Source organism: Lotus japonicus, chromosome 1, assembly GCF_012489685.1.
Source record: "Lotus japonicus ecotype B-129 chromosome 1, LjGifu_v1.2".
Classification (NCBI taxonomy): domain Eukaryota; kingdom Viridiplantae; phylum Streptophyta; class Magnoliopsida; order Fabales; family Fabaceae; genus Lotus; species Lotus japonicus.
Window position 1 is genome coordinate 132,249,656 of NC_080041.1, and position 60,168 is coordinate 132,309,823.

Below are 60,168 nucleotides of genomic sequence, written 5' to 3' on the forward strand. Positions count from 1 at the left end.
ATGCATCCAATTAACTTTTAGAGTTTGTTTTCACTTGAAAACACATCGACTACCATATTTAATTTTTCGAGATAGTTTTTTTTCTATTAATCAAAATTGTTGGATTAAAAAAAATACATTCGCATCCAATCTAATGAATAAACAAAGACGCATAATAACTTCTACTATTGTAAGTTTCAAAAAAAAAAATTTCGTCAATTTTTTTTGGTACATCGAAAAGATAAATTACGTTTTTTAGGGATTGAATTTTGGACCTCCCCCACCCAATTCATATGCTACATAGCTCTTACCACTTGAACTATTATTCAGGAACAATTTATCCTATTGTAAACAAAGTTTTTTTTTTGAAAATGTAAACAAAGGTAAATTAACTTCATTTGGATTTTGCATGTGACCTGGTGATTACTATTTGAGTAAATATGTGCTGAAATCCAAGAATTTCTGGAGGCACTAGCACGAGCAAAACTGGTTGAAAAGTCTACTATTTAAAAGAGAGTAAAACGACAAGAAATCCCAGGAGCTAATCCAAAATCACCTACTCGATGGGGAAGAAGTACGTAGTTAACCGATAGCTTAGGATTGGGGCTTTCTCCAGTAAGCGAAGTGAGCCATAGCATAGGAAAAGAAGCAAGGTACTGATTGACCTAAGGCCGAGAAAGGAAAGGATTGAAGACGTGAGACCATAGCATAGGGATAGGTTTGAGAGCTTAGTGTGATCATCTACTCAAATCTTAATAGTTTATCGATTGAGAAAGCGGCGGGCCCAGTGAACTCTCCAATCGTGTACCTTTATGGGGCTGGAGAGCCAGTAACCTTGGATCGCCTAAGATCGAATGGAACTGGATTGGATTGACCTAAGTAGTAGCCTAATAGGACATGTGTTTATTGTTTAATTCTACCGGCGCTTATTAATTCTATAAAGAAAAAATACATTCACATCCAAGAAACTGGGACATAAGAGAACAAGAAACATTTTATGTGATGATTCATTTGTGGTCCCACCATACACTAAAGAATCGTGTTTGGATGGGTGGGCTAAGTCCCATATTCAGTTTTTTTTTTGGCTGTTATGTTTCGTGCAATTTAACATGGAATGGGTGATCAAGTTAATTTCATGTAGAAATACGTGGAACTATCAAAAAGAACTTTCACGGCGTGCGTTCAACCTTCATGCATATGCTTTGGATTGACCAATTTTTGGTGCACAACTTTGTAGCAGTTTTTAGTCGCCAATATTTGCAAACAATAGTTAAAAATGCCAACTAAAGTTGGACTGGATAGGGCGTTAGACGTCGCAACCCGCAAGAAAGGAAGGGGGACTCAACAAGCTTAGGTAAAGACACATTTCATCTTCATGTTTCAGACTTTGCGTCTTGTGAGCATGTCGATTGGTTAGGGCACCAGGCCCAACCCTTTGCAGTCCTTAGACTATGGGGTGGGTCCCCCCACTAGAATCAGGGTGAGTTGTCTGGGTTTAGGTCGAACCTAACATAATACTTATTAAGCAATAGTAAGACTCATAATATAAAGTGTATGTGTGTATGTATCATTAAGGAATATATTAGTATTATATCATTTTTTTGTTATGGGTCTCACTTTTACTTTGTAGTATTATGTTATTTTTTGTTTTATATACTTGTGGGTTGATTGTAGTCCATTTTTATTAATTCTATAATATAAAAAAAAAAAAACACATTCACATTCAATCTAATGAATAAACAAATACACTCTTGGTAACTTCTCCTATGGTAGGTGGTTCGGAAGGGGTGACGTGACGGCCTAAGAAATACAAATATGATGACTGTTGAAAAAAATATACTTCACCTTCATACTTTTTTTTTTTTTGGTCGAACACCTTCATACTTTAGACGAGGTATTTTTTTTTTGGTCACTGAATAATACTTCATTGATAAAAGGCCGTAGCCTTGGGCCCAAAGATGGGAGGTACATGAGAAAAGGCAAGAAACAGGGACCCGACATAGCGTGGTCAAAGCTGCAGGAGCACATGCTCAATAACTCCAAAATAACAAAACAGACAAGGTAGTTGGAACACATAAGCAATATACATAAACAATTATGAGCTTGTGCGCTGAAATTGAGCTTTGATTGATGGTCATATGATTTGGTCTCGTAGCTGGCAAGTGGACCAAAGGACTTGAGCCTAATTTGTGATGGGCAATGTGTTTTTGTGGAGGCCTCATGAGTCATAAGCGGTCTCATGCCAATGGGCATTCTACGGGAATTTGATTAAAGCCAATCCATTTGATTTTTTAAGGCATTGTTAATTTAGTTTAAAAATTAATAACTCATAATTCTGAAAAGAAGTTCAAAATAAAATAAAATTTTAATTTTGAAAGAAAGGGACTAACACATTGTAATTACAACATATGATTCTTTTTAATTTTCCAAGATATCCCCACCGCTGGTAGCCATAAGATTAATCCAAGGCTTTTTTTTTGGTACATTGATTAATCCAAGGCTTTAAAATCACGTTAAGTGACTCTAAGATCACGCAATATATGAAATTATTAAACAGAGGAAATTGTTTAAATTGAAATTTGAAAGAAAAAATACAACCTTAGAAAGTCCAACTTCAGTCATGAATATGATAGGTAATCATGAACTTGTGCAGTACTTATTATTTGGTGACTAAGCTAAATTTCAATGATTATTTGGTGTGTGCGAACCTTGATAGACTAATCATCTACCCAACCAATCAATGAGATTAAAATCATAGTTTTCTAATACTTCTTATCCAAGCAACCTAAGTCTTCATAAAACAATCAGGCCTTCCATAAGAAGCAGACCTCAGGAAGCAACATAGAAAATAACGGATTCAGAGACTACAAAAAGAAAAGGTTTGAAGATACGCAATGCCACCGCAGTTAAGAAGTCTCCAACATTATATATCAGAATAAATAATAATCGTCACCAAACAAAATCCAATACTGATTTGACATGGGCATGTCTTCTTTCTGTCTACATTCTTTCCTTTTCTACAATGAATGAATCAACCATAAGCTGATAACAACAAAAAGAAAAATAAATAAAACTCTCACAAGGAACAATATGGGAAAAAAGTTTCTCTTCTTTTTTCACTCTATCAACACGACATGAAAGCAGTTTTTAAATTCAAACACTACCGTAGAATTAACCTAACTGATACATCCAAAGATGAACTAATTAGAGTCTCCCAAAAGACGCTCCTCACTGGTCACGGCCAATAGAGTCGAGTCGAGCCAAGCATCCACGCTTCACCATGCACCCCCAAAGGCCTGTTCAATCTATTCCCAGTGTAGAAAGAAAAATTGTCCTCACTTATGAGACGGATAACATGCCTCACAAAACCCTGATTGTTATGCCAGGATGCTGTCAAAAGGGAACCTGTATATAATATTAAGATCATTATAAAGTATACATAGTGATTTCAAACCAAAAAAAAGAAAAGCCTTCTAGTCAGTAAAACAGAAAGTTTCAAGGACAGCACTACAGTTTTCCAGTCAAACATGCAAAAAGATATCAATACGGTAAAATGCAGTGTCCAACTGTCCATTCATCATCTGTGCAAAACCCACCACATTAAGCTTCCTAACAAAGATTACAATCCATACCTATGTGTGTTGCACTTGTCGGGATATCTGTAGCATCCAATCAGCATACCCGCTGTTACCACCCATCTGGTCCTCAACAAGGTTCGCTAGAAGGAGGAACCCTTCTTTGGGTTGTTCACCTTGCCTCACCAGGTGGCACAACTGGTAATATGCACGGTCTGTATTTCTCAATTTTTCGAGAACCTTCATCAGCCTCCTTGACATTTCATTGTTATGCTCAATTAGAGTAGCCTGTAAAAAGGGCATAAATTTACGCACATCACCAGATGGATTTCCAATTTTACTCACATAGACAAATAAAGAAGTGCACAAACATATCTACCCTACTTCGTTTCAATACTGAGTTGACCATAGAAGAAGTTAATTCAATGGATTGAAAATCATATCCATCTAAAGCAATGTAAATATATGTCAATCTTATGATAACCTTGGTCCTGGATATCGAATGAATGTCACAAAAATTTAACCATCAGATTTCATGTAAATAGTATGATTATTTCATAAGGAACCTATTTTTATAGGGCAGGAATATAGAATACCTTTGATAATTCTGCCGCAAAGTCTGCTCCAAGTAAATTCTTGGCTATATCAGGGGAAATCACCTTACCAAACCATAAAATGAACCGGAAGCCATCATCGTATATATAAAGGCCCCTATAGTCTAAGCTCTCCCCAGTCAAAGGTAACCTTCTCTCAATACTTTTCAAGTCATCCGCCTGTACAGATGCCTGGAACACAAGCAGAAATAATTCAAGGCTCGGAAAGTTCAACCTTTATATTGAAAACTTTTCAGGGGCAGCAATGCATACCTTTAGAAGATATTCATCAACCCGAATCAAGCTAGGATAGAGAAGTTTCAACAATCTTTTTATTGGTAGAGTCATTATTGTATGTCCTGCTGCACAACGCTCATCCAGTGGAACATCCCCAAACCCTCCACGTAGAGCCATTGATTTACAAAGAGCTAATCCATACAACATTAAGAACTTTAAAGACTCGGGATATATCATCCTGTTGGCCAAGCGATGTTGCACAGCATAAAGATTTCGATATTCCTTGAGGCCTTTCACAATTTTCTGTTGCACAGCACTCCGTGCATCTTCCAATTTTTGGGACAATGTTTTCTCAATTGCTGGAAACATGAAAGAACTGTATAAGATAAAATTAAACATGATCACCACATTGATATCACTAGACCAGAATTTTTGTTTATCCTACCTAGCCTACTAAAAAGAGATACAATTGCACCAGTATCAGCCAGGCGATAGAGATCAGCCAGGTCTGTAACAACTGGCACTGCCATCGTGTGTACTCTGATACGCCTTTCTCCACAAGATGCAGTGTATCTATTTCGTTGTTAGGGATGCAACCCATTTTAAAATAATTTCACGTTCAAAATATACGGGCTTAATGAACTATCAAGTTTAAGAGACATCCACATGAACATAAATGATAAACAGTGGAGGAGAAATAGTTAAAACAAAGCACAATAAGATGAGATGAATCTCCTACAAAATAATGAAAAGGATAAAATAAGGTTAACTTTTATTTTAATTATTATTTGCACTTCTTAGGAAATAAACACAAGAACAAACTCCTTTCAAAAAACTATGACATTCTAAGGGCAGCATCTCAAAAGAGATAGTTACATCTGTTTTTTGAGGAAGTGGGGGATAACTTAATGTTCCAATGGGTGAAAAGTGAATCCTTTAATGCTAAACATATAGGGAAGACAAGATTCTAATGACTAACATAGATGCTTATTGTAAGAATAACATTGTATTTTCTTTTCGAATAGTGACAACATATAATTAGAAGTTATCATCCACAATAAAGCTTATGTACACATTAGAACTCATATTAAGAATTATTGAAGAAAGGATACAGCAATGCAACTTGGAAATACATCGTCTGGGTTGTCAGTAATGTCTCCTCAAGTGATAGCTGCATGGCAAAGGCTTTATCACAATCTACGGCCGGAAGTGCTAACAAATCAGTGGACCTTAGCATGAAATTTCCATGATAAGTTGTGAAGCGAACACCTAGAAAAATAAGCAATATCAGCAATTGGTTTCATAAAATAGCAGATAAAGGAGGCTGGGAAGGTAAGGATTTTCAAGACATAATGCACAGACCTTTTGCACATCTAATACGCATTACAGCTTCCCATGCAGTTTCTCTAATAAGATCTCTCCTTAATTCATGTCTCAATTTCTCCCCATGAATGGCTGATTGGAAAGCTGGATAGTAATACACTTGACCAGCAGTATACTTCGCCAGAGTTCCTAAACAGACACTAAATCATAAAAACCCAATTTCCTTCTTCATGTTTAAGATCACTAACATGCAAGAACCACTTATGCTGATAGAAAAAAATATTACAGAATTGCAGTGCTGGGGGATGGGGATAATTTACAGACAATAACAAGGCACCAAACATTATTTCCTAATTCTAATTAAGCATTTACAAGTCTGTTTTTGGGAAAAATGCATCCATGAGCGACAGTATCAGACTATCAGATGATATTCCACAAATCTTTAATCACAACACCATCAAGGGAAAATATAGCAATCATTCAATTAAGTATACGAAATAGGCAAAATAAAGTCATTAACTAATTGCATATCAAAGCAATACTGTTAAGTGTGAAGTCCAGAGTGCAGACCATTAATGTGCAACATGAGGTGTTCAAACACTTGCAAGGTCACAATACTCCAAAAGCGTATTACAACGAACATAGATCAAAGATAATTTTAGCACGCTTAGATAAAGCCCATAAACTCATGGATTCAAGTCAACAACAAACAATGTTGTAACAAAAGAATCATTATATATCAATTAGAAGTCTTACAATCCAAAGTAGCAGGTTTAGCATATTTTAGAGTGTGGCATGGGAAAGTTAGAGGAAAGGAAGAAAAATTACCTAAGGATGCTATGTCAGTGTACTTATCACTGAAGGCATACACATTCACTGAGATTTGAAGCTTAGAAAACTCAGCAGCCATTTGCTTATAAAATGGATCTTCAGGCAGTCTCAGTCCATGTTCTTTGTCTGTTCCATATACACGAGTATCATCTCCACGTAACCTTAAACGACCAATACCAAGAGATGGAAGTGTATTTTGAAAAATTAACAATTTCCCTCCAAGTTGACTCTACATAGAGAGGCATTGAAAGGCCAAATCAGAGTGATGGATAGGAAAAATGAAATTGTAAAACGCACAGGAAAACATGTACTGAGAATTCAATAAATTCCAGGTGGATAGTGTTATTAGACAAGCACAGGTTCCATCAGAGTTTGTTTGTTTCAGATTTTACTCATAAATTTGCAAGTTTTTTAAGAGATATTTCTAAAGGTTTTTAGGATGTCTGTTTAGGATTAAAAATAATCAGGATCTAAAAAAAAAAAAATTCTAATTAATTTGAAAATCTACTTTGAGGAGCTTCTGAAAAAGATTTTAACTACTTTCAAAATAACAAATGTTTTTATGATTGTAACCAGATAAAGAAATAACTTATACTTTATGTAAAATCTTCAAAATATAAATAATCTATTTGCATTTTGCACAACCTTAATAATGTTTTTCATCCCCTTATATATGGTGAGTTCTGGTTTAAGAACCTCCAATAATTTATTTCCTCCAATTTTTTTCGAAACTGTGTGGTTCTAGTCCTTACAGTGACTAAATAGCAAGGCTTAAATATGGTTTGGAAAAATTAGGAATCAGAAGAGGAATTTTTTTGGAAGGACTAAAATCAAATTTGGTAATACTTGGATGGATGAAAAACATATTTAAACCTAACTTAAAGCTTAAACAAACAGGTCCTTATCTGAGCATCAAATCTTAAAATACACAAAGTTTGGATTGTTGGAAGCCAGAACTCTGTCGTTTTCACATAAGTAAAATAGTTTCTGAATAGAGCTGGATCAAAATTGGGGGAAAACAACAATCTTTAATAGAGAAACCATGTCTTCTGGCCAGTATCAATGTGATACAAGTTCAGAGACCATATAATGTACAAATACAATAGAAAATGTATTTCTCTCTACAACCCAGGCATTTGCACCCAATACCCCTCCCTCCCACACCCATCCCTTCAATTATTTATATTATTTATACCCTACTGATCCCTTCTCCAACTATTTGTCTAACTAACTAAATCAGCTAGCTAACTACAGCTGTCTATTTCTAACAGATACAGTTACTAATACTAACTGATTCAAAGTTCAAACCCAACTAAGTATCAATCATTATTTGTACCCAAAATATTGAGGGTTGACATCCCATAATTGGCAGAAGAAATAAGTGCACAAATATCACAATGCCATAAACTGGACCTCCCTATTCCAAATATCAGGTTTATTTTTCCCTAAATTTGATTAAGAGCTCGGTATCACAATACCAAAGAAATGTGAAATAACTAGCAAAGTCTAATCCCATTGTTACCGCAATTCTATATATTTTAAATTATCTAGGAGCGAGATATCTGCATTATTATTACTTTTAAAAAATATAAAGCACATGCCAATATTTCTTTCAGTTATTGTTGAAGCTTTTCCTTTAAATTAGACTAGGTCAGCATTTGGAACACCTGACTTCATCTCATTCTATACCTTGAAAACCAATACCTTAAATTATGCGTAACTTTGATTCAATTAATAGCAACTTGTATCCTATGTATTAAGTTTACTACTTATTGGGAAAAAACTTGCACGAAAAATTATGATTAAAAAATTCACCATAGAAGGTTTAAAGGGATTCACATACCATAACCATAAATGCAGCCTTCAGAGCAGGACCAAAAGCTGATTCCAGATTAACATTGTCCTGGAACATAGTTGGCAAACTATCTAGGAAGGCATCCACCACGCTTCTTGATTCAGATAAGTTAACAAGAAGATCATCTGGCAGTGGAACAAATATGTCATCCAGATCTGAGACCACCAACATCTGTGGTTGAGTCAATGATGACTGGAAAAGCATAACACACAGAATAATTAGTATAAACTGAGCCCAATTAAGGTGGGAAACAGATAAATTAACAGTGGTAACACTAATAGGACTGCAAACCTTCATATTATAAAAATGTATAGTGCTGTCAAAAGTTGCAAACCCTATTTGAGTTCGTGGAAAGCCAGGCAGCTCATCTAAGCATGACTTGATTGTTTCAGCCACAACCTGCAATAAAGAACAATGACATCAGCAATCAAGATAGCGTGTGCCAGAGACATCCAAAAAGGTTGGGATAAACCAGTTATTTGGTAACCTCAAATGAAAAATGTATTCCGTGACCCGTAGTTGACCAGAAAATATGTTATACCAAGAAGCGAATGTTAATTCTGGACAATTTCATTTTCAAATTTGACTTTTGGAATACTACGAAAAATTTGTTCTTGCAATATCCAACACAAATATCCCCAACATAAAATTCATTCTTCTAAAAGTTATTCTAAAGATTACCTAACACATGCCACATTTGAGGAGGACTGAAGCTATACATTGCACCGAGTGTGAAGGTCTTACCTCAATCATGCCACTTTTAACCGCAGATATGGAAACATCGATCAGGAAGAAATATACTGGGGGCATAGGAGGCCGCACCATATACTCAGTAGGGGCAACAAATTCTACAGTACCCTGCGTAAGCTCGGGTCGTTGATTCAAATCAACTCTTCTGCCAGTTGCATCTAATTGTGCATAGTATTCACTAGGAACTGTACATAACACTCAATACATTAACATCTTAAGAAAGACATTATCTAACTAATTACAATATGCATGATATACTTGACAAAAATAAGTAATTTCATCACAAGTTCTTAATTATGCATGGGGGATACTTGTCTGGTTTCACATCATAGCAGAGCTACACTCCATTTATCACAATTTTTGATAGTCACACACATACATCACAACAGACATAAATAAAAAATACAGTCAGAAAAGTCAGAGGGCAAAGTTTTGCTCACATGACATCGACACCCCAATCCACCAAGGGCTAAAAACCTAAGTATCTGATTCGATTATCAAGATTCCCTTGGCACTTCTAATAGAATGCAAATAATGCAGAAAATGGTGAATTTGCATAGCCACAAGGAAAATATTCTCTCATGACAAAAATGTGCTGGCCTGAAGCACTTGAGAGAGGCGTGATTCATACCATTTTATTGTTTCAGGACTTTTAATTAGTAAAGCAAAGGCCAAGGCTGTGAAGAAAGAAATACCATCATTAAGCAAGGTGCATACATTGCACCGGAATTTTCTTCCAGCTTCTGTAAATGTCACATAAGGATTCACATATGTGCGGCATCTTCTACATCGTACAACACTAGCCGGTGCAAAGTTAACTGTAGGCACCTCTTCCTGCAAACAAAAAACAGTGAGCAAATGAATTAACAAGACCAGCATGTTACTGCTCATCAAACAGGTAAGACAAGCACTAACCCCATCAGGAGATTCTGCAAGCGGACACACAACTGCTCCAAGAGGCAGATGCCACCTAGAAGCTAAGGACTGTGAGCTAGGAAGTGCACCGGTTGTGAGGCGTAGATATCTAGGATTGCAGTTCATTGGATACATCTCGGCCAAATTGTTTGGCTCCACATCCCCATCCAACGGCCTTGGAAGTTCTTTAGCATCAAACACCTGATCGATCGTTCCCGGACGAGTTTGCACAGCGAGTGAACTGAAATCTTCTGTCAAGCCTTGAATGGAAGATGCAGAACCTGGCGGCGGCATGTGCTGCATTCCTAACGGAGCAGCCACCGGGGGTTGCTGAACATAGCCTCCTTGGTTAGGTGCAAAGGGAGAAGACTGCGCAGGCGGCACAGGTCCATAATTTCCTTGATTAGCAGAATGCATGGGCGGAGGTTGAATTTCAGCACCGGGCTGCATACGGGCGTATCCAGGAAAAGATGGCTGATATGCTGTGGGAGGAACATTTGTCCCCAAAGGCCCAGGTGTGGTGGCACTTGGCGGAGGAGGCGGCGACCCCATCGGGACATGAGGCATCTGCGGCTGAGGTGGAAAAGATGCAGGAAAAGACTGTGTTTGAACGGCAGGAGGAGGTTGAAACGATGGCTGTGGCTGTCCCATCATTGGCGGAGGACCACGCGGCTGCGCAGGGGGAAATTGTGGTGCTGAGAATTGCTGGAAATTTCCAGCAGGAAGGAAATTGGATGATTGGGGAGGAGGAGGTGGAGGCACGGATGGGTCATTGAATCTACCAGGCGGGGCAGGTCTAAAACTCGGTGCCCCAGGTCTAACCGGCGGTCCAAACGATGAAAACGGCGAGGATGCTTGCGGTGGAGCCGGAGGCGTAGGTCGAAAAGGAGGAGGAGGGTCTGATCCAGGCATGGAGGCAAAAGGTGTTACAGTCTGTGGTGCAGGAGCTGCAGCGAATGGTGAGGAAACAGGTCTTGCAGGGAAGGTTGGACGACCGGGATTTTCAGTCCCCATTTATAGAACAACAATCAAAATCACTGGTAATTCGATTCAATTCAATCAAAAACTTAGTAACAGAGAAGCAACCAAATGCATTCAGATCAGAGTTGAAATTCAAATCAAGTATTCCACGGTGAGCTAGTGATGAATAGCGTACCCTGCATGAACAATACATTGAAAAATAGAAGAATTGTTAGGGTTTTCAGAAAGATCAGCATGATGAGGTTAACGAACGGAACAAGTGATTTGGATTTGGAAGCGAGTTTTGTGAAGTGTGTGTGAGGGATGATGATGATGAAGAAGAAGAAGAAGAAGAAGAAGAAGAGGATGGACTTGAAATCGGAATCGAGATCGAGAGAGACTCACCGAGAAACTGAATCGGATCGGAGATCGTGGCGATGGCAGCGACGAGTGAGAACAATACTCTCCAGCGAGGACTGCGAGTCGCGAATTTCACCATCCACTTCCTTTTTTTTCTTTTTTTATTATTTTATTTTTGTTGTTGTTTTTCTTCTTCCTTCCCTTTCGGTTGATCCTCACCGCTCCTCTTCGTCTCGGTGTCGATTTGCTTTCGATGTTGGGTTCCTCGTTTGGGCCTTCAAGCCCAACCCTTTCAATCATATCGTAAAAGATTAGTAAAATTCTATCATGTTTTACAAAGAAATTTTTTTGTTTGCAAATCCAATTATCGCATTTTTTAAATTTTAATATGGACTTTTGAGATTTTATCTTTTCATATTAGATTGCTTCATGGTTTGATTAGCTACAAATTATGTCCAAAAAAAGCTACAAATTCACCAAAGTTATAACTTATAAGGATAAAACTCACATGAGGTGTTACTCTCTCAAAGGGACTCCTAATTCAACCTACCAGAAACATATAGCTTTTTTGAAAGTCAAAAACATATAACTTAAATTTAAAAGATGGAAGATATATGAGTTAAGAAAAAGGGGAAGGTCCAAACCCTAATGATCAAATTCCTATAAGAAAAACTTGACCGATAAACAAAACAAATAAAAATAATAGAGAAAAAGTTTGATGCACCGACGGTGTAAAGTTTTTTTACACCGTCAACCAATCAGATTTCAAGGATGTGAGAAAATCTCTCTTTTCATTTAATTTCTTTAATTGACATGTCACATCCTTGAAATCTGATTGGTTGACGGTGTTAAAAAACTTTACACCGTCGGTGCATTAAAATTAAACTCAAAATAATATAAGTATGTGAATTGTGATGCTGTAATGATCTTGTTGTCTTTTTGGTAAACTAAAACATATTCATTTATGTTGCATTACGATATATTCTTTTAACCATATAACTATATTATCATCAATTGAGTTACTTTTTGTTTAAGTTTATGAGCATTAAAACCCTCCCTACTAATGACTAAAACTAGTCAAACTATAACAATTCAGTGTCAATTAATCTGTGTTGTTGGTATTCCACGAGAATATCATATTTTGAAGAAAAAATAAACTTTTCATAATTCCTCCAAGCCCCACCCAGGACAAGCTTTGAACAATGAAGCATATGCGGTATGCCTATCTTATCTTATCTTACACTAACTAGTATTTGGTAGTAGGTGACAACATAACATACTTTAATGTGATTTAAAAATTACAATGGATTGGCATGATAGCTAGAATGCAGCAGCCAACAAGTTGACACACCCTTTTCCTTCGAGAGCTGGATTTGACACCTCAGCCATTAGATTTCACACCCCTAATTTTTAGATTTTCAAGTTCCGAATTATTTCGGAATCTTAGATTCCGAAATTAATTCGTGATTTGTAGTGCAAAATACATGTAACACCCAACTTTTAAGTGAAAAAGTGCTTCAAAAACCTTTTTCTGAAATATTTTGAAAACTGAGTTTTCGTAAATGGGGTGACATTTCTAATGCTCTTTTCCTTCCCTTATGATGACTTACTAGTAGCTACTACTTCTACTCACCACCTTGTGACTACTTACTTATCACATAAAACAAACCAATACTACATTACTACGTCATTCCTAGGTAGCATCGTTCAAGGTTGTCTGAAACTCTGAATGGCGAGGAAGAAGATCAGAGAGTACCACTCCAAGAAGCTCCTCAAAGAGCACCTCAAACGCCTCGCCTCCATCGACCTTGACATCAAATCCGCTCAGGTTCGCTTCCAATTCAATCAAATTTCTCTTCTCATGCTGCTCTGTTTTCTAAATTCAATGAAATTCATCATCACCAATTCAATTCCTTCATAGGTCACTGAATCAACGGATTTTGCTGAGTTGACTAACCAGCATCCATGGCTTTCATCCACCAAACTGGTTGTCAAGCCAGACATGCTGTTCGGGAAGCGTGGGAAAAGTGGCTTAGTAGCTCTCAATTTAGATGTTGCCCAAGTTGCTGAATTTGTCAAAGAACGCCTTGGCGTTGAGGTAACTGCTAAAAAACACAACAATTAGTATAAAATTGGAGTATCGGTTTTCATTTCATGTTCCTGAACACTGTCTCTGTATTGGGTATTCCTCAGGTTGAGATGGGTGGTTGCAAAGCACCTATAACTACGTTTATTGTTGAGCCCTTTGTTCCTCATGAGCTAGAGTTTTATCTGTCTGTTGTTTCTGAAAGGTTGGGCTCTACCATCAGCTTCTCAGAATGTGGGGGCATAGAAATTGAAGAGAACTGGGATAAGGTAATAATACTGAACTAATTATATGTGGTTAGATTGTGTTGCTGATCATTATGTGTTGCCATGTGTAAATGTAACCCTGATTGATAAGCTAACATATATGATTGCTATCACTTATAGGTTAAAACTATATTCCTTCCAACAGAGAAACCTATGACTTTGGAGGCATGTGCGCCCTTGATTGCTACTCTTCCCTTGGAGGTCAGTATTTTCACACTTCTCTGGTGTTTGCCTCACTTTCTTGTTTCTTTGTAGTGGGAAAGTGTGTCTTGTTGATCATTCAAGGAATTAATAATTTCCATGTTAGAACTCGAGAATTGCTCGGACACTGATATGTCCGACAATGTGAATAATTTAGATTTAGATTGTGCATATCTTGAGCAGGTTATTGCATATCTTAAAAAATACTTTATGTAGACGCATGATCTGAGTGTTATTAATGCCTTCTGGTCCTAAACATTTCCTATCTCTGTTTACACTTCTGAAATCTTTGGCTTCTGCATTTTTACGATGATGCACTCCAGTTCATTTTTCCCCCTCTATGTTAGCTCTTCAAGCATAATCTGGACTTGGTCTGCACTTTTTAAGGATTTTGATGCACTCTCTATGTAGCAAATGCTTATTCTTCCTTTAATTCCCAGGTTCGGGGGAAAATTGGCGATTTCATAATGGGTGTGTTTGCTGTCTTTCAAGGTATGATGTTAACAAATTTGAAACACTAGTGTATCCTCTCACTGTTTTGGAGCCTGAAACACAGCATTGGTCTTTGTTTTCCTACATAGTATAATCTATGAGAACAAATACTAAATTGGTCTTTGTTTTCTCCTACCTACTATAGTCTATGAGAACAAATACTAAGTAGTCCATTTTATGCAAGTCAGGGTTCCTTTTCACATTACTTTACTCATTAGTAATGCCAACTATCACAGCTTTTATTCTGTACAAAATTGTTAGGTCTGACGTTTTTGTTCTCGCATTCTGTCCCTAGATCTGGACTTCAGTTTTCTAGAGATGAATCCATTTACACTAGTGGATGAGAAGCCATATCCACTGGACATGAGAGGGGAATTGGATGACACGGCTGCATTCAAAAACTTCAACAAGTATAATCCTTCGATATTGATGTTTCATAGTGTTTTTAATTTTGAAGTGAAGGAAATTTATCTATTACTGCACACAACTAGATGTTATCCAATCTATATATTGTTATGCATTCAGGTGGGGTGATATAGAGTTTCCATTGCCTTTTGGAAGAGTTCTAAGCCCTACAGAAAGCTTCATTCATTCCTTGGATGACAAGGTATTTTATTTGTATCTGTGTGGTCATTATCTTATTAATGCATGCAATTTCTTTCTGAGCATGCCTTGAGGGAAGAATTGTTTTTTATTCTTTAAGCTACTGCATCTAGAATTGTTTTTTAGCCAACAAGGCTCTCTTTGCAGACACTTCTTTCGAAAGATGCATGCTAGAGAACAGCCTCTCCATGATCTCACTTGAAGAATTTAGGCCTAAATCAAAGAAATTCAGGGCCTGGGTATATCAATGCACAAAAAGTGCAAAGCCTTTTTTTTAGTTTGAGTGCCTAGTCTCTCTAAAGTCCAAGCCAAATCCCAGACTACCTTTACCAATCACACTCCCTCAGAATATAATCTCCCCCTCCAACTGACCCACATGAGTCCGTCCACTCACTCACTATGCGGTTAGTTATTCTTTTCTTTCTCCTAGGCTTTATCAAGTGCGTTAGTGCATTACACCTCTTTCTTCTACACCTTAGTAATTGTTGGCTTTGGGTCGCATCATCTCTCCACCCTTCAAAAACACACCTTGTCCCCCCAGTTGGAAATCAGGGAAATGTTTTCAAACAATGCTTCCCGAGGTTTTTCACAAATAGACTAGTGTTTCCATTTGGTCAAAACATCCACAGTCCCCTGAGCATAAATACATCAAGTACTCAACAGTCAAGTTTGTCTTGACAGTTTATTTTTCATAGGCTTTACTTGCACTTGTTATGCTAATGATGATCTTGGAGCACCTTCTCAACTATGCACAGCATAGGGCACTTTTGCACAGTGAGAACTAGGAAATCCTTTAAAAATTGAAAAAAGTTATCAGAATTTTAAGTATTTTCAGTCATTCTTATGGAATTCCGTACATAGTTTTGCTGACCTCATATGATAAATATTGCCTAAATAAGTGGTAGCCTGGATAGTTAGTATTGACTATTGAGCACTAAAATACGTGACCTTTATAACTTGCACCTTTCAGTGCTATTGTTGTTGCAATGCCTTGTTTTTGTAAAAGTAATTCTTCCCTGTTTAATAATTAAATGTAACTTTCGTCTTTTATAGGTTGGTAAAATATATGCTTTTTCATATTGCAGACAAGTGCATCTTTGAAATTTACTGTATTGAATCCAAAAGGACGCATCTGGACAATGGTGGCTGGAGGTGGTGCAAGTGTAATTTATGCTGATACTGTAAGTTGATTTTTTATGGGTTTATTTCAAGCGGAAAATGTGAACAAAGGGCCACCTCAAACAGTGATTACTGGGAGGTTTGCTTTTAGTAGGTATTTTTGGTGGCTTATCTACCTTTATTTTCTAGGTTGGAGATTTAGGCTATGCATCCGAGCTTGGCAACTATGCTGAGTATAGTGGAGCTCCAAATGAGGAGGAAGTGTTGCAGTATGCAAGAGTCGTAATAGATGTAAAGATTCTAACCACTCTTTTTCTGTTTCCTTATGACTTAAATTTCACTATATGATCATCGCTAGTGGCCTCCATCACTACGTCACTTGAAAATTTGTGCTCTTGACTGTGTTGCAGTGTGCTACTGCAGATCCTGATGGCCGTAAAAGAGCCCTTCTTATTGGAGGTGGCATCGCAAACTTCACTGATGTTGCTGCCACATTCAGTGGGATTATTCGAGCCCTGAAAGAGAAGGTATGATATTGCTATTTATGTCCTTATTCCACTTGCAGTTGTTGATTTGATAGTTAATGAACTTGTTTCCAACCGCTCTACAGGAATCAAAGCTTAAAGCAGCAAGAATGCACATCTTTGTCAGAAGAGGTGGTCCAAATTATCAGACTGGTTTGGCAAAGATGCGTGCATTGGGGGAGGAATTGGGAGTACCAATTGAGGTAAGGGTGGCAATCATTTTATGAATCTTGTAATTGAAGAGTTCTTAACCAGTTAACTTTGAGGTTTTGGCATTAAGCCTCAAAGATTTTAAAGGAGAAGTGGTGGAGTGCCTACATTGGAGTCTTGAGTAAAGTGTTCTCGAGTCTCTACCACTGTGAAAAAACAAAAACATTGATATGATAAATGCAGATTTTCTTTGTGTCTATTGTTTGTATAATTGTGGCAAATCTTGTGGTTCCAGGTTTATGGGCCGGAGGCCACAATGACTGGCATCTGCAAGCAAGCTATTGATTGCATCATGTCTGAAGCATAGCAGAGTCCTTTCTGTCACCAGCATCATCATTTTGCATTCCAGAGACTTATTTGATGTTTTGATGGATGTAAGTTTGTATCTAGGAGACGAGGAGTAAGATTGAAGGCAAGAGGATATGAATGTTGCAAGCCTGAACTTCTTTTCTTCTTTTCTTCCTGTTGTTATTTTGACCAAAACGTTACTTGAAAATATATGTGAAAAATGTATTTTTTTTTATACAAGTGAGGGCTAACGCCCAACAAACAAGCTAAACAAGCCTAGGAGAGGAAATTCCCATTACATCATCGCAGAATTTAATCGGAGAGGCGAGAGACAAAAATCTGGGAGGTTAGAGGCGAAATTTTAGGAGCTTGAGAGGGAAAGAATTGTGAGACGATCAAAGATTTGGGATATGAGAGGGAAATTAATTGGAGGGATAGTTGCGGTAAAGATAGAGGTGATAGCCATTGTGATATAGTAGATGAGAATAAGGCAAGAAAAAGTAGCAAGTAGAGGTGAGCGCTTGTGGAGCACCTTGAAGCAAATGAAGAGATTGAGTGAATAATTTAAAGAAAAAAGTGACATGGAAATCTGTGGAGAAGCGTGTGATTCCTTCTATGTATCCAATTCATATAGTGGTGGCTCTGTTTGTGTTTGGATCGTGGTGGAACTTGAGAATTTGCTGTTGGAATTTTGTTTTCATTGCAACTAGGAATTAGGGGCCACTGCTATTAGTAACCATGGAAGGAGTAGAATTTTTTATTGGTTGCTGTCATGTAAAGCTAAAGAGCTTAGCTACTGGTTCTGAAGGAGCATGGCACAATTGGTTTTTTACTGGTGACGATGGTGTCATAGCTGCTATTGCTTGTGGAGATGGGGATTGAAAGGTGTTGTAACTGGCTTTTGATGGGATCTGTCTACTATCCATTGATGGTGTTTAGTGCATTGGCTAAGGATTCATGTACTACTCTTTCTATGAGGCATTTTTTTATAACGTCTAGCTTCTCAGGAGTTGTCTCTTGACTTTTTAGTTGCATTTTCTATGTACTCTCTATTTCTCTCTTTTTGTATTGGGTTGAACTATCTATTGCACTTTATATCAATATAATTCTTTGACTATAAAAAAAAAAGTGAAGGCTCGAAATTATAAGATAACATTGTGAATTTATATACTTCATTCCAAATACAAATTAATTTATTGAAACCTAATTTTATTGAAATTACTTTTGCCTAACTCTAAAAAAGACCTACAATGTGTTTTTTAGAATTTTTTCTTATGAAGGAGGCGGACATAACAAAGCCAAAAATAAACTACATTCCCCTACAATAGATAGTGGACTCAATAACCCACGCTGACGAACCAATGGAGCACACAGGTGCAAGTCAACATACCCCGAGTTCAGAAACTAGATACAACTAGCAAAATAGTATGATTCAATAACTGCATGATTAAATACCATTACACTTTTTTAAGTGATGTCAAATAGTGGAATCCAACTTGTCCATCGAATATGGTGCAATATAAATTGATTATAATAACTTATTTTTTTATTGTATACACCCTCCTTGATTACATATATATAAAAAAAAAAACTTTTTAGGTTTATTCATTTAATGATTGTATCTAAATATTATTAATGACTAGATACATTTATTAAATGAATGTACCTAAGATGTCTTTTTTGTTTATATATGTGACTGGAGGGTGTATGTCATATTCAAAGGTTTTTTTTTTTTTACTTTCCAATGTACCAAAAAAATTTAACATACATATTCAAAGGTTTGAAATGTCTACACAGTTTCAGATTATAAAAAGATCAATTTTTTTATATAAGTTATAATTGCAAAAATTAAAATTCCATGTGAAGCATTGGATACAGAAAAAAAATCAAATCTCCTAAATCATTGGGATTCAAATAATTGTTTTCTAAGATATTAGGGTCCACCTAATATGCACCACTTTTTAGTGGTATAACTTTGCACCATTATGTGAATTGTCCATTTTACCCCTGTTCAAAAAATTAATCCCATCAAAATTCACCCGGTAATACCAAAATTTTTTCTTTTTATAAAATAATTTTTTTTAACAGGGGTAAAATGGATAATTGGTATAGTGGTGCAAGGTTGCACCACTTTTCATATTAGGTGTATTAAGGCACCCTAATTTCATTTCCCGCCCGAGTGACTCTTCACTTTCTCTTTCTCTGCCCTTCGCTGCTTCCCTCTCAACGCAAAAAGAAGCCCAAACCCCCCCACCGATAACCCCGACGAGGACTCCTTCTTCGTCGGAAAACCTATTCCGGCCGCCGAGGCCCGCGCTAAATGGCCCCACCGATACCCCAAGGTCTTCTTCTTCTTCTCATCAATCCCTCTTCTATTCAAATCTGTACCTATTTTGTTTCTATTTTTACCCTATTTGCTTTGTATCAGGTGGAAAAGAAGGGTTCAGCTGGAAGCTCTAACGAGTGAGCATCTGCATGTTCCTATTTTGTTTCTGGTTTTTTTTAGCTACGTGAGCTGAATTCTCTGTATCCATTCGATTGTGCAGGGGAAAGAGTGAAAGCGAGAACTTTCGGGTGAGGTTTCACTACAGTCAAGCTAGGGTTGATGGGGTACTCTACGACCTTAATGACGATGCCTATGTCAAGGTTTTCTCCCTTTCCTTCGCCATTTGAATTAAAACCCTTTATGCTATGTTTGGTAGAGAAGAGAGAGATAGAGAAGAGATAATAGAGAAGAGAGAGGTTGAGTAGAAAAAAATAAGTGAGAAATAGAGTAGATTTAGAGGTTGTTTGGTATGATAGAGATAGAAGAGAAAGAGTGATGTGGAAAGTTATATTTTGTATCAAAAGACATTATTAACCTGATCAATATATATATTAAAAAAATGTATACAGCAACAAAAAAGGGACAAAACGGTCATAAAGAAATAAAGATACTCTCTGCTCCAACTCTCGTCAATTTGAGGAGAGGTATTAAAGGTGTCAGAGCCTCTCTCTCGTCCCTGATTTATGTCTTACCAAACGGGGAAATGGTGACGTGTCTCCCCTCTAACTCTCCTCCCTTCATCTCTCTCTTCTGTAACTCCACGCTACCAAACACCGTTAATGTTGAAAAATGTCTGACAGAATCACTATTTAGGATAAACTTCTAAAGCACTTTTAAAGGAAAAAAACTGAAAAGCAGGGTTGTCAATAGCGCGCTATAGTGCTGTAGCGGCCCTTGGCCGCTCCTAGTTGTGGTGTAACAGCTGTTGGGGCCGCTAAAGAGGAGGAAATAGCAGCCATAGTGGTACTATTTGACCGCTATTTGGTGGAACTGATAAAAACCCAAAACACAACCCACAAAAAGTTCATGTTAGGGCATTTTGGGGAGGTAATTCAGGGTTTTTGCTTCCGGACCATACTGAAAATGGTCTAGTTTTAGGAGGATAAGGAGGAGACACGGAAGTCATATCGAACTTTCATGGTTCTAGGCAATTTAGTTTCGGAATTAGAGACTTAAAATTCTTAGTTACCTTGGCTTTTATTGCTACTAGTATGTTTTGTTTATGACACCTATTATGACCTTTTAATGTTAATTATGGCTGCCATCAATTGAGTATTTTGTATCATTTATATGTATATAGTTATAGTATATAAACTATACAAAAAATTTAGCATAGCGACCATCCCGCTATGCGCTATACCGCTATAGTGTTTTTGGGGTCGGCCGCCATCTGGGATTGACAACACTGCTGAAAAGTTTAAATAAGATTTTGGAATAAGCTGAAAAAAGTTGAATCTCTCTCATCTAACTTCTTTGTAAACTTATTTATTTATTTGGATTTCAGTTACAATTACCTAAATTTGCTTTTCCTTCACTCCATCGTATATCTTAGATTTTGGTTGGAAGTACTCTTAACTACTACTAGTGGAAATCCAATCACAAAAGCTTTCCTTTTTTGTTAGAAGTCACATAAATTTCTCAATTAAAAGCTCACATAAGCTAGAAGTTAATCCAAACTGGGCCTTACTTTGGGGAATAACTTTGTTCTATTTTTGCTGTTTGTTGTGTATCTATTCTTCCACCACATGAAATTCAGGCTGAAGATGGTTAGGCTGATTATATTGCAAGAATCGTTGAGATGTTTGAAACGGTTGATGATGAGAAGTATTTCACGGCCCAATGGTTCTACTGAGCTGAAGACACAGTGAGATTACATTTTATCAACAGTTTTTGTTTTAATTCTCCAGCATTTTTTATGGGCCATTCATTTGGTGTTTTGAATGCATGCAGGTCATCAAAGACCACGGTGATCTGGTTGACAAGAAACGGGTGTTTGTATCTGATGTCAAAGATGAAAACCAGCTTGATTGTCTTGTTTCCAAATTAAAAATTGCTCAAATCACTCGCACGGTACGTGCTTCATGGTCACTTTGTTTTCTGTAAATTCTAAATACGTGGTACTTCAACAAATTTCTTCTAAAGTACCATGTGTGTAATGCTGCTGAAAACATTTGCAATTTGAATACTGCAGGTGGATGCCAAGAAGAAAATCCCTTCTTGTGATTTCTATTATGACATGAAGTACACAGTGCCATACTTGACTTTTTCAAACATTGTGAGCGGTATGGTTTTTTTTTTTAAGATATGATTTGTAGAAAATAACCACACAACAAAACTCATGGTCACTGTTTTATTACTTTACAGTTTTATCAAGATATACTGATTTTTATATGACTCATGATCACTGCTGTCTTAATGTTATTTTTCTCTGAATTTTGCAACCTGACTCCGATTTCTCTGATAACCAGAAACAACCAGAATAGGAAATGATTCATCTTCCACAGTTTCAACTGAGTCAGGATTTAATGCTTGTGTCAATGATATTGACAAGGCTAATGAAGGGACCTGTCAAAATAACAGGTCCGATTTGTCCGAGTGGACGTTGTTAGACTTGTATTCTGGATGTGGAGCTATGTCCACTGGTCTTTGCTTGGGTGCATCTATATCTGGCATCAAACTTGTCACGGTATGTAGATTTTAGACTAATACTTATCAGACGATTTGGTTTGTTTTAACTTTTCTTTTGAGCAATAATTTTGACGGGTTTTATAATGCTTTTGTGTTTGACTTCAAAGAGGTGGGCTGTTGATATAAATGAACACGCATGTAAAAGTCTGAAATTAAACCACCCAGAAACTCAGGTATGTTTCTGTTGGCATCCTGTTGCCATTGTATCTTCATTCTTGTACTCATATTGCTTCTCAATATGATAATCAGGTCAGGAATGAACAGGCAGAATATTTTTTGAATCTACTGAAAGCTTGGGCTAAGCTTTGTGAGGAGTTTTCACTATTAGGAACAGATAGGCCAGATCCTGGCTTAGATATGGATGAGGATGAAGCTGAGGATAGAGTTGATGGTATGAATATTGAAGCTTCAGAAGATCTATCTGATTCAGAGGAATTTGAGGTGGAAAGGTTGCTAGCGGTTTGCTATGGTGACCCAAACGAAGTTAAAAAACCAGGACTATACTTCAAAGTAAGTTAGCTTCCACTCTAGCACGATAATTAATTGGTTTGTTTGAAGTTGTAACTTTGATATTTTCACACCTCAAATTTTAAATCTACCCTACACTTCTCTGGATCCCTCTCTCATTTTCTCATCATTTCATCGATCATATCCCACATTTTTTCATTCCTATCACTCTTGGAGTTGCCAATATTTTTTGTTGTTGTTCAGGTTATTATTAGGATTGGCTTAGTTTTGTCAGTGTTCTTTGTGCTTTGCGTGGAACACATTTGGATTTTAAACAAACAGTTCAACACTTTGGTGATGGCCTACTCTATGTTCAATTTAAAAACAATTTATATAATGATCTATGCTTGGAATTGTGTTTATTTGTTGATGATTGGCCGGTCGCTATGTCATATGTTGCCCAGAAAGGTTTAGATTTCTTATAAGAGGTATGAAAATTTAAAAAGTCTTTCTTCAAGAGTCAGTGATACTAGAAAGAATCGTCCATACAGACCAAGTTGTTCTCAAAGCTAATTCATTTTAATTCTTTTATAGTTATGGATCTCTTATCAAAACTTTGATCAATCATAATTGACCAACATCATATCACCGCTGACCAATTTTAAACTCAATTGAATATAAGAATCAATATTAGAAATGTGTGAGCCTAATATTATGGTTTGGTCAATGATGAAATAAGGTTGTTCAAATCCGGTATGTGATTTGTTAATGGCCATATGATGGTCAATTTAAGTATAATGACTCTTCTACTGTTTCATCTTAATGATTGATGAACTGTTAAAGCCATATTATTCCTTTCTGTCTTGATTGCTTGTCGTTATGTTAGATGGCTGTGATCACACCATGAATATTGTCTATTTATCCTCTTATCTTTTAGATTGATGTGCTACCTTGAATCATGCCTAATCCAAAGTTGTAATTTTAGTTGATCACATTTCCTACAAAGTGTTAAATTCCATGTTTTGATTCTGTTGTAGATTGTAGACAAATTTAGAGATGAGATTTCTTAAGCCTGTTGTCAATAACTAATTGCTCTAAAAGCTTGATACAAGACGTCTTCGTCTTGTCTTGTGGTCTATATTAATTTGATCTTCGTTGCCTATATATTCGCTAGATCTGAGCCAATGCAGTAAGTAGTTCACGCTTCTATGTATTATCTCAACTAAATCACTTGCAACATTAGTCATTAGTATAAGGTAGTAGAGGACTAGAGGGTTTAAACATTAAAAGGTTAAAAAAGATAAAATGTGTTAGTTATATGGTCCCGGCGGGGCTCGAACCCGCGACCTTCGGCTCATAAGACCAACGCTCTAACCAACTGAGCTACGGGACCTTTGTTTTGTTGTAAATAGTTTATGATTTAAGAATTAATTGTTTTGTGAAGTAGCACATTGTTTTAAAGAAATATTCTTCTGGCTTGATTCTATAGTAGAATTTTTTGTGGTTGGGATTAAGCTTATGCAAAATGAAAGTACATTTTCATTTTTTCTAACAAGAACAAAACCACTTTTTGGGTCATAGCATATGAAAAACAAAAGGAACATATCGTGCTTTAACTGATCTCTCAATTTCATATAATTTAAATTCTCAAAACTTCAGTTTCGATAAAATAAGAATTTGAGACATGTAAGTAAAATAAAAATGACGCAGGAACATCATCACAAAAGTGTAGAGACTAAATTTACTTAAAATATTATTTGTGGATCAAAATTGCATAAAAAAAGAGTTTAATTTCTATGCACCTTTGCACCGTCAACCAATAAGATTTCAAGTATGTGAAAAAATCACTCATTTTATTTAATTTCATTAATTGACGTGACACATTCTTAAAATCTGATGGGTTGACGGTGTAAAAAAAATTTTACACCGTCGGTGCATCATCCTTTTTCTTATAAAAAACGCATTAATTCAAAGAAAACTATTTTTATTTACTTTTCATCGTTTTCTCTATTATTATTCAAAGAATGATTTTTTTTTTTGAAATGAATGAATAGTTATTTTGTCCCTTAAAATATTTTTTTCTAACAAGAACAAAATCACTTTTTGGGTCATAGCACATGAAAAACAAAAGGAACATAACCGTGCTTTATCTGATCTCTCATTTTCATATATTTTAAATTCTCAAAACTTCATTTTCTATTTAAATATTTTGAGGGGTTTGTGATGTATTTTATTTTATTTATTTGTGATGTATTTGGAAATGTAAGATTATTTCAAAAGTTTTAGTTAATTGATAAATTTAAAAGAAACTTAAAGGATGTGAGATTAGGATTTAAAAATGAGAGCAATTTAGGATTTTTATTTTATTTTTTAAATGAAATTCAATATATTAGTTAGTGAGTTTTAAGTGTAAGAATGTCTAAAATGATTTAATCACTTTAATTTATGTAAATCAATATCAATCAATCAATATCAATATTAATATATACTAGTGTGATTTTACCCGCGCGTTGCATGGGGAATATATCTATATAAACACTCAACAACAAAAAAAAATTACCACAACAAATATCACACAATCTCCAAAATTTCACAAACTCTTATATATTTTACCTCTAAGATTATTTTAAAAATTATGACAAATATACTTGAATTATATGGAAATTCATTTTTTATTAGGTTTAAGAAAGAATTTTTTTTTTAATTTTCCTCCCCGTAAAAGAGTTTTCCCCTGTAATTTGTATAAAACATAAAAGTAGACTATATTGTTATGTAGTACAAAATTAGTGTGAAACTATATTTTAAACCGTTGAAATCTTATTAAAAATTATTTTTATATTAACTTTTTATCTAGAAGTATTTCATGTAAAATTTCCTCTCCATTAAATAAGTACTAATGTTTCTTACCCGTGCATTGCACGCCAAATTTTAATATTATAATTTCGGCATGTATCAATGATTCTTAACAATTTTTTTGAAAGATAACAAAATTGATATACTAAAACCAATATTTGTCATTTTTTTTACTTTTTTTTTATAAGCCAAAATGATATATAAAGGAAGCACAACCACTCAACAAAACAAAACCACAACGAATATCACACAATCTCCAAAATTTCAAACAATTTTTAAATATTTTAACCATAAAATCATTTTAAAAATTATAAAAAATATACTTAAATTATATAAAATTTATTTTTCTATTAGGTTTAACATGAGAGTATTTTCTTGTTAAAATGTTCTTCCCCGTAGGAAAATTTTATCTCTGCAATTTTCACAAAAAATGAAAATGGACTTTATTATTATGTACAAAAAATTAACATGAAATTATATTGCAAACCAATGAGATCTTATTAAAATTAATTTTATATTGAAGTTTATGTAGAATATATGCTTTATCTATTTATATTCATCATCTCTTGATTGATCTTGCGGTGATATTCTGGGTGATAAAATTATTTAGGAAAGTGTTAATAATATAGTCAATTCAGAACTAAAAAAATGACCGTAAAAAAAAACTATAAAAAATATTGTCATCAATTATGATTATGATTTAACTTATTTTGACTACCATATATATTAAGAATGATTAACTAAAAAGATTCATATCATAAATCATTATCATCATCTTTAATTAAATAACATATCAAATTTATTTTATTGGATTTGCAAAAATATTAGTAATAATATCAATTAATCATGAATGTGATTATGCGTGTTTGTTTAAATCTTCGATAATTAGGACAAATTTTTTAAAATTCGGTTTCAAGATCTGTTTTGGAATTAGGAAATAACCTAAATTCTAATCAAATATAAAATTAAAAAAGGTACTAAATAAATATAAATAAAAACTATCAAAATCTAGCAAATCACAATAAAACCTCATAAAATCCTGAATTAATTAAAAATCAAAAATTCAATAAAAATACCATAAAAATTAATTAATACTCTAAAAATAAATTAAAAGTAAATTAAGGTAAAATCAAGAAATAAACAACATAAATCCTAATCAAATCTAAAATTTAAAAATGTATTTTTTTATGAGAATTAACATGAGAATGACACGTGGAATTTTTTTATGAGAATGACACGTCACTAAGAATTAACGTGAGAATGACACGTCACTAAATCAGCCTGATAGAAGTTCTTCTTTTCTAATATATATATTGATATTGATTGATATTGATATTGATTAGAAAAGAAGAACTTCTATCAGGTTGATTTAGTGACATGTCATTCTCAGGTTAATTCTCATAAAAAAAATTCACGTGTCATTCCATTAGATAACTTTTCTTCTGTTATGTTATTTTATCTTGAAACTTAATTTTAAAAGATTTGCCCTAATTATCTAAGATTTACCACTAAATTTATTTCAAAAAAAAATCTTGAAACCGTTTCATTATCTCTTTAAATTGGGAAAAGTCTCAAGCCTAATTTACTGCATATTTAAAAAAATCCTCTGATTTCTTCTTTTATTCTTTCTCATGATCTACAAGAATCCATTAAAATTTTAAAAGAACTTTCCTAATTATCTAAGATACTGCACCAGTCATCTCCTCTCATATGTATCAATATATATTAGAAAATATTTGCCCTAATTATCTAAGATATTGCATCAGTCATCTTATGTTGACACGTGTTCCCCGATTCTAAAATAAATCTTGAAACCGAATTTTAAAAGATTTGTCCTAGTTATTTAAGATTTACCTAGATTACTCCTTATTAAACATATTTCATCAATCTTGATTTAAATAGGTTACGAATATGTTTAATTATTTCGGAGAATTAAAGCAATTATTATTTGATGGATACAGGGAAGATTACAATATTTGATTTGATTGGTTTCCAAATGTTTAAGAAAATGGAAGGTTTTAATAATCATCCTAGAAATAAGAAATTATTATAGAAAAAAATGGGGAAAGAGGAATTTGAAAGAAGGGACGAGGGGAGAGAGAGAGCAACGAATTGAGGGGGGGAGAGAAAGAAGGACAATTAATGGGGAAAGAGGAAAAAGATATAGGGAAACTGAAAATTAAAAATGTCAGATGAGAGAAAAGAGAGAGGAGCGAAATTGGGGGAAAAAAGAGACAATTAAAAGAGAATTAATGGGAAAAAGGAGAGCACATATTGGGAACAACTTTAAAAAAATTAAAACATAAATAACTTAGAATTTAGAAAATAATAACTGAAAACGACTCGCATAATCACATTCATGATTAATTGATGTATCAAATACAATTGACATATTCCCCGGGGAAAAAAAACACTAGGTAAATATGTCCATTGTAAGAATGTCTAAAATGATTTAATCACTTCAATTTATGAAAAATTACTTATAAAATGAGAATTTGAGACACGTAAGTAAAATAAAAATGACGCAGGAACATTATCACAAAAGAGTAGAGACTTCGTTCAAAAAAGGAGAGACTAAATTTACTTAAAATAATATTTGTGGATCAAAATTGCAATTTGCAATTGAGTCTAAGTTTTGATCTATCACATATCAGTTGTAGTATAGAAATACTAAAACGCAATTAAGTCCAAAAAAATTATTTTTAATTACTTTCATAGTTTTCTCTATTATTATATAAAGAATGAATTGTAATTTTTTTTTGAAATGAATGAATATTTATTTTGCCCCTTAAAAAATTATGAGGTTGATAAACAACTTAATTTTTGAAAGATGGAAATAGATGAAATAGTCCTTGAAAGTTAAAAACTATTAGTTTAGTCATTCAAAAAAAAAACAATATAATCCATAAAAAGTGACGGCCAATTTTAATTCTGAAAAACTAATTTTATTTGGTTTCATAATTTAGGAACCATTTTTAATTAGAGATTTATTATTTTTAGTATTTTGAAATACATTTATGATCTATTCTGTTTTTAATTAAGTTAGGATCAATTTGTTAGGATTTGCTATTTTTATTTACTTTCTAAATGAGTTTAGGATCTTTTAGGATTTTCTGTTAATTTTGTTTCTATTAGGATTTCTATTTAAACAGTTGTATGACATTAGCCAAAGACTGTTTTTGGATTATTATAAAATCAGGTTTCTCTCAAACTCTTGTGGATTCCAGTTTATTTTCTAGGGTTTTAGAAGGGGCTAACTTCCTTTCTAGTGGATTCCATAAACATTTTTTCTTTGGGATTTGTGCTTTCAATCCTATTACGACTTCGGCTGTATCACTATTCGATCTATAAAAGCCAACCTGAATCCCCAGCATAGGTACTCAGCTTCTACTTCTAACTTCTAACTCAGTTAAGGTATGTGAATTTTTTTAAGTTCCCATTTTGTGTCAGATTACTTGCTTGGTTGCTTAAATCATGTTTTTTCATTTCATGCTTGGTTAAACTGGTTGAAAATTTTGATTATATTCGGATCAATTTGTGCTGGTTGAGATGAATGAAACTGTAACTGGTTATTTCAATTGTTATGCCTCTTGGTGATTTTACACAAGGATATTCTGATTGTGGTCTAATTTTGTTGCTAGTTTTGTTCCTTTTTTCATGGCATGGAAAAAATTTGAACAAACTGGCAAATTTTCTAGACATATTAGCATTTGTCATATTTTTTAAAACCATCACACTATGTCTTGAATGAGATTGTTGTGTATATTTTGTTAATCCATTTTTTAGCTTGCTGTAGATTGGGAGTATGGATACCTTCTTGTTCACTTCTGAGTCAGTGAATGAGGGTCACCCTGACAAGCTCTGTGACCAGATTTCTGATGCAGTACTTGATGCCTGCCTGGAGCAAGATCCAGAAAGCAAGGTTGCCTGTGACACCTGCACCAAGACCAACCTGGTCATGGTGTTTGGAGAGATCACCACGAAAGCTAATGTAGACTATGAGAAGATTGTTCGCGACACGTGCCGTTCTATAGGATTTGTGTCCAATGATGTTGGCCTTGATGCAGATAACTGTAAGGTACTGGTCTACCTGGAGCAGCAAAGCCCTGATATTGCTCAGGGAGTTCATGGTCATCTTACAAAACCACCTGAGGAGATAGGTGCTGGTGATCAAGGTCACATGTTTGGCTATGCAACAGATGAAACGCCTGAGCTCATGCCTCTCAGTCATGTCCTTGCAACAAAGTTAGGTGCTCGTCTTACAGAGGTACTTATAGGTACTCTGCACTCGTAGTTAGAACATGTTTGAATCAACTTCTTTTTCCTCATAATCAATTCTAGCACCCAGATGCTACTTATGAAAGCTTTTCCTAAGAATTAATTTTAACTTCAGAATTAATTATTGAAGGATTGTCAAACATGCACTTAGAGCATTATGAATAAGAGAGTTAGATGAATTTGAATCCTCTACATTAAAAGTTCTCTACAGCGCTCTCCTGCACAATTACAGGTCATTGATTTTTGTAATCAATGGCTAAGGTGGATCTAAATATTAAAAAAATTAAATTAAAGAATTTATGGTGACTTGTTATCCGCACGGAGAATTTGAATTCAACAATTATAGTTCATAGTTATTCTTGAATGACTACAATTTTCTTCTTGTTAATTCATTGCTTGTTCCTATCAGGTCCGCAAGAAAGGGACATGCCCCTGGTTAAGACCCGATGGAAAAACTCAAGTCACTGTGGAATATTACAATGACAATGGTGCCATGGTCCCTGTGCGAGTCCACACTGTTCTCATTTCCACTCAGCATGATGAAACTGTCACCAATGAAGAGATTGCTGCTGATCTCAAAGAGCATGTTATCAAGCCTGTTATACCTAACAAATACTTGGATGAGAAGACCATTTTCCATCTCAACCCATCTGGCCGTTTTGTCATTGGTGGTCCTCATGGTGATGCAGGCCTCACCGGGCGCAAAATCATCGTTGACACCTATGGTGGTTGGGGAGCTCATGGTGGGGGTGCTTTCTCTGGGAAGGATCCCACCAAGGTGGATAGGAGCGGAGCCTACGTTGCTAGACAGGCTGCAAAGAGCATTGTGGCCAGTGGAGTTGCTAGAAGGTGCACTGTGCAGATTTCATATGCAATTAGTGAGCCTGACCCGTTATCTGTGTTTGTTGACACTTACGGAACTGGAAAGATTCCAGAGAAGGAGATTCTGAAGATTGTGAAGGAAAATTAAGACTTCAGGCCTGGAATGATTTCCATTGATCTAGACCTTAAGAGGGGTGGAAATGGAAGGTACTTGAAAACTGCTGCTTACGGCCACTTTGGTAGAGATGACCCTGATTTCACCTGGGAGGTGGTGAAGCCTCTCGAGTGGGAAAGTGATAATGTTCTGGTTTTCTTAGCTGCTTTCTTGCCTGTAGTTGTTGCTGTTTGTGGTTGCCTTTTCTTTTTTGTTCCTGTTTTACGTGGTGTAATTTTACACTACCTACTTTAACCGGGTATAGTAGGTCAACACATTATTTTTTTAAAGAAAAAATATCATTAAAAATTTGTCATATATTAATTTTTTTAAAAAAAAGATGTGTTGACCTGTTATAGCAGGTTAAAAAAAGTGGTCTAAAATTATACCGCTTTAAAAGTGATCCACATTAGAGGTCATCATACTACTATAAGTCAATTTTACCTAATTCTCTTAGATTAAGAAAGTAATTACAAGCAATAAATTTGTAAAAAAATTATTCACTTTCCCAGATTACCCTTAATTAATTTCTTACAATTTTCTCTCTCCAAGTTATTATTTCAAATTCATATTAAATATGAGGATAATTTTGGAAAAAAATAATTAATGCTCCATTGGTATTGTAAATTGACTTATATTTAGAAACTAACAAAAACACTCAAAAATGGCTTTTCATAAAAAGGAAGGAGTACTTCTTACCCTCGTTCAAAAATAAATGTAGAAAGCCGAATTTCCGTGACATCTTCTAGCGAGAGTAATGAATCCAATAGAAGAGACAGCCAGGAGAACATGCGAGCTATAAATTTTGAGGGCAAACCAGTTTACTAGTGCCATTTATTGGAAAATGCATGAGGGAAGTTTATACAATTAAAAAATGCGGTTCATATCACCATTTATCAAGAAGCAGTACATTTTTCTTCAACGTAAACATTCTATCACAACACTAACACAACTCAAGCTCCCACTCCAATCAAAATAGCTTCACACGACACTTCATGACTTAAGGAAGGGTTCGTTGATACAGGGGCAAACCTCCCAATGCTTCACGCTCTGCTCTTTCCTTCTTCACCTGCAATTGTGGGTACCGAATCAACTCAGTGACATTCTTAGCATTTTACAGTGCTGCCAATTTTGCGAAATTAAGAATTAACACTTATTTCAACATGCACATAAATTCTCACAAGTTGTAACCACTCGTCCAGTCAAAAGTGAGAAATTCTTGTGTGCTTTGAAAGTAATAATCTCATCCAATGAAAATAAATAAACCTAACATATAAGCTGGATCGGCGATGGCTTTGATTCTATGGTACATTTTAAATCAAGATTGAGTGGTAAGTAACTGTTAGAGTGCACTAACTACTAAAGAAGTTCATCAATCATAATTCATATCTCAGATTCTCAGCCATCATAAAAAATAGGTAACCAACTCATTATCACAAATGATATGTAAATGTAAGTCATAATCTCATACAAAAACTTCAATTTGTTAACTTAGCATTCAACTTAAATTTATTTTGGAAATGATCCACAATAGGATATTATGCCATCATTTGATTCAAGTAACCCATCCCACCTAGGGTGAAAAACTTCTGTAGTAGTTGTACTGTTCTGAAGCAGTAAAAGCAATGTCAGTTGTTACTTCTACCCAAATACAATTCGGAGAGTAATACGTACTTTTGGACCCATATCCAGAATAAACCAAAACAATGCTGTTACAGGGATGGAAGACTAAGCTAATCTAAGCTCCAGATATGGTAAAATATCCATGATCCACCTATTCCAGCTAGTAGGTACTCACAAAAAGAGCTAAAATAAATGAAGTAAAGCACAAAATGCTTTACCCCCCCTCCCAAGATATTAATTATGCCAATGTATTTCTTGAAATGATTGAGTTTCATCCACAATGACAGTTCTAGCTAGCAATCTAAGAGATGCACTTATTAATAAGTTGGTAGCCAAGTATATTGGAGCAGCAGGCATAAATTGACAGTTGAGTAAAGCAACTAACACACTAATTCACATTGTCAAAGTTTTGTCCTCAAGGGGTTTACAGAAAAGCACGGAGAATCAGGAAGTATAGAATCATGCTCCATAAAATACTATAACGAAACACCCACACACATTTAGTGACTTATATCATGAAAGCACTTACAAAGGTCAGCATATCCTGAAGGTAGCTCCTGAAGGGGGTTTGCATTGCCTGTCAAAAATGGCACAAGCAGAAAAATCAACACTGTTATTCAATCAAGTCAGCAACATGCTATTCACACAAGCACATACCAAAAAGAGGGGCATTAAGCCTTCTTTGAATTGTTCTAAGAAACAATACACTAATACCAAATCAAAGTGCATTCCGACAAAGACAAGACACGAAACTCAACATCTTGAGAAAATTGAATAATCCCATAGACTAAGTTTGGATATAGTAACAGAGGAATGGAAATAAATGAAATGCAGCTTTCATTCTATATCTCCAAATTGAAAGAAGAAAAATAGGCCATTTATATGGTACTAATGGAGGGTTTCATACCCTTTAGTCTTAATTTGCCATGATTTCTTCATGCCCTTTAGCCTTAGTATGCAATTTAGACATTTATATTCTAAATAATTAACTGAAGGGTTCCAAACCCTTCCATTTTGAATGAAATGATACCGGAGCAACGCCCTAAAATGAAAAGCAATTTCTTATCAAATTCCACTATATAATTTAAACAACCCTGTGATCTGTTCATTCTAATTCACCTAATTTGAAATCTCTCTATCAATACACACATAACTACATGGATTTCAAACAATCATATCAGATTAGAATTCAAGGGTCTTCCTCTATCTAGCTTGTAACTGAAATTTAACAACAGAAACAATGAAAATCACCTGAAGATCCTCAGGGAGATACTCGTGCTTCATGGAAAGGTCAATGGCACGCTTAAGACGGGCATGGCGAGCATCCACCACCTCCTTGGGGAGGCGATTGAGAGCCTCCTTGATATCCAAATCGTAGTAAGGATCGTAAAGATCATCGTAGCGGAGCCCTAATTCCCAAAAAACAAAAATCGAATCAGAAATCGTTCTGTTAGGGTTCAACAGAGAGAAATCAATCAAAGGGGGATTGGATTAGGAAATTACCGTATCTGCGAAGGCGTTGAGAAATCGTTTTCATGTGCACACGGGCGAGCCAGTTCTTCTTCGGATCGATGAACGATTGCAACAACGACGCCATTTTTGCTCTGTTCTGTTCTCTCGCTTGGTTGATGATGATTCTCGAATAACCGCGGAGGAATGAAACCAGTGCTTTATGTTGCGTTTACTTTGATGGGCCTACCCAAAACTAATTGGGCCTCATGAAACTCTCATGATCCATCATCCATGGGTGATCCTTTTTTTTTTGTGCAAAATAGTATATGCATAAGAAAATTAAAAGTCTATGCACCGCAACTGTTTGTTTCGTTGAGAAGAGAAAAAGAGAACGAGGGAAGTGAGAACATTAGTAGAAAATAACTACAATTTTAGGTTATCTACTAGGGGTGAACATGGGTCGGGTAAATCCAATGAACCCGTCCAACCCAATCCGATCCAATAGAAAAAATGCGGGTTGGATCGGGCAATCGGGTTAGCCGGATGGATTTTACTACAACCCAACCAAGTTCGGATCGGATTTCGGATTCAGTTCAAATCCATCCAACTCAACCCAGAATCCATACATATAATAATAATTTTTATAATTTTACTCATACTTGAAGTGCTAGTGTCGGAGTGATGACTTTTTGAAACTTTGAGACTTAAGTATTTGTAGTTATTTGTCATATTTGAACTTAGAGTATTTGTTCGTAGTTATTTGTTACATGTTTATATATAGTTATTTAGCATGTTGGAGACATCTAAGTTCTAAGTGTCATGACATGACATTTAGTGTTATTTTTCACTTTTTAGATACTATTTATATTAGATTGTTTCATGTCATTTGGTAATGAAGTTTTATGTTTTCATGATATTTGGCTATATGTCATTTATGTGGTATTATTTCTATAACTTTTTGTGTCTTTTTCATGCTATTTAGTATTATAACATATTTAATACTTTTTATAACTTTTTCTGAATTTATAATAATTTTTGCAACATTTTTTAATATTTCAGATATATTATTATTTTAATATAGTGATCCAATAAATCCATCCAACCCAATCCAAACTTCGTCGGGTTGGTTCGGATCGGGTCCGAAGACGAAATTTGTGAAATCCAACCCAACCCAACCCAGCCAATTTTGATCGGTTTGGATTTTATTTTGACCAAAATCCATCCAACCCAACCCACGTGCACCCCTATTATCTATTATGATAAAGAAAGATGGGAAAGAGAAGAGAAGAAAATAATGTCGAAAAGAGGGAAAAAAAAATAAAAATTTCAGTTAAAAAACAATTTTTTATACAACAATAATTATTGTGGTGATAAAAAAATAAAATATTGACGGTTTGGGAATTAAGATCCTCACTTTTACAGACAAAATAGAAGGAAAAAAACAGTTTGCCTTAATTTCTACGCAATTTGTGAATGAGCAGTATTATTTAAAGCGGACTTTTTTTTTAGAGAAAACAAGAAGTCGTGGGAATCAATGAACGTAAAGAAACGTGGGGTTTGACTTAAAAAGAATTAAGTTAAAATCCTTTGAGAAGAGTGTAAAAAGTGGCATGCAACTCCCACTAGAGTTATGTTTGGTTTCAATTATGGCACTACTAGATGTTGATCCATCTTTAAAAGATCAATTATTTGTTGAAGACACAGCAATTGTACGAAAGGGAATCATTTAGTGCAACAAAATAAGCCCATAACAACAGATTGATACGGAAGGGTAGGCACAACAACAATTTGACATAACATTCACAAAGAGATTCAAAATTAGATAGGGGTTAATATTGTTAAAAAAAATATATGTAATATATAAGAAATGTTGAGAAATAATCACTCTCAATATGGGTGCAATAGCTAGCCAGCATAAAGCCCGACAAAACTCAACCACTATAGCAGAAAAATCTCCTAAAGAACTTCTAAAAGCTTCAAGAGTGTGCTACAATACCTAGTTAAGATCTCAACTAAATAAAAAAACAGAGACAGGTTTAACCGACAACGGGACTTGTCTAACCGCTCGATACCTGCAACCAAAGACCCAACCTGAAAAATCTATCATTGCTATAGAGCTGAGACAATCAACGACCAACGAAGACATCAACCAACAACGTCAACAACACCACCAAAGTCGCCGCGACGACATCTCTAGGCCCACAACCGCACCAATCAAAGATCTCGAAGAAAAGAAATAAGAGAAGAGGGGAAGACCACCCCGGAGAATAAGAATCGACGATGCAGGCAAAGAGACAAGAGAAGAGGGAAGCAAGGCACCATCAAACAAATCTGAAAGACTCGCCAACATTAGGACATGATCGGGGAACGTCTCAAACAACTCTAGCTTCAAAAACAAAGGCTTCAGGAATACCCAACTCGCTGTGATCAGAACCCTAGTACATGTTATGCTAGGCCAAAACGAGTATTTGGTTTTGGTTTTTCAAACACATGATATGCTAGTCCAAAAAGCCACATCATCAATCCACTCATTGCCCCTACCAAAAAGAGATGCATTTATGTTACTGATAGTCATTAACAGTCCCTGCCAGCAAAGCCTTAGTTCAACAATCAATACTCATTATGATTTGAATCTCACAATAAAAGTTGCATCTAACAGTAGCTTTCCATTATACATAAGAGTTCCCGTTCAACCGTACCTTATTCATTAAGAAGACTCAAAAATTGTACGAAGAGGTATCATATGTGGCGTTTACTTTCATGGGCCTGCCCAAAAGTTATTGGGCCTCATATGAAACTCTCATGATCCATCATCCATGGGTGATCATTTTTTTGTGCAAAATAGTATATGCATAGTTTTGTCCTCATTAGCTGTTACAAAGTTTCTCTGCTAGGGCACAACTCATAGAGCAGCCGCCACCCCCCATTTGGGGGTCTCCTCCCCCATTGGGGGGTTCCCCTTCTCCTCTAGGGAGATCTTTTCTTCTGCTTGGTAGATGTTTTCTCCCACAATAGGTGGGTTCTCTTCCACTCTAGGTGGATCTTTACCCAAATAAGTGGGTTTTGCTTTCTCTTCTGTGTGTTTTTGCCCCTCTTCGTCCACCATGTCCCCTACTACCACCATCCCTGACCACCGTGCCACATCTGCGGCGAGGCCACCAGCACCACCAGCCACTTCCTTGTCCACCGTCCGCCCTTTCCACAAGACATGTCACCGCGTCTTTCCCCTCTGCCTTGCCACTTGCTCTGCAGCCGCTTTTTTCTCCTCTTGCAACCATGACCGCTTGATCTTCCCTCATGCAACTGTCTCCTTTGCTCTGTGACCACCAGATCCGCCCTTCTACAACCGTCTCTGCCGCTGGGTCTCGCCGCTGCCGCCGTTATCACCACCGCTGCTACCAGTCCTACTCCTCCATCTCCTACTTTGTTCTCAGCTTTGCTGCTGGTGTTTGGAATCTTCAAAAGTCTTTCTTTTTCCCCAGATTCTCAGATCTATCATATTGACCCCGTTTGTTTCTGCTGAAGCCTTGATTTGAGCTTCATTTTTAGCTGCACGTTTTGCACCTCCGGCAGAGTCGGATGAGTTGCTGTTTGGAAGCGCCGCTTAAAAAAGAAGAAATATGATAAAAGTCGCTTAGAAGTCATTTGGATATCTGTTGATTTTTAGGGTTTTAAGGAGCTTTTGTATGATCTTTAGGGTTTTGCATCATGCTTTCGCTGGATGTTTCAGCTTGTTAATTTGAGTAGGCATGCTTGTTCTTAATCTTCTTATGTATGTGCATTGTGTAATGCTCTCTTGAGATTTATTCTCACATGATGTAAGCGCCGCTGGATAACCCTTTGGGTATCTATTCCAAACACCATTGACCAAAAAAAAAAAAAAATTAAAAGTCTATGCACTGTAACGGTTTGTTTCGTTTAGAAGAAAAAAAGTGAACGAGGGAAATGAGAAGATCAGTAGAAACAAAGTAGTTTTTTAGGTTATCTACGATGACAAAAATAAATGAGAAAGAGAAGAGGAGAAAGGTGGAAGAGGGGGAAAATTTTATTTGTTCAGTTAAAAAACAGTTTTTAATACAACGGTAATTATTGTGGTGATAAAAAGGTAAAATAGTGGCGGTTTGAGAATTAAGAACCTCACTTTTACACACAAAATAGAAGGAAAAAAACAGTTTGTCTCAATTCCTACGCAATTTGTAAAGGAGAAGTATTATTTAAAGCGAACTATTTTTAAGAGAAAACAAGAAGTCGTGGGAACCAATGAACATAAATAAGTAGAAAGAGAAGACTATATTTTGCAAGTCATTTCATTTTGAAATTTATCAGATGAGAAAACAGGTTTTACTTTGATTTTTTTAGTCGTTCCCACACAAGAAATACCCATTTTATTGCTACCAAAATCAAAGAGGGCTACAAACAGAAGTAATATTACAAATACATGTTATGCTAGTCCAAAAAGAATGGTTAGGCAAGCCATCAATCCACCCACTAACCTGATCATTACTAATACATGTTATGCTAGTCCAATATTACGAATACATGTTATGCTAGTCCAAAAAGAATGGTTACTAATACATGCTATGCTAGTCCAAAATTAAAGATGGTTAGGCAAGTCATCAATCCACCCACTAACCTGATCAATACTCCTCTGCTCACACTTGTTACATCTTCCCATACTGTTGTGCCGCTTCCTCTTCTCTAGCACCTTCACCTATCCAATAAAAAGGTGTCTTCAAATTAAAATCCTCCCCACTTTCAATCAGACTTCATACATCTCTCAAAATAACTTCTCCCTTTATTTTTTGTAACTGTGCTGAGGAGACTACTGATCATTTATTTGTCTCGTGCTCATGGGTAGCTCAAGTTTGGCTTCGGTGCTATAATTGGTTAGGCATTAGCACTGCCTTGCCTAGCCATCGTTGTGCTTTCTTGCTACAACATGCTTTTCCTAGTCTGAATTTGAAGCAAGTTGGCCTTTGGAAGGTGGTTTGGATGGCTGTGGTGTGGACTATATGGTGTAGCTAGTAGGAACAATCTGATTTTTAAAGCTATCGAAACTGAAGTGGAGCGTGCTCTGGAGTTGGTGCAAATTCGTTCATGGTGTTGGCTTTCTGCCCGTGTTCATGGGTTCCAATCCTCCTTTTTTGAATGGTGCACAAATCCAATTTTATGTCTTCAGGGTATCTAATTGTGGGGTCTGTTTAGTAGCTATGATTGGACATCCTTTTAATAATAGTGGCAGTCCATCTAGCTTTATATTGAAGGTTTTGTTAGGTGGAGCTTTGAAGGGTTGTGATTTTGTTGTTGGTCAAGGGGGTCTATTGCCTTGATACAAATAATTGACTTATAAAATAAAACCCTTTAAACATTCGTTCAGCCCTTCCTGCTAAAAATGGCTTTACGACCTATTTGCCTCCCTTTCTCCATAAACTTCAATGAACTTCGCAAGTATGAAGTTTCTGGTTTCAGAAACTTTGATAAGCTACAAATCCTCAAATTCTGTCTTGCCTCCACTGAACCCATCTTCCCACAAATAGTTAACTCATTTTGGTCATCTTGCACCCTTTCTCCCTCGAAAGAGATCTTCGGAGAGCTTTTTGGACATGACATTCTTCTCTCAAGAGAATTGGTGGCAGAATTATTCGGCTGTGATGACTATAGGGAAGTCTTTTGCGATGAATCCTGGAAGAAGAGACGACCTAAGGACAACATCTTTGAACTGGTATACAATGATGAATTCCTCACATACCTCGAGAGAACTCAACAAAAAAAATCTCTCCTTTGAAGGCAAAGTCCTTCACCACCTTGTCACCCGCATCATATGTCCAAGAACTGAGGATGTTGGGACTGTGACAGACATGGATTTGTTTGTAATCTACTCAATTCTGAATGAGGATCACATCAATATCATAGACATTGCATACGATCCTTTAGTTTCTCCAGACACCTGGAACTGGCTAGAGAAAATCCCCTCTGAGCTCTTGGGAGTCGCCTTCTTTAGAGGGAAAGACCTTCGGATTCATGAACCATAAAGTGACTCATCGGATTCGGTTGATAGCTCTGAAGATGAAGTCTATGAGTTAGTACTAGGATATATTTTTTTCGAGAAACAACCCCTAGGCTCAATGGCGGAACTAGAAAAGAAAAATTGAGGGGACCAAAATAAAATAAGATTTTAATACACAAAAAATAAAAATAAATATTAGAGTAATTTATTTACATGAATATTGGAAAGTTATAACGAGTTGTATTAATAATATTGATTTTTTTTTCTTCATGTTTTAAAGTTTTTGGAACAAGTCTTTCACTTAATAAAATGGATTCTTTTACTCTTAGTTATCAACTTATCATTAAAGCCCTTAGGCCAGTAAAGCCCTCGCTTTAGGCCCCAAATCTTTTTAGGCCCCAATTTTTTTTAAAAAAACTAGTACATATTTCAAAGGAAATTATCCAAGAATAGACCAATTAAATAACATATTGAGTGCCTAAAAGAATGGATCTATTAAGTGCAACATTTATTTTTAATTAAATTCAATTTATTGCGTATTTTGAATTGATAAAAAGTAGAGGAAGAGTGTGACTTTTCATTTGATCTCTTTGAATTCTTCTTCTTCTACACTCTCCAATTCTTCTTCTACCCTCTCCAATTCTTCCTCTACCTCTTGTATAATGATATTTTTGGATTTCTTTCCAGCATTGAGAAAATAAGTCAATTTGATAATGAAAAGTTAAAAGAATATTGTCTTAATCTTGAACTTTCATTAAAACATAATGAAAACTCGGATATTGATGGACTGGATTTATTTACAGAATTAAACATCTTAAAAAAATTATACATGTAGAAATGATACACCAATTGACATACTTAATTATGTAAAAAGAATTGATTATTTCTCAAATGCATATATTGCTTATAAAATAATGTTAACAATTCCTGTAAGTGTTGCTTCTGCGAAACGTAATTTTTCAAAATTAAAATTAATAAAATCATATCTAAGATAATAAAAAAAAGTGTCAACAAAGACTAAATGAGTTGGTTTTATTATCTATTGATTTTTTTTTTGAAGAAATCGATTATGATAATTTATTAAACGATTTTGCATCTCAAAAAGCCCGAAAAATAAATTTTATCTAAATCATTTATATAAAAAAAAAATTTATAAAGACTCAATTCTTAAAGTTCGCTTTAGGCCTTAATATTGGTTGAGACGGCCCAACGTATTAAATGGAGTGACTGGAGATTTTAAATTTTATTTAATATTAAAATTCCACATACGCAATAGACAATGCATTGTTCTTAATTGGAATGCAATGCAATGTCGAATGCATTGTCATTCCCACACAAGAGCGGATCCCATTACATCCTCCTCTCAAGTGATGCAGCAACAATGTTGTCTCAGGCTGGGTAAAGGGAACCCTTAAGGAGGGCTGGACGACCAGAGACAATGGTACGGCAGCGTGACAGCGATTGAACGAGCAGGAGATATTGAAGCCACCTTGCACCGCCCGGAGCACCACCGTAGTTGGAACAAGGCAACCTCTGATGCATTTCCTAGGTTTTTCTAATTTTGGATTTTTCTTCTACCAAACATTTATGCAGCATTTTGTATACTTAAATCCTGTACATTTCAGATTCTAGGAAAAATGTTCTTTGATGAACTTTAGAAGTAGGACTTAAAACCATCATAGTAGCCAACTCTACTAACTTGAAAGAATGTTCCGTTTCATGGCAATTGCTTACTTTTGTAATGAGGGAACTTATAAAGCCAACTTATAATTTAAGGAAAATTCAGGTTTCTATTTGTCTATTACTTTGTGTATTATTCCTAATCCTAATTCAGATTCTCAATTGCTTTGTTTATTCCTTTTTGCTGAAAAATATGTGCAGGTGTTCAGAAAGAAAGGAAACGGAGGACATGTTGTTAATACCAAAATTTCAAATTGACTCTCGAAGCTATCTGATGGTGCTTGCTTTTCTCATTTTCTTTTACTAGCTTTTATATGATTTTAGGTGTGCTTTTAATGAGAAGCTTGTCGAATCTCAGTGTTTACAAGAGCAAATTATTTTGTAGAAAGATCAAAGATGGGAGTAAGCCATGAATGTTTTTTTGTCTAATCTCTCAATTAGCTTCAACTGGAGGCAAGAACACGAACCCTAAATCGAGTAGAAGGAGATGAAAAAGGCATGACTGAGGTGTATGTCACCACCTCTAGCTACCTCCCACACCACTGCCGCACCGTGACACCACCTCCATGCCACCCAGAACCTACCACCACCATCAACCAGAAACCCAGAACCGACCCACCTCCACGCCACCCAAAACCTATCACCACCACCAACCAGAAACCACCCACCACCATCACTAACCTCTTCCTGCCACCCCAGAACCCATCACCCAAAACCCACCACCACCCCTCAGATCCATCAAATCCAGAAAAATCAGAACAAGAATAAGAACCTCCTCAGTCACCAAACCACCAACACGTTTGCAAATCGATTAAATGTGCAAAGCACCACCAGTATTGGAGATGCAGGGGAGATGAGAGAGGAAAGACCCTCATTTAAAAAAAAAAAAAAACTCCCCGGAGTTTTGGCCGGAAATCTTCGCCGGCGCGGAGCACGGCAAAGATGGAGATGCAATTCGAGGTTGAAGGTGGGGTGGGGGTTGGGGTTTCGTTTGGGTTGGGTTGGGTTGGGTTGGGGTTGGGGCTGGGGTGAGGTTGAGGGTGGGTATCGTGGGAGAGGAGGGAGGAAGATGAGAAGTTCAATGAGATCTAGGGTTAGTCAGGCTAATCAGAACGATGAATAATTAATTAAAGATTTTTTTTTGTTACAATAATTAAAAAATTATGTTTTAGAATTTTTTAATTAAAAAATAATTCCAAATGTCACGTGGAAAAGCTGAGTAGGCTAAAATTGAAGCCACTTCAACATCAGACACATTTTGTCCTTAATTGAATTAAAAAAAAATTCTTAGGAACCCAATTTGATGAGAAAATTTTACAGGCCCTGGAACTGATTCCCTTTACAATTTCAGGGGCCTTCTGATATATTAAGCCTTAAAAAAGTTGTAATCTGAAAACTAAAAACTAAAACAAGAAACATTTTTTAGTTGTTCGGTTATTTTAGTTTTAAAAACTGAAAATTTTTAAAAACAAACAGGTTTTTAAAATTTTCAGTTTTTAAAAATAGAAAGCAGTTTTTAAAAACTATAATCAAATAGGCCCTTATTTTTTTTTTGGATGGGAAACAGCTTGTGCTTCATGATTATATGAGCACAGTATATATGTTGGTGATATAAAGTGTGTGTTCTTGAGGGCCTGTATATTGAAACAGCATTATGGTGAGCCATTCTAATGGTTTTTTGTATCCCTTAAATTCTCCTTACCACTACAGACTGAATTTTTTCAATGGAGGAGTTTGAAGGCTATTATTAATATTGTTAAAAGAAAAAAAATTACTCAAATAAATGGAGAGTAATAGGACATTTTGAAATGTAGTGATTGTGTAAAAAAAAACGATTAGGAAATTGCAATGCTAAAGGATATACTTTCACACTGCTAATAGTAGCAAATCAGCCTTTTTTATTTTTTTGGTTACACAAATCAGCCATTTTGATTTGAGATTATTATATCCTTTGGAATTGGAAATTGAATTTTTTTAGATGGTATATATCATATCTAATGAGTAATATCGAATTATATATTACTAATTTATTATATCTATTATCACATACTTTAAATCATTACCTTAAAATGCAATATCTAGTTCACTGCACTAGTTCGCTGCACTTGATTTTTAAACCTTTGCCTTATTGTAGCTGTGATTGTAAGTTCTTACCTTGTGCTGTAAGAAAACTATAACTGTGTAATTATGTTTTAAATTTATTTGTGTGCTTTACCTGCACTTAAAGTGAACAACATAGGGTATCTTTGTGGCATCATCACTCATTTCGTTTCAACCACTATTCGAACAATAAAGTGGTATCTTTGCTCAACTTCTTCATAAAATAAACAATGGAATGGTATTTTGATTTCCATTTTGTCCACTTCATGCTGTTATAGTTCATTCTGTTCAGTTCCATCATCTTCCACCTATCAAAATATAACCTTTAGTGATGATCGTTATAGCATATCCAGACAATTCCAAAACTCAAACAACTCACAGAAGCTTCTATGAAGGGTTTCTAAACATGCATAAATCAACTTCAAATCTAAATTGGCTTCATTATCTATCGATGGTAAAACATTTTAGACTAGTCTTCGATTTCTTATATGCAGATATACTTAGAGGTTTGGGAAATTTTAGAAATAGGTCTAGAAAAGATTTGAGCTGGAAAGTCTCATGTGGGGTGTCTCAAAATTATAGTCTGATGACCATAAACTGGTCCTTTTTACTTCCCCCAATCCCCAAACCCTGATGGCAAGCAGAATAGATTTACTAAACAAATATTGGAATTAGGGAAGATATCCGACTCTGTACACGCCCCAGCATCTTGGGTTTTTATCTTAGCAATACAACCACCACCTTCATACACAAACAATAATCTATCCTTCTACAAACAAATAAGACTCCAAAACCCAAAGCATTAAGAAAAAAATAAATTAAGATATCTCCAGCTGCCAACCCCTTTGCAATGTCCATCTTAGGTAGGCAAATCCAAGAATCTAAAAAACTATGGGGAAAAAACTAACACTTTATACATCCCATTAATCCATTCATTGATTCTTAAGAAGAATCTGTCTTTGGGTCATGTCTGATGTTACACTGCGCTCTCTTCTCTAGAACTCTGAATTTCACTCCTGTCTGTGTCAGAAAATTCCCTCTGTGATTCAATTTCTGCACTTCCTCCTTGATTTCTTCTTCGGTGCCTTCTATCCTGAACATCCAGACAATGAATGAATTCAAATGTTAGCAAAAAAAAAGCTGATAAAACCATTCATCCCTTAGATGTGGTAAGTTATGTAGATTTAGTGTGGTAAAAAAGATGTGGTAGTTGTTTTATGTAGACAATTATGGGGACGAGTTTTTATGAGTAGCTTCCAAGTTCTAGAATTGATTCTGAGAAAAGAGAAGCTAATACAAACATGCTATTAGCTATTAGTGTTTTTGAGTTCTTGTAATTGTTTTCAATTTCACCAGCTTTTGCAGTTTACTAGATTATGACACATTAATCGTCATATAAAATTTTGTGCCTACATATTTGTATTCATAAATATCTAGAGGGTTCCATCAACTTAATCCACGTGAAAAGAGAGACAAACACAATTTTAATATGATAATGTCATGTGAAGTTTCAACATGAGAGGGTCATGATCCATTGCTTGGTTCATCTGACTGGCCAGTTCAATGTTTTATACACTCCCAAAAATTTCATGCCTTCAGTGGTGTCACAAACCACGGTGGCATGGTCTGGTCGTTAGCACATTAGAGGGCATCAGAAAAAAAAAACAAAGAAAGGGATAATAAACAAAACAAGATTGAGGGTACTCATGGAAGTAGAGTGCATCAGAAAAACTATAAAAATAACAAAGAAAAGTTTGAGAATTTAAATCATGACAATGTGGGAAAAACAAACCTCTCTTGGTAAAGGATATTCCTCTGACTCCAGCATACGCACAACTTGGCTCATCTTGGGCCTTTTCTCAGAATCTGGATCTACACATCTTAAAGCAGTTAAGAGAGCCCGTTTTAAAGCTCTAGTTGATGGCTTCACCTCAATGTTTGGGTCCACCACTTCTTCTGACCTCCTGCTTCCAACCATCATCTTCAGCCAATCAACCAGATTCACCTAAGAGAATTGTAGCATCATGGCAACGGTCAATATCAATCTAAACCCTTGATCAGAAGTTGCAGTATAGAAATAAGTAACTAAGAACACACAATTCTTGTTAACAATGGAGCAAAAGGTTCTGAAGAGGCATATTTATGGCCTTCCACACAAATTAATCATCTGATATTATATCCAAAATTTTGAGGATCACTACTGTCTATGATGTTTGAGCATATTCAAGCTCGGGATAAGGTTTAAAAGGGCAGGGTAATGATTTTTGCTCAGTAGCAGAGTTCCTCATAGTAATAATATTAGACGTGGTAGAATAGTGAGAAGTTATTACCGTGCATCGTTCAATATATGCCCCCTTATCCATAACATTATATATGTTGTTAAAATGGAAGTGGAAGCCATGATCACCAGCAAAGCTGAGGTGGTATACATTGAATGGTATAGAGCAAGAAGCAACTAAAAAATTCTGGTAGAGTAGTACTGTCTCATGATATTGAAGAACAGACAAACAAGAAGTTACCAGCATTGTGAAGCATGTTCGTGCTATTTTATTTCCTATTCTTGAAGGGGTCACTTTAAAAGTCAATATTAACTTTCCTATTATAGTTTTAACAAGTAGTTGATTAAATAATCTTCCTCTTGTAACAAAAAAAACGGTCAATTAACTTTCAACCATAATGTCCCAATGATTTTCTTTTTGCTAGTATTGGAAAAAATCATTAGAGATCATAGATCAATCATGCACCACACAATTGAAAACAGAATGACATGGCTATATTTATAATGTAAATGGATCTGTTTTTAATAGCTTCCGGCTAGAAATTTTAGCAATTCTTATCATCGAGATGACTGGCAAAATGAAGAAGTTTGTCTATCTGAAAACGATTTTAATATTAGATGCAGATGCACAATACAGCTATCCAACTTCTTTGCTACGGCAATTGGCTGAATGAGTTAAACTTACAGCTAATGATGCTTCAGGATTATTTGGGGAATAGGAGAAAACAAAACATATATTTCAAGCAGGAATTTGAGCCCAAGATAAAATTAAGTTTACTCACTTCATTGGTTGGACGACCATAGTCAACTGGATCTCTCCCAGTTATTCCTTCCAATAGCAAAACACCAAAGCTATAAACATCACTCTTTTCATTTAGAAGGCCAGTATTTGCATATTCAGGAGCGACGTATCTGTGAAACATTTAGAGCAAAAATGAATATAAAAATAATTCTCATCTTCGTTTAGCATTTGTGTGAAAAGTTTGCTATTGTTGTGACAAGCGGTGAGTTGCAACCAACAAGTTCATATTGGTTTTATCACTTCACCTGAAAATGACCATATAAAGGAAGAAGCCACCAAATCCCGTTTCATGCAAATGAGTGAACCACACAAACACCCCAATTGATTATTTAAAATTTTAATTGATTAAAAAATCTCGAAGTGGTTAAGTCTGTGTTAGTAAATTACATTTTTCCAAATAAAAAATGTTTGACAATTTCATGAGCAGTCCCAGTAAAAATCTTTAGTTATGGGAGAGTGAGCTACTTTATGGGTTTTTCCTTGTCTTAGACTGATAGTTTGTTCAAATTGCCAAAGGGATATCTTGGCTTGTGCACCTCCTATACCTTTTCCAACACTTTCTATCCACACTTCCATTCATCCAACCAGATGAAGAGAGGTTTTCCCATTTCTCTTTTCTCATTTCTATTCATCCAAACAATATATGATTTCTAATTATCTTCTCTCCAATCTCATTCTCTTATCTCTTTTCTCCTCAGTTCTTTTGTCAGCCAAACCAAGAGTAAAGGGAAGAGACTAAAAAATACTGACCCAAAGGTTCCCATAACTCGCGTTGTCACATGACTCTTCCCAGCACCCAATAACTTAGCCAGGCCAAAATCAGAAACCTTAGCATTGAAATCATCATCAATTAATATATTGCTTGACTTGATATCTCTGTGTACCACCTTTGGCTCAATTGCTTCATGCAAATATGCAAGCCTGAAACAAGTACATTGCTTAAGATGGGGGACTAAGAAAGCCAGAAGAAGTATAGATTCAGAGACTCACGCTTTGGCTGTACCAAGGAGAATCTTGATACGCGCTTCCCAGGTAAGATATCCGTGGTGACGCATAGCTCCATGAAGCCATTGCTCCAAGTTTCCATTATTGACATACTCATACACTAACATCCTGAAAATATACCATATACAGCACAAAGATAAGTTTCAGGTAACATGATTGAGCATGCAATTCTTATTATGATCACCATATATTCTGGCAACAATAATTGAGTTTTTCTAAGCAGGTTATTTGGAATAATATATGTCAAAGATTACTGTAATTGAAACTTGGAATACCTATGAGTTCCTTCAACACAGTACCCCAAAAGGCGAACCAAATTTTTGTGTCTAACATGGCCAATAGCTTCAACTTCCACTCTGAATTCCTTCTCTGCTTGACCACTGGTACACAATAGAACTTATGAGTTAATTTCCTAAGAATAGAAAGGAATAAAGACAAAACAATTAATATAACGGATAGAAATATAACATAAACTCATTCATGAGACCAACAACTTAAGCTTTCGAGATAGTTAGTTCATGACATGGTATCATAGTCATAGCATCTATGACCAACTGACCTAGAGTTCGGTCATGATTTCCCCCAATTATTCAAATAAAAAAGTTGAATTTCAGCAAAAGGTAGGTAATTATAATCTAAAATCATTAATGTGTGTACTGCCCAATAGCTTAAGCTTTTGGGATAGTTGGTTCATGACGGTAACTAGCTTGGACATTGTTATGGAAATGGAACTCACATATTATTGAGTATCTTTTTAACTGCCACTGGAGTCCCATTGATCAATTGTCCCTTGTAAACAACTCCATATCCACCTTCACCAAGGACATTGTCTTTTGTAAAACGGCCTGTAGCAAGCTCAAGATCCCTCAAGGTGAACCAGTGACCCCAACCCAAGTGAGAGAATTCTGGAAGGCCATTCAAAGGCGAAGGAGCTGTTATAGGATATGAAGAGTGCTTGTACACAGTAACTGAGCCAGAGCTACCTTCTTCTCCTGATTGTGAGAGTGACCCACCTCCATCTTTCTCTATACTATGATGAAATGAACCTGAATGACCACTACTATCCCCATTCTTCATCTTCCCCCCCAAACCCAAATGAACCATGACTTTGTCTGATTCCTTATCACTGGATTTATCATGAATGGTAAGCAATATTCCATCACGAGGAGCAAATCCATTTGTCGGAACGTGCTCGACCCGCACCTCCTTGATTTCCTTTGACACAGATGGTATCTGACTAAGAGGAATCTTGTTGTCCTTATTGTCTTTTCTAGATTTCTTCCTTGAAGTGAGGCAAAGTGAGAACCCAGAGAGGATGACAATAATGGTCAATCCAACTGCAATTGCAATTATTTCCCAAACCTTAAGACCCCAAATTGGAGTTTTCTTCAATAATTCAGCATTAAGACTAGAACCCATTTCCTACAAAGACTTGAAAGTTGAAACCTACAAAAATATGCAATTCAAAGTTCAAACACATAATTCATAGTCATGCAAATGCACAAGTTCATCAAACACTAATGCACTACACAAATTGAGAAAACAGGAAACACAAACATGAAACTAAAATCAAGTCAAATGAAACATGAAGCAAAGTGAAAGCAGAATACCCAACAAGTGAATTCTCAGATCTCAGAAACAGCCCCGTGACAAGCAACGAGGCTGAAACAGATGAAGGAAACAAAAAGACCAGATCTTTGAATCTGGGTAGTTGTTTATTTATCAGCAAAAGCAACAATGTCTATATAGGTGAAAAATCCTTGGAAATGTGACTGTGAATGAAACACTGAATCTAAGGTGAGAAGAGAAAAACAGGAACAAAGGTGGTCGGGGACATGGATGGAAATAAATGTAATGTCAGTGACAGTGATGAAATGATGAAGAGGAAGGGGTGGAGTTATCAGTGGTAGGTGATGAGTTTCAGAATTAGATACCTTCCAAAGCTTATAAAACATCCATTTCTAATCATTTTCTTCATCTCTCATGAACATGACCTATTATCAGTAATAATTTATATTTTCCTTTTTTAAATCTTTTTCATTATTATTTTTTTGTGTGCTTTCATTAATTTGATTTGATGATGATGAATGAGCTGTGAATTTACTACTATATGTATCAGCTTGAGCCCGTTGCCCATTTATGTGGTCTAAACATTACTTTGTATTAGTATTATACTTTTGTATGGACCCATGTATAAAAGGAAAATTGTAATTTTGTCACGAGTGATTATTATTTCTCAATCAAATGAAACTAGGATAATCACCCTTATTTGTCTTAATAATTGTGATCATAATAAAAATAGTAACCGTGATGAAAAATATTTTCTTAAGATTTTCGGTTCAGAGCAATGTTAAACAGTTAAAATATATGACAGAATGAAGTTCGAACAAGCAAGATATTTAAAAGTAATCATAGATATCATGAAAATAAATAGAGAGGAGAAAAAGAGAAACGAACTTTGTTACATGACGAAAACATCTTAACATTGGTCGTGTGATTTTAATGTCATATTACTAGTGCAAAATAACATTTTGATTTAGTTAATTACATGTTTACTCCCTTAGAGCATCTCCAATGCTAGTTCTTAGTTCTTAGCACTATTTATGTGGGTCCGTATTGCCACATGTGCTTAAGCAACTCTTTGCAGATTTTGCTCCAACCATGAGTTCTTAGTTCTTAGTTCTTAGCACTATTCATCCGGTCCCACAATACCATTATATTAATATTTTTTATTTCTATATAATTTTGATTTGAATTTAAATGTTAACTCAATACTTAAATTAAATGAATGAGAGAGAAAAAATTAATTGTTTATGCTAATAACTCAAAAAGTAAAACTCCTTATATAAGAACCTAGTTCTTATTTTTAAGAACTAAGAACTCCACGTCAGCACCTCAGTGGTTAAGAACTCAGTTCTTAGTTCTTAACTAAAAAATAAGAACTAAAAACCTTGCATTGGAGATGCTCTTATAACTTTTTTTGAACGTTACTCCCTTATAACTGAGAAAACCCTAGTACAGTGTGGATGAAAATCAAATAAAAAAATACCAACAGTCATGGAACTATTTGGTAAACAATTGAGTCACTTAAGTATTTAATATTTAATTGTATGTATAAAAATATTCTATTAAAAGAGATAAAATTCACTTTAATAATCTTTGCATATTAAAAGGCTTGATTTCCAATGATCAATTGGGCTAATGCTCAACAATTGTGGCATGCACAATTGTGATTGATTGGCGTGATAAATATTTATCCACTTTAAAAGCCATAATGGATAAAGAAAATGATACTAACTGAATATAATTATAATTTAATATGTCTATAATTAACTAGCTAAAGATTTTCACTCAACTTTTTTATAGATTGGAAACTAAAAACAACAAGAAAGTAAAAGAAAGAAGGCCTAGTCATTCTCTAGCATGTGAATGACCTATTTTAGAAGAGTTCATCACGTTTTCAAACTCAATTTATTAGTTAACCTCATTCTAGCAAGTACATCTCCGGGTTTGTTTCACTCCATTAGAACATGTTGGAAGGTAAGGTCTCACTCTTGTTGGATCAACACTTGCGCTTCTGCTATGTAGAACGCACAAGCATGAAGGTTGAGTGAATCTTGACTTATAAGACTGTTTACCACGTTCAAGTAGTCAATCTCACAAACAATTTTCTGCGCACCGGAACGTCACGCCCAAGAGAGATCGTGGATAACAGCCAAAATCTTGGCTAGATAAACATCTTCAATTCTCTCAAAATTAGAAAACGAATTATCTAAGCTCCATGATGATCGCGCAACAAGCTGCCACAACGACAAACATCTATTAAAACTATCACCCGTGTCCAGTTTAACCCAACACACAAGAGGTGCATGCCAAGTTCATATTTCTTTTTATAGAAAATACATATTATTTTTTAAAGATCATTTATAAAATAAGAGTTTTTCTATTCTATACAAGAGCGAATAATTTTTCTCATAAATCTCTTTAAATTAATTTACAATTTTCACCGGAAATATCAACAAGAGGATTACAACTTGAGCTTGAATCTCCTCTAACTATTCATTAAGAAATTAAAAAGGCTTACTAAAATGGTTTAGAAAAATAAGAGAAGAGAGAAAGCATGAGTGGGAATGGGTTCCCCACATTCACTAATCTCTTGAATTCACAAAATTTAAGTCATAAGATTAAGATCAGTCGACTCATATTCTTCATTAAAGTCTGATAGTAGAGATACATACAATTTAAGTTGTCCGAGAACGACAAAAATTCATTTACTATGTGAATTTAGGGAATTATCAAACTTCACCAATCCAAATTCAATACACGATATCAAGCTTATAACCATGACTTAATCTATGTTAAGAGTATCTCAATCCCTGGTTCTTAGAGGTTGGTTTTTAGGTTAAGAACTAAAAACTAAGTTCTTAGGATCTATTTGATTGTAGTTTTCAGTTTTTAAAACAATTTTGATAAAAAAAAAAGTTTAAAAACAGTTCTCAGAAGAAGAAAACAGTTTGAATGACATGTTTTCCAAGATTTAGAAAATTGATACCTGAAAACAAAAAACAGAAACTGAAAACATCTTTTATCTGTTTTGAAAATGAGAATTGTTTTCAAAAACAGTTTTTAAAAACATGTCGTATCAAACAGGTTTTCAAAACTATTTAAAAAACTGCAAACAAACAAGCCCTTAAGCATTAGAGTTCTTAGTTCTTAAAACTAAGAATCAGGTCTTGTATAAGCAAATTTGCTTTATGAATTCTTAGCATACACAAATATTTTTTTCTCTTATTCAAATTGTTTTATTGCTTTATGAGTTTTGCTTTATTGTTTTATGGAAATAAAAATATATATAAATAATGCGGTGTTGTAAGACCAGATAAATAATGCTAAAAACTCAAAGTTAAGAAAGTCATGATTGAAATAAAATTTACGTATATCAGCTGCTTATGAGTTGCTTAGAGTTTATGTGACACTTCAGACCCACATAAATAGTGCTAAGAACCAAAAGTAAAGATGTTAGAAATGAAAATGCTCTAACAAACTGAATTAGCTAAATAACAACCCTAACCGGTTCTAACAACTTAATTACTAACTTGCACAAAAGTGACTTAGAAAGTTTATAAATAAGCGAAAAGCAGAAGCTTGGAAACCCAAAAAAAAAAAGAAATCACAGATTGAAAAATCAAGGAACAAGCTTTGTATCTCCTCAACCTCCCATGTCCATATTAAATTATTAATCATCAAGTACTTCAGCCCCACAGTCAATGCAACACCTTGCGAGCATGGCCAGTCTAGATTTCTTCCTAGAAGTGTGGCAACAGAGGATGACTATAATGGTCACAATATTCCAACTGCAATTGCAATTATATATTTCCCAAACCTTGAGACCCAAAACTATAGTAGCTAGTAGTTTTATTGGATGTTTCAAGCATTAAGATTAGAACTCATTTCCTACAAAACATGCAATATAAACAGAGATAAGCACTTCATTCATATAAATGCACATGTTCATCAAACACTTGTGCATTACACAAATTGGGAAAACAGGACACACAACATGAAGCAATGTGAAAACTGACAACAGAATACTTGTTTTACAACAAGTGCACATTCTTATGCATGCTTTCATTGGTGAAAAAAAAAATACCGACGTCTTGATTTGTTAGAAGTCTCGTAGGAACGGGTAAAATCCCGATCAAGTTTAGTACGGCTAGGTTAGGAAAAGGTAAAAAAAAAAAAAACAAGTTAAATTGGTAGAAGTTTTCTCATAGCCATTAATTGAAAAGAAAATATAACTTAATTATAGAGGAAAATAACTAGATTTTTTATAGGCAAATGTTAGTGGTTAATAATGTTAGTAAATTAGTCCTCCTTTTACTCAAAAAAAAAAAAATAGTCCTCCTTAAAGTTCGAATCTTGGACCCTTCACCATTTACCCTCTCAAACCCTTATGTCCCATAACTCTTACCACTTTAGCAAACATTCGGGGACGGAAAATAACTAGACTAATTAATTAGGATCAGAATTACTGAATATCTGAACTAAATATCTATGAAATAACAACAATTAACTGAATCAAATAACTCAGATATTGTCTAGAAATAAAGTAACTAGATATAATTCTAAATTAATTAGATATTATATTAAGAAATTCAACTATATCTATTTGTGTTATATCTTATTGATTATTTTATGCTAATTTTGAACCCTATTGTTAGTTAATATTGTGAAAACAATATTGGTGAGTCCCCGGATCATAACTCAAGTGATAAGAGTTATGAAATATATAAATTGAAATAAGAATGTCCTAAGATCAGCAGTTTATGTACCCGCGGACGATTTGACTGATTCCGCCCCCGTCACGACATTTGCACATTTAGATGCTACTACTGTACTATCAAGAGATTAGCTGCCAATCTTTAAAGGGAGCAATTTAACTTTCGCGATATAAAAAAAATAGCATTGGTGAACAGGCTGTAAGTAGAAGAGTTTTATCGACGGAAACAAGCTCACAACTCGAACAATATAACAGTTGGCAAGATGACGATGTTTTTGACCCACAACGTGGACTTGACATGTAGGAAACAATGAAACTCGTATGTATGAATTTGACAATTCATTTGGTTATAAATATTTATTTAAGATATATTAGTTCATGAAATTAAAATTAAAATGTCATGTGTTTTGAAAATATTTTTGAATTTGAATTAAATGGTTGTGCAAAATCCAATTAATTTCCTCCAAATCAGAATTTTTTTTTAATTAATACATAGACCAGTCCCTGAGTGTAACATTGTTTACACTGACAGTGCATATCCATTATATACTCTTTTAATTTCTTGGTGTTGTTTCCTATATTTAAAAAGAAAAACTAGCCATTCATTAATAATAATAATATAAGTTTTTGTGGTAATTTTGTTAATATTATCTTTAAATTTTGACATATGCATGATGACTACAAACATTGCGTGCTTGCAAGTGTCACTCAAAAATAGCTATGCAAATAGCATTACCTATTACAGGGGCCACGTTTATGATATATCTGAGAAATCATTGCTGGCAGTCTGGTATTATTGGTCTATCTTATTTCCAGCACCTGACATCCGTTCTATACATAATGTCTTTGGGACCACACTTTCTGGATGGTTAGACCAATTATCCTCAACTCAAAAATGCATTTTTCTAGTCAGAAATATCCTCATTTTCCTGGGATTATTTCTTCCAATAGAGTTTTCTCATATATACAATACATGAACCAAATATATCTAATGCTACAGTCAATCATTCACTAATACTACCTAGCATCCATATTTGATTTATACACTTAAAATTTTCAAAACCATATTTCCCTGCAAAAGTTACTAAAAATAGTTTCTCTCATGATCAATTTTCATCTAATGTGAAAATCTATCAAATTCCTAAACACACATAAAGAGCATTTTACTGATTCAATCACTCTCATAAGAGCTTAGTGAAACATGTTAATTACTATAGGCTTATAAACTTTACTCTAAAGTCTAAATCTATGAGATTATTATGATTAGTAAGGATAGTTAGATATGCAGATAATGCAGATATCCAACATACACCACATTTTTTTCTATCTCTTTAATAATTATCACACATATTACTTCTTCTTTTTTCTTTTCTTTTCATACTCTAGGTATCTGTTGAATGTCTGCGCTGACTATATGAATATTTGCATATATCATTTTCCTATTACAATATCGTTTTCCTATTTTAATAGCTTGTGTTAGAAGAAAACTTGCACTTTATAACATGATGATCCATCAATTTTCCCCTACGAAGAAAAAGAAGAGTTAGTCAATTATTAAGTCCGTGAGGGGCTGCATGCCTTCTCTCTCTTTTATGGGCAGATACATTGACTGGTGCCCAAAGTTCAATTTAATAATGAAAGGCACAGACTTATATATGCTCCCCAATACCTCAAGTCCCAAGTTAGGCATAAGGGTAGCCATGACGACCTAAGAAACCGTTGCACTACATGAAGACAACATACATTATATTATTGGTGTGAATAATAGACGACCAAGGAAGAAACCTTAACTTTTTGTTCAATAGTGCCTGGCCCAATTCAATGTAGAGAAAGTGGTTATATATAGGGAAAATCTAGTAGGTGGAAATGTGTGGATGCTACAAATTAATTAAAGGGGGCACCGATCAAAATGGTTAATTCAATTATATATCTGTTTCTGAGCCTTGTGAACTGATTATTAAACAGTTGATGTATATGTTTGGTTGAAATTAAAGTTGCAAGAAGGTCTTGAATTCTTTCACGCGTGCAGTTGATGTATATGCTAATTGCCGATCGAACTAAACATCTCAATCACAAATCATGCTTAGCTTTACTTGCAAGAGGAGTGCATACGCTGACTACTATTCTCAAATTTTTTATATTTGTTTTTGTAAGGAATAAGGATTTTGAATAAAAATCCTTTTAAAGAGTTCATAAGCTTAATGACAAACAACAACCAATGTGAAGTTGAAGTAATTAACTTTTTTTTATACCTAAATTTGACATATTTAACTACCTTCAACAAGTGAAAAGAGTTCATTGATTAGCGGGTGTTTGTTTCTGAGTCAAACCCACTTGTGTTAACTTTGAATGCAATTTTTTAACCTATAAAAAAAATTCAAAATGTGACACTTTATTCCATAAGTTTATTTTATTTTTTGAAATTTTCCATAAAATTAATTGTATATACCTTTTTTATTTACATCTTTGAACAAATTACTTCTAAAATGATCAACAACAACCACAAATTACATCTTTAAACCAATGTCTCCTTTTTTTTGTTGCATATTTAGTATCCATCTGATATTATTCACCTTCAAAATGAGTTTCTGTTGAGAGATTTTTCTACACTGATACTACTTTCAAAATCATCAAGATTCAATTGTAGTATAGCATAGGGTTTTTATCGTCCTCAGGGAATTGGAAATACAACGCCGTTCTTTAGCTAAATTACTTAAGCAACGAGTTCAAGAAGCGTTTGGTTGATTGTTTTGAGAAAAGTTGTGGACATAAAACAGTAATAAAAACGGGTTTAAAAACAGATTGAGAAAGCTGTTGGGATTGGGGTTCACACATCAACTCTCATATATCCTATAATTCAACACATACAACCTATTCTATCCTTGACTTCATCACATCAGTTCTTATCTATCTCATTAATTTCTTACATGAGCAGATTAACGATTCACTTCTCTAATTATCGATGTCTCGCATAACTAACGAAGCAAAACGTAATGAGTTCAGATGTTAAGCGACTAATAAACCTAACCCTATGTCTAGCAATCAGGTAAATTAGATGATACAACCTAAATCTAATTCAAATATGTAGCTTTCACTCACATATCAAATCTCAAATCATGTTCTAGTTGATCAAGCTAAAACAAGCATAAAAATCAAGATCATATCATTGAAATCAAGAGATAAACTAGATTCATATGAAAGAGAACTAAGATGGATACATTTAAGTCAAGTATTACACCCAAACCCAACAAAGAAACTTAGCAACCCATATCCATGGATTGCTTACAAAGCTTACAAGAGGAAACTAAGGTGAAAGCGGTGACCCGTGCCGTCCTCGGTGTGTCTCCAGCACGATGGATGGTGGATCAAAGCTCCCAAAGTTCCTTTCCTTCTTCTCTATGCAATTTTCTCTCTAAGAGGTCCAAAATATGTCAAGAGATGATCAATTCTGATCTGGTCGAGCCTTTTATAAAACAGGGCAACAGTTTCGCTTAAGCTGATAAAGGTGTCGCTTAAGCGAGCAGGTTTCTTCACCTTCAGGTAAGGTCTTTGGCTTAAGCGAGACCAATTCTCGCTTAAGCCGAATTGTCTTCCAGAACCATTGCTACTGCCATGTAATTTTGGCTTAAGCGAGGAAACATTTGGCTTAAGCGGACTTCAATATTTTTAGCCCTTTTGATCTTCAAATGGTTGGATCTTCTTGACTTTTCTCCTACAATAAAAACTAAAGAGTCTAAATGATAAAACTAACATATCTTACATTTATCTATATAAAAACTATCTACTTACTAAATTAACCTTATTGAGGGATAATTTGAAAGATAACATACACATTTAGAACATATAAGTGCCGAAATTAATATAGAAAATCAGGTAAATTTGGCACTTATCAGTTTCATAAAGTTATTAATTTTAACCGATATGCTGAACAAGTGTGATAAAATAGGTTTGACTCATCAGATCAACCCATTTAGCATGCCAAATGAGGCGTACTGGGTTGGAGCTTCTAACCCACCAACTCACTTTGGCCCATCCCAAGTACGGAGTACCCCACCAAGGTAACTTGTTAGTAGATGTAAGTTGGATCGAGAGTTAATTAAACAGCTAACGGTAACTTACTTGTATGACATTTTTTTGAAATTTACTTATATGACATTGTGACATTAAAATATTTCATAACATATTATATTTACAAAAAAAGTTCATTTAAATATTTATGACAATTCTCGAAAAACTTTACCTAATTACCATAAATCGTAGAACCTATCATTGTAAATACCTTGGACTATGTTACTTTTCCGTATTCATATTTTTTGGTACGTCATTGCTTAAGCATCGATTTGAACACTCACCCTATTGAGAAATCAAAATTAAATTCGGAATTTGAGGTTAGTTGTGAAGATTAGCACAAGTATAAGGAAAAGAAAAAGAAATTAAAGAAGTAAATTAGGGTAATGGGTAGTATAGATTAGTACTTAGTACTATAAGTTGAAAATGACACCTTTAACGAATCTGATTTGAGCTATACTTTATTGCTGAATCTCAGGCAAATAGCACTATAGTTGTTACCGGCAGGACGCAACTAGTTTTTGGATTGCACTGTGCGCTAAATATATAGAATTTTCTCTATCATACTCATATCTCAGACAATGTGTACTTTATTGCGTGAGTGATCAAATCACATGAATCATAAACCGCAAACGGTGGTGCTTGAATTGCTCCCTTTAGGAAGCTTCATGATGTATGGTCCATTTTGGGTTTTTGGCATATATGTATCCACAACCAAGTCAATTGCATGCCTAGGTAGACTAATGCTTTGGGGCCTTTCTAATTAATCATGGACTCATAGGCATTAGAAGATTAATGCAGCATTATCCAAAGTACCAGCATTATATACGGTAGGTGATTGAATCTAAATTGTCCCCATGACATGAAATGATGCAGATTTGTCTTTGATTCATGATTAATACAACCCCCTAATCCGGATTTCACACCACAATTCAATGAAATGCAATTCATTGACGCCGACGCTGGGTGTGAGAGGGACAGTTTAGGTTCCATTTTTGTTTTTTCCACCTTTAATGGGAGAATTTGAGTAAACAGAAGCTGAACTCATTAAATTCTTGCAGGAATTGATAGATAGCTCAACTTATTTTTAGTCCTTCTGCCAAATTATAGTTGGGCCCAAATCCATTTCCACTTATATCTTGCACATTCATAATTGCAATTTGCATGGCCTACTTCACTTAATTATAATATCAACAATTCAACATAATCCTCACTTCTCAGAGATGCTGGATTGTCCCCTGTTGGTGCCGCTGAAACCGTTCTTGGGCTTTCCCGATAGCGGACTGTTTGCAACTACGGCAGAGCTGAGTGAGTTGTGTTTGGGGAGCGTTGGTTAAAACTGAAGATTGAAGCTTCTCCGCTCAGAAGGCAATCAGACTCTTTGGTAAATTGGGGTTTAGGGGCTTTTGAATGGCCCTTAGGGTTTTTACATCATGTTTTATGCTGAATGTTTCAGCTTTATGTTTGAGTGTGCATGCTTCTTGTACTTAAATTGCTCATGTTTTGCATTGCGTTATCACTCGTTGAGATTTATTCTCGCATGTTGCCCCTTGGATTATGAATGAACTATGAACATTTGACAAAAAAAAAACATAATCCATTAGTTAAAAAGCCTGTATTATTTTTTTTGAACAAATACAAAAACAACTCCCATTAATTCTTGTTATTTTTTGATAGGCCCCATTAATTCTTGTGATCCCTTCCACCAGGGTTGAATTTCACAAAGTAAAAGCATATCCATTCATATTTATATGCTCAAAAGTATAACAATTGTAAGTGACTAAATCTTACTTAGCATTATGAACAGAGAAATTTAAGCACAAATAATATGATTAAGCAAAGAAACTAGTCAGTTTAATCACAATTAATATGACCAAATCTTAATTGTCATCCCTTTCCCAATATATTTTTGGTCATGAACAATGTATTACCGCAGTCAGCAGATGTAAGACTTGTTTTTCGCTCCACAATGAGCGCTCACTAAGCAGTAGAAGACTGACCAATGAATATTTTCCATTATTAAGCACTAGAAATCGAATTCACTAACCACTTACTTAAGGAACAAAATGTTAAACCATTACGTCAATCCGGTCGGTTATCTATAACTTACTAAAGCTAGAGGGAATTGGCCACTGTTC

At 35.1% G+C, this 60,168-nt stretch overlaps 5 protein-coding genes, 1 non-coding gene and 1 pseudogene across 7 annotated transcripts; 3 read left to right on the forward strand and 4 right to left on the reverse strand.

The window, feature by feature from the left end:
• Positions 1–2,885: 2,885 nt before the first annotated feature.
• Positions 2,886–11,576, reverse strand: LOC130730939 (protein transport protein SEC24 A). Its single transcript, XM_057583096.1, has 14 exons — positions 11,424–11,576; positions 10,059–11,215; positions 9,839–9,977; positions 9,138–9,328; positions 8,685–8,792; positions 8,382–8,585; positions 6,536–6,767; positions 5,747–5,896; positions 5,497–5,653; positions 4,830–4,957; positions 4,421–4,743; positions 4,151–4,339; positions 3,612–3,842; positions 2,886–3,384 (listed from the first exon to the last, which is right to left on the reverse strand). Exons 2-13 carry the CDS (start codon positions 11,070–11,072, stop codon positions 3,612–3,614), a joined length of 3,066 nt encoding a protein of 1,021 aa, XP_057439079.1. The 5' UTR covers positions 11,073–11,215; positions 11,424–11,576; the 3' UTR covers positions 2,886–3,384.
• Positions 11,577–13,028: 1,452 nt separating this feature from the next.
• LOC130730940 (ATP-citrate synthase alpha chain protein 2) lies at positions 13,029–17,407 on the forward strand. Its single transcript, XM_057583097.1, has 12 exons — positions 13,029–13,206; positions 13,300–13,476; positions 13,572–13,733; positions 13,851–13,931; positions 14,372–14,423; positions 14,719–14,833; positions 14,949–15,030; positions 16,112–16,207; positions 16,335–16,436; positions 16,556–16,672; positions 16,756–16,872; positions 17,115–17,407. The coding sequence occupies exons 1-12, from the start codon at positions 13,108–13,110 to the stop codon at positions 17,184–17,186; spliced, it is 1,272 nt and encodes a 423-aa protein (XP_057439080.1). The 5' UTR covers positions 13,029–13,107; the 3' UTR covers positions 17,187–17,407.
• Positions 17,408–21,059: 3,652 nt separating this feature from the next.
• LOC130732713 (putative DNA (cytosine-5)-methyltransferase CMT1) lies at positions 21,060–23,164 on the forward strand. Its single transcript, XM_057584708.1, has 6 exons — positions 21,060–21,357; positions 21,444–21,563; positions 21,685–21,775; positions 21,962–22,179; positions 22,289–22,354; positions 22,431–23,164. The coding sequence occupies exons 3-6, from the start codon at positions 21,730–21,732 to the stop codon at positions 22,698–22,700; spliced, it is 600 nt and encodes a 199-aa protein (XP_057440691.1). The 5' UTR covers positions 21,060–21,357; positions 21,444–21,563; positions 21,685–21,729; the 3' UTR covers positions 22,701–23,164.
• Positions 23,165–23,947: 783 nt separating this feature from the next.
• TRNAI-UAU (transfer RNA isoleucine (anticodon UAU)) lies at positions 23,948–24,021 on the reverse strand. The gene has a single exon. It is a non-coding gene; the product is annotated as a tRNA-Ile (tRNA).
• Positions 24,022–29,283: 5,262 nt separating this feature from the next.
• On the forward strand, positions 29,284–31,413 carry LOC130730941 (S-adenosylmethionine synthase-like; annotated as a pseudogene).
• A 125-nt stretch (positions 31,414–31,538) lies between these two features.
• On the reverse strand, positions 31,539–34,021 carry LOC130730944 (cytochrome b-c1 complex subunit 7-2, mitochondrial-like). Its single transcript, XM_057583098.1, has 4 exons — positions 33,862–34,021; positions 33,610–33,767; positions 32,888–32,935; positions 31,539–31,804 (listed from the first exon to the last, which is right to left on the reverse strand). The coding sequence occupies exons 1-4, from the start codon at positions 33,953–33,955 to the stop codon at positions 31,736–31,738; spliced, it is 369 nt and encodes a 122-aa protein (XP_057439081.1). The 5' UTR covers positions 33,956–34,021; the 3' UTR covers positions 31,539–31,735.
• Positions 34,022–44,245: 10,224 nt separating this feature from the next.
• LOC130730945 (probable receptor-like protein kinase At5g18500) lies at positions 44,246–49,729 on the reverse strand. 2 transcript variants are annotated; one of them, XM_057583100.1, is made up of 8 exons: positions 49,617–49,729; positions 48,419–49,128; positions 47,958–48,062; positions 47,668–47,790; positions 47,428–47,598; positions 46,658–46,787; positions 45,390–45,602; positions 44,246–44,690 (listed from the first exon to the last, which is right to left on the reverse strand). In XM_057583100.1, exons 2-8 carry the CDS (start codon positions 49,099–49,101, stop codon positions 44,574–44,576), a joined length of 1,542 nt encoding a protein of 513 aa, XP_057439083.1. In that variant the 5' UTR covers positions 49,102–49,128; positions 49,617–49,729; the 3' UTR covers positions 44,246–44,573. The 2 variants fall into 2 exon arrangements, with proteins under 2 accessions (XP_057439083.1, XP_057439082.1); XM_057583099.1 differs by lacking the exon at positions 49,617–49,729 and adding an exon at positions 49,293–49,610.
• Between the last annotated feature and the right edge of the window lie 10,439 nt (positions 49,730–60,168).

What these genes read in the sequence shown, in the direction of transcription:
- LOC130730939 (XM_057583096.1), bottom strand. Translation starts at nt 11,072, where the DNA reads ATGGGGACTGAAAATCCCGGTCGTCCAACCTTCCCTGCAAGACCTGTT. An exon ending in TACATTTTTATAATATGAAG is followed by an intron (nt 8,586 to 8,684) that starts GTTTGCAGTCCT and finishes ATGCTTTTCCAG; the next exon opens with TCATCATTGACTCAACCACA. An exon ending in TTGATGAATATCTTCTAAAG is followed by an intron (nt 4,340 to 4,420) that starts GTATGCATTGCT and finishes CTTGTGTTCCAG; the next exon opens with GCATCTGTACAGGCGGATGA.
- LOC130730940 (XM_057583097.1), top strand. Translation starts at nt 13,108, where the DNA reads ATGGCGAGGAAGAAGATCAGAGAGTACCACTCCAAGAAGCTCCTCAAA. An exon ending in TGTGTTTGCTGTCTTTCAAG is followed by an intron (nt 14,424 to 14,718) that starts GTATGATGTTAA and finishes TTCTGTCCCTAG; the next exon opens with ATCTGGACTTCAGTTTTCTA. An exon ending in TTCGAGCCCTGAAAGAGAAG is followed by an intron (nt 16,673 to 16,755) that starts GTATGATATTGC and finishes ACCGCTCTACAG; the next exon opens with GAATCAAAGCTTAAAGCAGC.
- LOC130732713 (XM_057584708.1), top strand. Translation starts at nt 21,730, where the DNA reads ATGAAGTACACAGTGCCATACTTGACTTTTTCAAACATTGTGAGCG. An exon ending in TTTTTCAAACATTGTGAGCG is followed by an intron (nt 21,776 to 21,961) that starts GTATGGTTTTTT and finishes TCTGATAACCAG; the next exon opens with AAACAACCAGAATAGGAAAT. An exon ending in CTGGCATCAAACTTGTCACG is followed by an intron (nt 22,180 to 22,288) that starts GTATGTAGATTT and finishes TTGACTTCAAAG; the next exon opens with AGGTGGGCTGTTGATATAAA.
- LOC130730944 (XM_057583098.1), bottom strand. Translation starts at nt 33,955, where the DNA reads ATGGCGTCGTTGTTGCAATCGTTCATCGATCCGAAGAAGAACTGGCTC. An exon ending in TCAACGCCTTCGCAGATACG is followed by an intron (nt 33,768 to 33,861) that starts GTAATTTCCTAA and finishes TTTGGGAATTAG; the next exon opens with GGCTCCGCTACGATGATCTT. An exon ending in TTCAGGATATGCTGACCTTT is followed by an intron (nt 31,805 to 32,887) that starts GTAAGTGCTTTC and finishes CCACAATTGCAG; the next exon opens with GTGAAGAAGGAAAGAGCAGA.
- LOC130730945 (XM_057583100.1), bottom strand. Translation starts at nt 49,101, where the DNA reads ATGGGTTCTAGTCTTAATGCTGAATTATTGAAGAAAACTCCAATTTGG. An exon ending in TGTGTTGAAGGAACTCATAG is followed by an intron (nt 47,791 to 47,957) that starts GTATTCCAAGTT and finishes GTATATTTTCAG; the next exon opens with GATGTTAGTGTATGAGTATG. An exon ending in CGAGTTATGGGAACCTTTGG is followed by an intron (nt 46,788 to 47,427) that starts GTCAGTATTTTT and finishes AATGTTTCACAG; the next exon opens with ATACGTCGCTCCTGAATATG.